The 66,762-nt window shown below is 53.4% G+C and overlaps 7 protein-coding genes across 12 annotated transcripts in view; 3 read left to right on the forward strand and 4 right to left on the reverse strand.

The window, feature by feature from the left end:
* Window positions 1–4,769: 4,769 nt before the first annotated feature.
* Window positions 4,770–15,656, reverse strand: LOC103190152 (leukocyte antigen CD37). Of its 2 annotated transcripts, XM_042345111.1 has the most exons (10): window positions 15,511–15,656; window positions 14,599–14,628; window positions 12,349–12,430; window positions 10,419–10,491; window positions 9,788–9,912; window positions 9,071–9,145; window positions 8,602–8,709; window positions 7,238–7,429; window positions 6,654–6,737; window positions 4,770–4,949 (listed from the first exon to the last, which is right to left on the reverse strand). In XM_042345111.1, exons 3-10 carry the CDS (start codon window positions 12,412–12,414, stop codon window positions 4,872–4,874), a joined length of 801 nt encoding a protein of 266 aa, XP_042201045.1. In that variant the 5' UTR covers window positions 12,415–12,430; window positions 14,599–14,628; window positions 15,511–15,656; the 3' UTR covers window positions 4,770–4,871. The 2 variants fall into 2 exon arrangements, with proteins under 2 accessions (XP_042201045.1, XP_042201046.1); XM_042345112.1 differs by lacking the exon at window positions 14,599–14,628.
* A 5,326-nt stretch (window positions 15,657–20,982) lies between these two features.
* On the forward strand, window positions 20,983–31,657 carry LOC103190161 (sodium-dependent neutral amino acid transporter B(0)AT2). The gene is made up of 13 exons (XM_042345108.1): window positions 20,983–20,998; window positions 23,164–23,381; window positions 24,846–25,175; window positions 25,578–25,735; window positions 26,051–26,177; window positions 26,474–26,649; window positions 27,156–27,266; window positions 27,614–27,855; window positions 28,381–28,561; window positions 29,107–29,308; window positions 29,837–29,996; window positions 30,757–30,919; window positions 31,084–31,657. The coding sequence occupies exons 3-13, from the start codon at window positions 24,956–24,958 to the stop codon at window positions 31,453–31,455; spliced, it is 2,112 nt and encodes a 703-aa protein (XP_042201042.1). The 5' UTR covers window positions 20,983–20,998; window positions 23,164–23,381; window positions 24,846–24,955; the 3' UTR covers window positions 31,456–31,657.
* Window positions 31,658–32,892: 1,235 nt separating this feature from the next.
* Window positions 32,893–37,718, reverse strand: LOC103190153 (apoptosis regulator BAX-like). 2 transcript variants are annotated; one of them, XM_042345097.1, is made up of 7 exons: window positions 37,603–37,718; window positions 37,137–37,339; window positions 35,707–35,755; window positions 35,233–35,400; window positions 34,459–34,591; window positions 34,153–34,257; window positions 32,894–33,484 (listed from the first exon to the last, which is right to left on the reverse strand). In XM_042345097.1, the coding sequence occupies exons 2-7, from the start codon at window positions 37,207–37,209 to the stop codon at window positions 33,380–33,382; spliced, it is 633 nt and encodes a 210-aa protein (XP_042201031.1). In that variant the 5' UTR covers window positions 37,210–37,339; window positions 37,603–37,718; the 3' UTR covers window positions 32,894–33,379. The 2 variants fall into 2 exon arrangements, with proteins under 2 accessions (XP_042201032.1, XP_042201031.1); XM_042345098.1 differs by lacking the exon at window positions 37,603–37,718 and having other exon boundaries at window positions 32,893–33,484; window positions 37,137–37,318.
* Window positions 37,719–38,768: 1,050 nt separating this feature from the next.
* LOC103190154 (apoptosis regulator BAX) lies at window positions 38,769–42,359 on the forward strand. Its single transcript, XM_042345099.1, has 6 exons — window positions 38,769–38,863; window positions 39,073–39,121; window positions 40,025–40,192; window positions 40,567–40,702; window positions 40,919–41,023; window positions 41,643–42,359. Exons 1-6 carry the CDS (start codon window positions 38,860–38,862, stop codon window positions 41,733–41,735), a joined length of 555 nt encoding a protein of 184 aa, XP_042201033.1. The 5' UTR covers window positions 38,769–38,859; the 3' UTR covers window positions 41,736–42,359.
* Window positions 42,360–49,050: 6,691 nt separating this feature from the next.
* On the reverse strand, window positions 49,051–52,844 carry LOC103190157 (cytidine deaminase). 3 transcript variants are annotated; one of them, XM_007910848.2, is made up of 5 exons: window positions 52,724–52,844; window positions 51,300–51,465; window positions 49,974–50,085; window positions 49,649–49,706; window positions 49,051–49,230 (listed from the first exon to the last, which is right to left on the reverse strand). In XM_007910848.2, exons 2-5 carry the CDS (start codon window positions 51,454–51,456, stop codon window positions 49,099–49,101), a joined length of 459 nt encoding a protein of 152 aa, XP_007909039.1. In that variant the 5' UTR covers window positions 51,457–51,465; window positions 52,724–52,844; the 3' UTR covers window positions 49,051–49,098. The 3 variants fall into 3 exon arrangements, with proteins under 3 accessions (XP_007909039.1, XP_007909038.1, XP_007909037.1); XM_007910847.2 differs by lacking the exon at window positions 52,724–52,844 and adding an exon at window positions 52,075–52,566; XM_007910846.2 differs by lacking the exon at window positions 52,724–52,844 and adding an exon at window positions 52,060–52,217.
* Window positions 49,144–57,456, forward strand: LOC103190156. 2 transcript variants are annotated; one of them, XM_007910844.2, is made up of 8 exons: window positions 49,144–49,206; window positions 49,671–49,745; window positions 54,351–54,598; window positions 54,941–55,118; window positions 55,769–55,954; window positions 56,382–56,523; window positions 56,783–56,878; window positions 57,149–57,456. In XM_007910844.2, exons 3-8 carry the CDS (start codon window positions 54,424–54,426, stop codon window positions 57,236–57,238), a joined length of 867 nt encoding a protein of 288 aa, XP_007909035.1. In that variant the 5' UTR covers window positions 49,144–49,206; window positions 49,671–49,745; window positions 54,351–54,423; the 3' UTR covers window positions 57,239–57,456. The 2 variants fall into 2 exon arrangements, with proteins under 2 accessions (XP_007909035.1, XP_007909036.1); XM_007910845.2 differs by having other exon boundaries at window positions 54,351–54,586.
* A 2,563-nt stretch (window positions 57,457–60,019) lies between these two features.
* Window positions 60,020–66,762, reverse strand: part of bcat2 (branched chain amino-acid transaminase 2, mitochondrial) — an 11,608-nt gene continuing 4,865 nt past the window's right edge. Inside the window, exons 3-11 of the mRNA XM_042345103.1 lie at window positions 66,222–66,422; window positions 65,759–65,869; window positions 65,198–65,317; window positions 64,525–64,688; window positions 63,948–64,090; window positions 63,396–63,481; window positions 62,451–62,591; window positions 61,885–61,959; window positions 60,020–61,513 (exon numbers count right to left, since the gene is read on the reverse strand). Of these exons, the coding sequence (XP_042201037.1) occupies window positions 61,472–61,513; window positions 61,885–61,959; window positions 62,451–62,591; window positions 63,396–63,481; window positions 63,948–64,090; window positions 64,525–64,688; window positions 65,198–65,317; window positions 65,759–65,869; window positions 66,222–66,422 (1,083 nt within the window). The 3' untranslated portion in view covers window positions 60,020–61,471. The remainder of the gene's footprint in view (window positions 61,514–61,884; window positions 61,960–62,450; window positions 62,592–63,395; window positions 63,482–63,947; window positions 64,091–64,524; window positions 64,689–65,197; window positions 65,318–65,758; window positions 65,870–66,221; window positions 66,423–66,762) is intronic.

Here is a 66,762-nt window from a genome sequence, read left to right on the forward strand (position 1 = left end):
ATCCCCATTGCAGGCAAGTGAGCAAGCTCACTGTCACCGTGCAGAGATGTGCTTCATGACACTTGTCCAGAAGCCAAACTCTCTACCCTTGAAGGCTTTGGTTCCAAGCCAGATAGACTGGTAGGACGTCCACAGTGCCTTGGATTACTGTGGTCAATCCTTTCTCAAGATATCTCTTCAGCCATAGAAACCTCCCAACCCTCCCTCTCTTATCTCCCTCCCTCCATCCCTTCCATCAATGCTTCTCATCTGTCCGTCCAGATGGCTTATGTGACTCATTCCCGATAACTGGATCATTGGACAGAGAAGCATTGAATCCACTCACTTCCCTCCAGTCAAATGGCAAAAGAATTCTGACCAACATAGGGCTCACTTCATTAACATTTACCTGTTGTCCCAGAGAAGTCCTCGATATCCCTTGGGGGGGGGAGAGAGACGAAGGTCCTTTGCGGAGAGTTGACTTCGTGGGGAGGCGGGGGTGATTTGGGGGTTCCAGTTGACGCTTCCTCCAGTTGAGAGAACTGATTGCCAGTCGCTGGCGTTTGCTCCGCTATTTATTGATGGCGATGAGGTGTCGGGATATGGGAGGATCCCAGCATTATGAAGGGAGGGGAGAGGGCAAAACGATGGGGGGGGGGGGGATGGAGGAAGGAAACGGTCTACATATGTCTCCCAGCCTTGTTCATCAGCTGAACAAAGGACCCAGGAAACATTGCATTAATTCTGCGCTGCATCTCGCCACTCATCTCTCCTCACATCCACGAAATTCCCAGAAATCCACCTAATCTCAGCCTCAAAGCTACAAGTAGCACAAGGAGACGTGGAGAATTGTTTCAAACAAAATAACGCTCTGATTTGAAAAGCTTTTTTTTCCTCCAACTCCTTAAAAAAAACTGCCTGAGGCTTAGTGTATTATCATTATTATTAATTAATAATAATAATAATAAATCTTTGCATTTGACATCGGGTTTTAATCACGTGGTCGAGACGTCTCAAAGCGCCACACAGGATTATACTGTAAAGTGGTGCGACTGTGTGCGCGTGTGGGTGTTTACGAATGAATTTTTAAGATTTAAATGAAGATGTAAGGATTTTACACAAACAAGGGAGGGGAGGGGGGATAACACCCCCCCCCCCCCCCCCACCAAAGGTGGGAGCTTGTGGGGGGTGGGAGGGGGGTAATTTAACATGATGGAGAGTAACACAGCCTGGGGAATATGCGTGCGCGCGTGTGTGTGTGTGTGTGTGGTGGGGGAGGGGGTGTGAGTGAGAGGAAGACGGTCAAAAATGCGAGGATGATTAATCTGAATAAAAGGGGTAATTTACCCCCTCCTCCCGCCCCGACCATCGCACACACCCCCTTCCCCCTCATGACGAGACACTTGGGACAGTCATTGCGTTTTGCTTTGAAGTTCTCAGGAGGTTATTGTCTGAATCACGAGAGGGGAAGACAGCAAAGTGAGTCCTCTCGACAGTGTAACTCGTGCATTGTGTTGTGAGGGAGCTCAGGTGGCTTGTGCTGTACTCAGGGGCTCGAGGAGATGAGAGCTTTGCTTGAGAAAAGGTTCTCGAGCGAAGCCACAAAAGCCTAGGCTGGGCACTCTCCAACTTCAGAGCTGCTGTTCACTCGCTAGTTCACTCACTGGCCTTTTGATGTGAGATTTGATGGCTTAGATGTTTCTGCCTGGCATCGGTTTGCCAGGAAGAAAGGAATATTTGAGTCACCGAGAGAAGGGGAGGGAGGGGGAGGGAGAGAGCACGGCAAACAGTCAGGTCTCGCTAAACTGTGTGTTAATCAGGAAATATATTTGTTTAATTAGTTAACCCCTCTGAAACATCATCCTTCCAATTTGGTGGTCATGTCTGAGTAGGGGGTGGAAGAGAGTGTGTTGATGGAGGCGGTGTGTAGGAGAACGACAAGACTGACCTCCTCCCCCAATGTTGGGATCACAGTCTAAGCCGAGGCTCTGATGCAGCGCTGGGGACGGTGGGGTTGGGGGGTGTTGTATTGTCGGAGGCTCCGTCCTTCGGATCAGGCGTTAACCCTCACTCACTCCCCTCCTCGGCCGCCTGTTCAGGTGGAAATCCCCCAAAACGGGACCCTGCGCCGTGCAAACTGGCCCACAATACACAGTCACCACGCTCGACGGTGTATCCTGCGAAGCGCTTTTTGAGACGTCTCGAGGACTGGCATTTGTCGTTAGACCTCAGCACGAGCCGATGGCTTCCATGACGGGTAAACGAAGGAGCTGAAAAGGCCGAGCCGCCGAGGCTAAGCCGGGTGTGACGAGAGCGCAAGGGCCATTAATTTGTTCATGGCAGTTGGATTGAATCCGCGGCGAAAGCCATCAGAGATGCGCTGGAGAAGGTCACGTGGCTTCCTATTGCTCGCCCCCCCCAGTCCTCGCCCTTTCGGATTATTGACGGGGCGAGAGCCAGCGACGAGGGGCGCTGGTGTGGCTGTCGCACTGCGGGGGCGGGAGCACCGTCGAGTCCCTCTGAGCCAGAGGACGGGGAGGTTCACAGAGCGTTAAGGAGCCTGTTAAAGTGCTGCCACTCGCTCATCTCACGCGGTCTCTTCACCAAGTCTCCCTGACCAATTCGCTCCACTCCAGACTTCAGTGCCAGCTGCTGGCCTGCCTCGCTTAGTCTCCTTGCCTCCCTCCATCCCTCCCTCCCTCCCTCCCTCAAACCCCCCCCGAGTATCGCCAATCCCACAGCATCAGTGTTAAGCGCTCTGAGACGCTAGCCTGCGCGGAGGGCGCTTTGTTTTATCAATGCAAGTTGTGGTGGTGAGATTCTAAAATGTTACGGTCTCACACACACACACGAGTGGAACGTGAGCGGAATCTCTTCCATGAGAAGCGAGGAGCGTTCCGCAAATTAGCAGAGAGTTTCTCTCCTCTCTTGGAAGAGATTCGGATAATTGGGGATCGGGGGTGGGGGGGGGGGGTGCAAAGAGTTAGCAGGTTTGACACGTACGGTAATGAATGCTAATGCTTGCATTTGATACAGCGCCTTTCATGTCATGTCAGGAGGTCGTTTCACAGCATTTTAATGAGTAATAATAATAATAATAATCCTTGCATTTGATCTCGCTGTAGCTCAGTGGTTAGAGCACTTGCTTTGCAAGCGAGAGACCCCTGGGTTCGCTTCCCGGCAGGTCAGGGTGAAACCTTGGGCAAGTTTCCTCACTCCACACACACAGCTGATAATAATCCCTCAAGAAAAAAAAACAATAACAATTTGGTCATTTTCAATCCACCACTGTTTGCGGGGACGCTGCTGTGCGCAATTGGATGCCGCGTTTCGCCCACAAAATATAGGGTCAATTCGCTTTACAGTCTGTTCCGTGAAGCGCTTTGAGACGTCTGGAAGACGTGCAAGGATTATTATTATTATTATTATCGCGCCCCATCGCGTCGTTGGGAAGTCTCAGAGCGCTTCGCAGGATATAGGGTGATGTAAAGTCCTTCGGATGAGACGTTAAACCCAGACCCCGTTTGCCTGTTCAGTGGACGGTGTAAAGATCCCGAACTCAATCCCTCCGTCTTACCCCTCACTCGCTACCTCCCCGTTTTCAAATCCCGCCGAAGGAACCTTGATTTTTGATGGTGCTTACGGTCACCTCTCTCCCCGCCTCTCCCTCTCTCCCCCCGGGTGAAGGGCGCTGTGTAAGTGCAAGTTGCCAAGAGAACAATCCCCCCGTTCACAGCTCCTCCACAGTTTAATACCAAGACGTACAAACACGGATGGACCCGAACAGCATCGGACTATAAAACGAGACATGAAATGGATCTGGGACAGCAAGCGATCGCCAAAAACCTGGTCCTTACTCCGTCCGAGAGAGAATACTCCCCTCCCCCACGTGAGCTACCACTCCACTGTGTAAACCGCCTTCGCTCCTCCCTCCAATCCACTCACGGACATTATTCCACTACTCCCCACCCCCCCACTTCCTTTCCCGCAATAAACCTGCTTACAAAGATCGCAGAGCTAACCGTCTATTTACAAGCCAAGAGAACTAATTTGCCCCCCGGGGGTGGCTGGGTGAACAGACTCGCTACCTCTTCTCCCCCCAACTTGAAAGCTTCAGTGTCTGTGATACTGCCTGCAGCCAGCAGAGGGGGACACTTGGCCTCTTCTCAAAAGTGCTATTGATCGAGGCCATTCGTGCCCCTGTCAAAGTCAGAGGCACGGCTCAGGAAACCCTCTGGTGTCCTGCCAAGTCACAGCACCTGGTAGCCAAAGGCTATCGTTTACCCTATACAGTGCCCGCCCCCCCACCCCATCGCCCACCCTCACAGGGTATAACCTGTCCTGTCCCTCACAGGCACCCACCTCGTTCACCTCGCAAGTTGTATGGACAGAGAGAGAGAGAGGGCTGGTTCTAGCAGGAAACTTCAGGTCGTTCCTGCACTCCCCCACCCCCACCGCCCGCTCTCTCTCCCTCTCCAGTGTACAATGATTCACTGCTTATTGGCAATGGATGAAAATTCCCCCCCCCCCACCCCCAGACAAAGGGCACCCAAGGTACCCCAACGTTTAGATTCAGTCTCTCAGGGTTGAGTTGATATGGGTTGGGAGATGTGATGGGCGATAGTGGGGTTGGGAGTTTGGGGTTGAGATGGGGTAGGATGTAGGGTAGATGGGGGTTAGGGTTGACTTGGAGTTTGGGCTGGAGATGGTCTAGGGATTGGTATAGACTTTGGGGTCGAGATGGGGACGAGGGTCGAGATGGGGGCGAGGATCGAGATGGGGGCGAGGGTCGAGATGGGGGCGATGGGGGAAAAGGAGGGATTTTTTGGGGGGAAGGGGGTGATATTAATTCTGATGCACTACTGCCTGTTGCTGTTTCTGATGTGTCCTCGTCAGTGATATCGGATCAACTTGTTGTAATCCCTGTCAAAATTCCTGAACAGGTACATGGCGAAGACCATCCCCAAAACCTGGAAGCGAAGGACAAACAAAAGGCAGTGAGGAACACATCCGCAGAACATAAATCCCCCCACCACCACCGCCCCACACACAAGGTACCCCTCACACACGGAACACAAGCTCCAATAAGCAAGCAGAGAGCACTCACAGACCTCCGATCACACCCACTCCCCCCCCCCACCCCACTCACCCCATGTCCAATGGGATTTTTTCCAAACCAACCCTTGTGAATGCCGCTTACTTCGACAGGGATTGCCCTAAACCCATCCCATTCCCCTTGGGACGTCCTCCCGATGTGGAAGGCGCTACACAAATGTAATTTTGCATCGTTTACTGTATTCCCGACATTTCTTCCTGCAGTTAACGGGGACAACTCCCCAAACATATTAGGGCTATTTAAGCACTGCGAGATGAAGGGCATTATTTAAATAATAATAATAATAGAGCTTCATAGAATATACCGTAGAGTGAATTGACTGTGTATTTTGTTGGGAGAAAATTGCCAGCCAATTGCGCACAGCAGTGTCCCGCAAACAAGTCGTGGTTTGAATGACCAAATTATTATATATTATTATTATATAAATAATGCAAGCTGTTACTGTAGGATGTGAATGGCTCCTTGGACAGCCCTCTCCCCTCCTCTGCCCTAGCTGTCCGCAGACTTGAGACCTCCCTACCTTTACCAGCAGTGCTTAGTTGAGTGTTGACTGGCTTCCAGATCAGAGTTGGGCTAATTCTGGGATTGCTGTTGTGCGCATTTTTTCCTCGTTGTTGTTGTTCTTTCTAAATAGTTCTCAAACTCCTCCAGTCCTTTCCTCGTTCACGAACGAACAGAACAGAACCCACAATGAACTGAGAGCCAAGCTTTCCTGTTTTGGGCATTTTCTCAATATTTTTATTGGACAAAACTATGTATAAATATATATATATATGTATGGAAAGCTGATAATCTCTCTCTCTCTCTGTGTCTCTCTGCGTCTGCCTGTGTCTTTGACTGTAGGCTGGTCAATGAACACCCATCACATCATCACTGACTCCGGCACCATCATTAACGTGGCTTGGCTGACAGGCTGCTCGTGATTTATAGCGGATTCGTAGCGACGGATCACATTGGTCTGAAACTCATACATCCACAAGATGAAGGAAAAGCCTAGCAGCTCAAGCTAGAGAATAGGCAAAGCAGAAGGTCCTGTGAAGAACCCACTGTCCATCTCAGGGGACAGGGAGCAGTGCTGGAGGGAAGCAAGCTCAACAACGGTAAGAATCCTCACATTTCATAGTTACGTTTCTCATCTGCAGTACCTTATAAGGCGCTTAATTTAATAATAGCTTTGATGATCATTTAATTAAAAAATACTGCAATTCAATATCGTTGTTTAATTATAATAATCCTCGCATTTGATACAGCGCCTTATCACGTCGTCGAGACGTCTCAAAGGGTATACTGCAAAAGTGCAGTGAAACCCGGCAGCCCATTGCGCACAGCAGCGTCCCTACAAAAAGTTGTGGATTCAGTGACCGAATTATTATTACTTGTTTGGAAGGGATTATTACCCCCAGAAAAGCGATCCTGCCAATCGACTAACAACTGGGTTCCTAGTTACTGACGGGTAAACAGAGGCGTGTGTGTGTGTGTGTGTGTGTGTGGAGCAAGGAAACTTGTGCTCTCTCGCTCTTGCCCCCCGCACTGTGTATCTCAAGGAAGCCAGACTCACCTCGATCAGGCTGATCCCGATACAGATTGCCACGATGCTAAAGAGATTCTTCACCAACCAGTTGTAGATTTGTGCCTTACAGCCCTGAGAGGGAGAGAAAGAGAGAGAGTGTTACAGAGAGAGAGAGCAGTGATGTATTTATTATGCTCACTGTCGTCTACTTTATCTTGGTGCAGGGGGGGGGGGGGCGGGGGGGGGTTGGGGAGCAGGTAGGTGCATCCTCCCAGCCCCCACACCCCCGCTTTCACAAAGATCTCCACCGCTTCCCTCAACCCCTCCCAACACCCAACCACTGCCACTCAAGAGATAGATAGATTTCTTATTGTAAAAGGGATTAAGGGATATGGGGATAAGGCAGTGTCAGGTTATTAGCTGGAGTTAGATTGGAAGATCAGCCATGATTGAATGGCGGGGCAGTCTCGAAGGGCCGAATGGCCTCCTCCTGCTCCTACATGTTATGTTAACCTCACCCCACTCTGCTGCCCTCTCACCTCAAGAAATCCCCACCATCAACTTCAACCCCCATGACTATCAACCTAAGCCCCCCTCCCAAACCCCAACCCCATCACCCCCCCATTGCTCACCGTGACCTCGCCGTTCAGTGGATGAGAGTCAGTGGAGACAGAGCAGAAGCCATGGGGCCTGTTGGAGAACCCGGTGAAGTTGCCCTTTAAGGCCAGCGAGCACGAGCAGGGGAAGGTGTGGTTCTTAGTCGACAACTGCAGGTGTTTGTTTTTGAACCACTCTTGGGACGAGTTCCAGCCACAGCAAGCCAACTGCAGTGAAAAGAAGGCAATAAGAATAATCCTGGCGTTTGACCCAGAGCCTTACCACATCGTCAAGACGTCTCAAAGCGCTTTACAGGACACACTGTAAAGATGAGCGCACGTGTATATATTGTGGGCGAAACGTGCCAGCCAGTTGTGCACAGTAGCGTCCCCCAAAACAGCCGTGGATTGAGTGACCCAATTATTATTGATTTGAAGGGATTATTACCTCCGGAAAAGCGATCCGCCAATCGCCTGACAACCGGGTTCCTACTGATAAGTAAACAGAGGCGTGTGCGTGGATTAAGGAAATGGGTTGAGTGCTCTAACCAATGCCCTGCAGGACTTCACAATATTATAATAAATAATAATAATAACCCTTGCATTTAATACAGAGCATTATCATGTCTTCTAGACATCTCAAAGCGCTTTACAGGAATCTACGCTGCGGATCGCAGCGACTTGATTATTTTCGTAGGCGAATGCAGACGGTTTGTGCACGTGGATGTTCCTACAAGTAGCCGTGCAGTGAATGAATGGGTGATTTTATTGGGGGATTGTCGGCCAGGACACCGAGAGAGAGAGAGAGAAAGAAGGAGAGAGAGGGATTATCTTCTTTCTTCTAGCAGTGGAATCCACGACCTGGCAAAGCAGCTGCAGTACCTCAGCTTGGCCTGCAGGCTGCACTGCGGCACTTAGTTCGATTATAGGGTAACAACGGCGCCCCCGGGTAGTGTCCCCGGGAATTACAGCCTGATGTTGTGTGACCGACACACACGGAGAAATTCATCACCGGACGTTTATAAAGAGGCGTCAAACCCGACCGAGAATTCCACTCGTCCCAACTACACGTGGAAATTCTCCGAGACAGACTGTCGGAATGGAATGCCCACTTGCGCTCTCTCTCTCTCTCTCTCTCTCTCTCTCCCTGGAGGGATGCATCCTGTTAACCTAATTCCGGAGAGCGTTAGGCGCAGGTTGGCGGCGAGAGCCAAGGCTTGGGTCCGGGGGGGAGCCCAGAGTGTGTGTTGGCTAAAGCCGTTCCTCGGCAAACTACGTGGCTTCCACCGGGTGTCCCTCTTCTCTCGTTTCCCCCTTTCTCACCGTGTTTGGGGGTGGGGGGGGGGGGGGCGGTGGGGGTTGGGCGGGGTGATGGGGGTGGGGTGGGGGTTCAGGCTCACCGTGTATTGGACGAAGTCCCAGCTGTGTTCCAGGTTCTTGCTGCTACTGTCTGTGTCGTTGTATTTCTCAATCACCTTCCTGACTCTGGACTCGAGCTCCTTTGTGAGCTGGGGGGAGACAAGCCGGGGGGGTGGGGGGGGGGGGGGGGTGAGTGCGTGGTGGGGTTAAGACAGCAAGTGGCCTCAAACCTAGTTTCATGTCCCACTTCGACGCCAACTCTCCCTCCCTTCCCCCGCCCCCACCCCCACCCACACACACCCTCACCCCCTCCCAATCAGGAGACTTGGAGGCTTTAGACTCAAACTGTCTCTCGGAGGTGGGTCGATGGGCTGAATGGCCTCCTCTGACTTGCTGGGTCGGCTCGTACCCCCCACTCGCTCACACCGACCATTCCCTCCACACCCCCCTCACACCCCAGATCTCCCTCCCCCCCCACACACACACACAGATAGAGAGAGACTCACTCACCACCTTCCTCTGTGTGACGATCAGAACTCCGATGGTGACTTGGGAAGCCAGGAGGAAAACCAGGAACGCAAAGTACTGCAGGGGGAGGGGAGGGAACGGTTGGCGGGGGGGTGGGGGGCGGGGGGTGCGGGCGGAAAACACCCAAAGGAGAAACAGTCAGAGAAGAAACGTTCGGCCAAACCGTCTCGAATCTGGCTCTGCCCCTTCCTGTCTACGCAGACCTTCCTCAGTTCTGGTCACCACCCCTTGTCCTCAGTCCAGACTCCCCCCACCCCCCCCCCACTTCACGACACCCCCCCCCGCAATAAAAAAATCCCTCGCCAGGCGTCACGGGTTCTGTAACTTTCCGTGGAAGTGGGCTTCTGTGTGAAACTTGTTGCTTGTCTATTGGTTTGTCATGTCAATTCAGGGTCAAAATTTCCCCTCTACCGAGCAAAAGATTCTATATAGAGATATAGATATAAATATAAATTAATATATATATAAACTTCCATCAGACAACTGCAGAGACAAACAACACTGGTGCCTTCACGTATGACCAACCCCCAATCCTCCCCTTGCACCCAAGACAGACACACGCGCGCACACACACACACATATTCACACTCACACAGAGAGAGACACACACAGATAGGGGGAAGCTGGGGGTGGGGGGGGGGTGGGGGGTGGGAGGGAGATTGACGGTCAGGCTATAGGTGACTGAGTAGCCAGACTTACAAATCCCAGCATACAGCGAACCTCCTTCAGTGCCCCCAAACAGCCCAGGAACCCCATCATCATGGTGAAGGTGCCCAGGCCCGAGAGCACATAGGACCACAGGTTCACAGGGATGGACACCGTCTCTGTAACGGGGGCAGCACAGGTCACACACACATACACATACACCTCCCCTAAACACAAACAGTCTGCGTAACCACACACACCTCCCCACTCCCTCAAACACAAGCCGCCCGGGTAACCAGTACACACATACACACACGCACACACCCCTAAACACAAGCCGTCTGCGTAACCAGGTAACCACACACACGTGTGGCTACCCCCTCCCTACACGCTCCGTGAAACGCCACGTGCCAGTGCGCAGTTAAGTGTAGTGACTGTGTCGACAATCCCACCCCAACCCCAAAAAGAAAAAAAAAGAAAATCTCACTGCTTGGCTGTCGCTGGGAGCAAATTTCCCTCCTCGCCCCCCCCCCCACCCTCATGTAGGTTCTTGTAGGTAACGATTTCTAGCCCCCGACACACACAGTCTCCTCTCAGCAGTATTCCCCCCCCACACACACACACACACAAAACACCCCACACCGCCCCCCCCCACACACACACACTCCCCCTGACAGATACTCACTTAACACAGTCATGAAGCTGTTCTCGTCCAGTAGGATCCACAGCCCAAACCCCAGCATCAACCCTCCCAGGAACTGTGGGAGAGACGACAGGACATGGCGGGGGTTAAAACAGGGGCAGTGTGTATATTACCCAAGGGGGTGGGGGGGGTGTTTGTGTGTGTGTGTGGGAGGGGGGGGAGAGAAGGGTTATTTTGTCACTAATACAATTGCAAATACAACTGAGATCCTGAAATACCTCCTGTTTTAGGCTCGCTGTGAGTGTGGGGGGCAGGATATGTGGGGGGGGGGGGATGTGCGGTGTGTGGGTGGGGGGGGAGAGTGTGGGAAAGGGGGTTGGAGAGGCGGGAGAAGGGGAGGGAGGGAGGGAAAGTTCTAAACTTTTGTTTCCGAGACAAAAAAAAAACTTTCCAACAATAGCTGTGAGTAATGAGCCAGAGCTGAGCTGCCAGTCATCAGGTCAGGGGCTGAGACACAAGGAGCCAGTGTTCCTACACACAGACACACACACCCCAGACAGACACACACAGAGACAGATAGTCACACAAACACGGATACACATACACACACACACAGCAGCGAGGCGCTGGGAGAGAAGGGAGGGGGGGAGGAATCCTGGCTGGAGCGGGGGCCACAGAGAGAGGAGCCCAGATTCCTGCTGCTCCAAAGCAGCCTTTCCCATCGCTCCCCACTTCTCTCTCCCCCGCCCCCCACCTACCCTCCGTCCCCCTCTCTCTTCTCCCTCTCTCTCTCCCCCCCCCCCAGGGCTTGTCTGGATTGTCAGCCTTACACAACATTTCATGAAGAAAACAAGTGTCAGTCAGTGTAGTGGGTGTCAGTGACCTTGGGATCATTGACTGTTCACCTTGGGAAATCCTGTCCAATAAATAACTTAAACCAAGTTAATGCTTAGCGAGCAAAGGATTATTCCCCCCCACCCACCCACCCCCTCTCTGATCCCACGCTCAATATTTTTTTGTCCGACTCACACGGAAACCCATCACCGTTGCTTAAAACGAGTCTCCAAACCAAGCTGAGATTTCCATGGAAATCCCAGAGATTGGAGTCCTGTAGCTCAGTGGTTAGAGCACTCGCTTTGCAAGTGAGAGACCTGAGTTCAATTCCAGGCAGAGGGCGAAACCTCGGGCAAGTTTCCTTACTCCACACAGAGCCTAATAATAATCCTCCAAAACCCAAACAATAATAAATTGGTCATTTTCAATCCACGGCTGTTTGTGGGACATTGCTGTGCGCAATTGGCTGCCGCGTTTGCCCACAAATATACAGTCAATTCACTTTGCAGTGTGTTCTGTGAAGCGCTTTGGGACGTCCTCCCGACGTGAAAAGTGTTATATCAAATGCAAGGATTATTATTATTATTATTATTATAGATTGTCGGAATTGTCTCTCTCTCTCTCTCCCTCCCCCTGGAAGGATTACCTAATTCCGGAGAGTATGAGGCACAGGTTGGGCGAGAGCCGAGGCTTGTGGAGGGGGAGCCCAGATGTGCGTTGGGGGTAACTGCTGGAGTCTAACCAGCTAAACCCACATTGGTTGCCATCGATAGAGAGAGAGAGAGAGAAAGAGAGCGCTGCCTGGCCAAGCTTTCCCGCTGCTTGTCCAGCGAGGACCATCCTCCCCGTTAGTTAATTAGTTAGTTCGATAGTTCGTTAGTTAGTTAGCGCTTTGGTTTACGGGGTTAACAGGAGCCGGGTTGGAGGATTCATTGTACATGTTGTGTTATTGATGTGACTCTCCCAAGCGCTTACAACGTAGCACAGGGAGACAGAATTGGGGGGAGGTGGGAGGGTGAGGGAAGGTGAAGGAGGGGGTGTCATATTAAGCCCTGACCCACAATGCTAGTTAGTGCCCCCCACCCCAACCCCACCCCCCCCTCCCCAAGGCTTGTCCCACCTCGTCTCTGATACTTACAAAGAAGATAAGGTTGAAGACAAAGAGCAGGTACTTTGTGACCACAATACAGCCTTTAGACACCATCCTGAGGGGCTTTAGTCTTCGGGGAGAGAGAGAGAGAGAGAGAGGAAAGTCATCACATAGTAATAATAATTTGGTCACTTCAACCCACGACTGTTTGTGGGACGTCGCTGGGCGCAATCGGCTGCCGGGTTTGGCCCACAATACATACAGTCAATTTATCCTGCGCTTTGCGACGTCTCACAGACATGATGAGGCGCTGTGTCAAATGCAAGGATTATTATTATTATTATTATTGTATAAGGTGCTCACTTTGTAGCCGTTTGCCGAAACCTCGCTGAGCGCAAACTGACTGCTGGGTTTGCGTGTGTGCGGTGGGGGAGGGAAGTGGGGAAGAGAGAGGAAATGCCTTTCAGTAAAGTTGATAGTGATTATTAACTTTGTGATATACAGACACGGACGCACACACACACACACACACACACACACACACACAGGCACTTACAGGCACAGACACAAGCACAGGCACACACAGATACAGGCACACACAGGCACACAAACACTCACACACAAGATACACACACGCGCGCTCACACACACACACGCGCGCGCGCGCGCGAGCAGTTGAGCTACAGGCTGACACTGCAATTTTCTGCACCGCAAAGCCAGCGACCGACAGAGCTTAGTTGCAAAGCTTTGCGATATTCCACCGTGATAGGCTGATCTCGTCACCTCCTGGTCACACAGGTCAACTGCTGATCACTGAGGGTAACCAGTCCACCCAGATAACACACCGACACTACACTTTACAATACGCTGCTGTGCGCAATTGGCCGCCGCGTTTCGCCCACAAATATACAGTCAATTCACTTTACAGTGTGTTCTGTGAAGCGCTTTGGGACGTCCTCCCGACGTGAAAAGCGCTATATCAAATGCGAGGATTATTATCATTATTCTGTGAAGCGCTTTGAGACGTGATAAGGCGCTGTGCCAAATGCCAGGATTTTCCTTGTGATAGTAATGACAGTAAAACTTGCATAAGTCTGATCTGTACACATCGTTTAATCTCCTTATGACCGTGTAATGTCTCTTAATTAAGAGGGGGGGGGGGGGGCAGAGTCAGAGAGGAAGGGTGAAGAGAGAGAGAGAGAGAGAAAGGAAGTGAGCTGACATTCTATGAAAGAGGAACTACTTCACAGCGAGGGGCAGAAAATTACGGAACTTGATTAACCGAAGCGGGGGCAGAAATAAAGCATTGATGCATTTAAGAGGAAGCGAGACCTTTAAACGAGAGAGAGAGAGAGAGAAAGAGAGAGAGAAAGGAGCAACAGTAATAATAATAATAATCCTTACGTTTGATGCAGTGCCTGATTGTGTCATTGAGACGCCTCAAAGCGCTTCACAAGATGTACTGTGTAATGTAGTGTAGTGACCATGTGTTTGTGAGGGAATGGTCGAGGCGTGTAGTGTGTTTGCGTGCTGTACAGTCTGTGTACATATATGTAGTATGGCGTCCAGCATGGCAGGAAATCACACGTAGCAACCAGCACCGTGTGCTAACATGTGCCCTGAGACACGGGACAGTAATTGTGTACTTTTCTGGGAGGAGGTGAGCGGTGGGAGGGGGCTTTTGGAAATGAATCAGATTGAGGGGAAATTGCCCCTCTTCCTTCCCCTCGCACAGTCAGGCAGTGAATTCCCGTAACCTACACTCTCTCTGAATCCAAGTCACATCTTATGACTTGTTCTTGAACATGTGCAAACACACACAAACACACACACACAGACGCACCGACACACGCTGTTTATGTGTTTATCAATCCCCCAAAGGACTAAAAAACAACAATTTACATTCATTCGCACCGCACCTGCTCGCCTCGGGAACAAGTCTGAAACTATTCCCACAGTTTTTTTTAAAAAAAAGAGAGATCAGAGGAGGAGGAGCAGAGGGAGAGAGATGGTGTGTGCGCGCGAGTGTGTGAGAAAAACACAGAGATAATAATCCTTAATAATAAACCTTGCATTTGATACACGTCTTTGAAACGTCTCAAAGAGCTTCACAGGATATACTATAAAGTGAATGGACTGTATATTTTCAGGCGAAACAACAAAATCTGACAAAACATAGCAAAAACACACACTATTACACCCAGAACCCCCCCCCCCTCCTCCATCCCCGCAGTCGGGAGTGAAATGCTGAACTCAGCGAATTTGCCAGAAGTCTGCAAAGTCTTGAGAGAAACTGACCTCTCAAGTCCAATTCCTGACCAACCGATCCTTCAGAAAAAAAAAAGATGTTCCTGGTAAAGAAATCGATGCCCCGAGGGAGTGAGAGACAGAGAGAGGGGGAGTGAGAGACAGAGAGAGAGGGAGTGAGAGACACAGAGAGAGGGAGTGAGAGACACAGAGAGAGGGAGTGAGAGACAGAGAGAGGGAGTGAGAGACAGAGAGAGAGGGAGTGAGAGACACAGAGAGAGGGAGTGAGAGACACAGAGAGAGGGAGTGAGAGACACAGAGAGAGGGAGTGAGAGACACAGAGAGAGGGAGTGAGAGACAGAGAGGGAGAGAGAGGAGGAATGAAAGCTTTGCCAAAGTGTGAGACAATCTTTTCCATTGTTTCCCCACAACTCACCAGAAACTTTTTGTTAAACAAAAGTTAAACGACAAAAGAACACTCTCTCTAACTCTCTTAACATAAAAATAGACGGTTTTTTTTTCTTAATTAAAACAATCTGTTGTTTTTCGAAAGCGATTTTGGAAGTGGGGGGAGGGGGAGAGGGGAGGGGGGTGACAGTTCCTTTGGTGTTTTGTGAAGAGGGAGAGAGAGTGAACCACTTAACAACTGCTCAACTAATGAAAGACTACACTCTTCCAAAACTCCTATCAAACACTTTCCCTCTCGGTCTGTCTGAGTAACTCACAACTACACAGACAGGGATTAGGAGAGAGTGGGGGGAGAGAGAAGGGGGGAGAGAGAGGGGGGGGGGTAAGCGGGAGAAGAGGGGAGAAAGAGAGGCAAAGTGTTGAACAGAAAGAGAGAGAGAGAGACAAAGAGTTTAACAGAAAGAGAGAGAAAGAGAAATGATTCCCCATTTAAAAAAATCATCCAAAAATCCAACAAACAGTGAAACGAGTTGAGAGACACTGAAAGGCACTTACTTCAAAGTGGAGAATGATTGACTTTACCCCTCTCTCTCTCTCTCTCTCTCTCTCTCTCCCCCTTCCCCCCACCCCAACAGCAGTGGGGTCGGTGGTGGAGAACTTTGGGTGAGAGCCTCTGACTGCACTTCACAAGTTGTGCTGTTGAGTGAGAGGGGAAAACATTCTGTGGCTAAGGATCATTGTCACTGACTCCTCTCAAAGCTCATTGGCCACTTTACACAATAGGGGACACACACACACCCCCCCACCCCCCCACCCCCACCCTGGCCTCTCTCTCCGTCTGTCTGTCTGTCTGTCTGTCTGTCACTCACCATGTCTCCGTCACTTACGCTTAGACATCAGGAACGCACACCCCTGGCCTCTACGTCTGTCACTGTGTCTGTCTCTGTCTGCACACATCTGTCACTGTCTGTGTCACTGTCCGTGTCTCCCTCTGCGTCTCTCTCTCTCTCTCTCTGTCTCTGCGTCTATTAATAATAATAATCTTCGCGTTGGATACAGGACCTTCTCGCGCCATTGAGACATAGGAAACATAGGTAACGGGAGGAGGCCATTCAGCCCTTCCAGCCTGTTCCGCCATTTAATCAGATCGCGGCTGAGACGTCTCAAAGTGTTTCACAGGATTTTACCGTAAAGTGGAGTGAACATGCGGTGCGTTTTGAGGGCGAAACGTGGCAGCGGTGTCCCACAAACAGCCGTGGATTGAGCGAGCAGAAGTTTTTGGGGTCGGGGGGGGTTATGACTTTCACCTCTCGAGCCAGCAGAGGAGTTTCCGTGTCTCGTTTCCCCTGCAGTTGGTCCCTGACTCAGTGGTGACTAACTTTCCGTGGAGCCACACCACGCCTCCTGCTAAACTTGTTCCAAGTCGTTAATTACCCTCACTTTGAGAGGTGCCAGGCGCCCCTTCGGTGTGTGTTTGTGCGGTTGTTTTCAGTGATTCGCTTGGGCAGAACGTACCTGAAGCGCAGCGTAAAACCGCACATGTTCAAACTGTTTATAACCGACTCTATTTCCGACTGTTTTTCTGCTGTGGAATCCGGCAAACCAATCATTTCTGTCACGTTTCCACTTTCAAACTTCTCGTTTGCTGCTCGAAAATAGAAAGGAGTTTTTCTCCCTCTCTCTCTCTCTCCCTCTCTCTCCCTCTCTCTCTCTTACAGTGTCCTGACAATTCCCAGGTAAAAATGATTCATTCACTTTACTGCTGTTTGCGTGTGCAATTGCTATGTGGGTGGCGACTGTACGCCAGTAACTTCTTTGACGGAGTCCTGTAGGACTCGTGGCTCGTGCGCTCGCCTCGCAAGCGAGAGGATCTATGTTCGATTCCCGGGCGGGACAGGACAGGGCGAAATGTTAAGCAATTTTCCTTACTCCACACACACACGCACACACGCACACACACACACACGCACACACACACACACGCACACACGCGCGCGCCTCTGTTTACCAGCAGTCAGTAGGAACCCGGTTGTTGGTCGATTGGCCGATCGCTTTTCTGGGAGGTAATAATCCCTTCATAAACAAACAATAATAATAATTATTTAGTCACTTCAATCCACGACTGTGTGTGGGACACAGTTGTGCGCAATTGGCTGCCATAGTTGGCCCACAACATATGCAGTCAATTCCCTTCGCAGTATATGCCGTGAAGCGCTTTGAGACTTATTGAAGACGTGATAAGGCGCCGTATTATTATTATTATTATTATTATGCCGTGCGAGATAATTGATCAAACGCTGCCTCCTGCTGGAGGTGAACTGGTGCTACAGGTGTAAAGCCATTAACCTTCAGCATTTCAATACATCACAAGGGTCGGTTCGGAACAAAGAAGACTCATCCGACCTCATCCCTCCAGAACACTCACGTGTCAAAACGCTTCACAAGTGCAAGCTGTTCAGTGTAGTGACTGTGTCCTGTAGCATAGTAATAATAATAATAATCATTGCATTTGATACAGCGCTTTTCACGTCTTCTCGACGTCTCAAAGCGCTTCACAGAATAGACTGTAAAGTGAATTGACTGTGTATTTGTGGGCGAACGCGGCAGCCAATGGCGCACAGCAATGTCCCACAAACAGCCGTGGATTGAAAATGACCAATTTATTATTGTTTTTGGTTTTGGAGGGACTATTATTAGGCTCTGTGTGGAGTAAGGAAACTTGCCCAAGGTTTGGCCCTAATGATAGCGGTTAAGAGCACGTGCCTCGCAAGTGAGAGGGGACCTGGGTTCGAAATCATGGGTCCTCTTGTTCTCGAGGCGAGTGCTCTAAGCACCAGGTTACAGGACTCCAGATAAGGAATGTTAAGTGGAAGCATTAGTTATTTGTGCAGTTAATGAGAGAGGCAGCGGCGGTGGTCGGGGGGGGTGTGGGGGGGAGGGGGTGTGTGGGGGGGGAGGGGGTGTGTGGGGGGGAGGGGGGGGGGTGGGGGGGAGGGGGGGGGGTGGGGGGGGAGGGGGGGGGGTGGGGGGGAGGGGGGGGGGGGGGGGTGGGGGGGAGGGGGTGTGTGGGGGGAGGGGGGGAGGTGGGGGGGAGGGGGGGGGGGAGGGGGGGTGTGGGGGGGCACTGAGGCGCTTGAGGCGGCCAGAACGCTCACAGGTACCTCAGCCCTCACGGGGGGACCCCCGAGCCTCGGCGTTTGGTAACTTGCGCTTTATACTTTGGGATCAGGGAAACGGGAAGAGACGGAGTTGGTTTGTGATCGTTTCTCTACTCCACAGCGGTGCTGCACAACAGCCAATGAGAGAGCGGATACAGTGTAACCACTGACAGCCAATGAGAGAGCGGATACAGTGTAACCACTGACAGCCAATGAGAGAGCGGATACAGTGTAACCACTGACAGCCAATGAGAGAGCGGATACAGTGTAACCACTGACAGTCAATGAGAGAGCGGATACAATGTAACCACTGACAGTCAATGAGAGAGCGGATACAATGTGACCACAACAGCCAATGAGAGAGCGGATACAATGTGACCACAACAGCCAATGAGAGAGCGGATACAGTGTAACCACTGACAGCCAATGAGAGAGCGGATACAATGTAACCACTGACAGCCAATGAGAGAGCGGATACAGTGTAACAGTGACAGATGACTTTCCACGTGGCGACTCCCAGAGAGACTGAGAGGCATCAAAACTGCCCCCAAACCCCCCCATTACCCCCGGGTCAGCGGCCAGACACCCCCAGCCATCCCTGGGCAGGTAGGTGACACCAGGGATTTCCCCCCACCCCCTGTCCTCTCCCCCACCCCTTCCTCCCCAACACCCACCCTTCCCTCCCCACAACCCACCCTCTCCTCTCCCCCCCACCATTCACTCTCAACCCCCACCCTCAAACCTCTTCTCCCCCCTTCCCTCCTCTCAATCCAAATTTACACTCCATCACCCACACACCCACACACACCCTCTCCTCACCCACCCCCCTCCCCCCCCCCCATAGCACCCAAATTCATCCTCTCAACCCCAACCACCCTCTTCTCTCTCTCTCTCCTCTTCCCCTTTTAACAGTTTCTCTGTCCTCTACTTCCTCCATCACTAAACAGGAGCAGAAGCTGTATAAACAGTTACAGTTGATGTGTGTGTGTGGGGGGGGTGGGGTAGTTGGTGTGTGGGTGTGTGTGTGTGGGGTGGGGTGGTTGGTGTGTGTGGGTGTGGGTGGGGTAGTTGGTGTGTGGGTGTGTGTGTGTGGGGTGGGGTAGTTGGTGTGTGGGTGTGGGTGGGGTAGTTGGTGTGTGGGTGTGTGTGTTTCCACGTGTGGAAAAAGGGAAGGGGGGAAAAAGAGAGCGAGAGAGAAAGAAAGAAGAAAGAAATGTGCTCTTTACCCACACGGTGGGAGAGGAAACTGTTTGTTAGTATTTGATACGTTTTATTTCTTCCCCCAACTTTCCGTCTATATTGTGGCCACTTTCTTGGCTCCTCGAGAGAAAACCAAAGTCAGTCTGTGTGTGTCTGTGTCTGTCTGTGTCTGTCTGTGTGTGTCTCTGTCTGTCTGTGTGTGTCTGTGTGTGTCTCTGTCTGTCTTTGTCTGTCTGTTTCTGTCTGTGTGTGTCTCTGTTTGTCTGTCTGTGTGTGTGTGTCTGTGTGTGTCTCTCTCTCTGTCTGTGTGTGTGTCTGTGTGTGTCTCTCTCTCTCTGTCTGTGTGTGTCTGTCTGTGTGTGTGTGTGTCCAGTGGTGGGGGGAGTGAGGTTTAAAAAAATAACAAGGAAAAGAAATAGTTTGAAGGGCTGGATTGGGTCTGGAACAATTTTAAAAGTGTTCTCTGTAAAGGGAGAGCGGGTGGGGGGGGGGGGGGAAGCTTTCAGAGTTTATGTGTAAATAATAATAATAATACTTGCATTTGATTTTGGTTGTTAATCGATTGGCTGATCACTTTTACGGGGTTAATAGTCCCTTTTATTAAAAAAAAATGCCGTCACTCGCTCCACGGCTGTTTGTGGGGTCGTCGCTGTGCGCAGTTGGCTGCCGCGTTTCACCTCACAAAATGCACAGTCACTACACTTTACAGTATGTGTGTATATATATATATATACACACACACACAGTCAATTTGCTTTACGGTACATCCTGTGAAGCTTTGAGACGTCGTGATGAGGCGCTACGTCAAATGCAAGGTTTATTATTGCTATTATTATTATTATTATCGCGTCTTCGTGACGTCTCAACGCTCTTCACAGAGTTACGCTGTAAAGTGAATCGACTGTGGATTTTGTGGGCGAAACCACAATGTGTAAAGACTCGGTACTTAGATATAAATGGACGGTTTATTTTAGCTCTACCTGCAGTCAATATACCCTTTGTCACTCCCTGTAAAGGACTGGACTTTCACTTTGACTCATTTTGTCGTCAAAAATTTAAGATCGTGTAAGAATCAAGGAAAAGTCTTCCCGGTCGCTCTTTTTTTTGGGGGGTGGGGCACGATTTTAATACCGTAATAATAATAATCCCTGCATTTAGATACAGCGCCTTATCACGTCTTCGAGACCTCTCAAAGCGCTTCTGCAAGGATTATTAATCTTATTATTACTGTAAAGTCTTAGTAATTGTATTTTGTGGGCGGAACTACAGCGACGTCCCCACAAACACTCGTGGGCTGAGCGACCAAACGACTATTTTAGTGCTATTCGATAATAATAATAACGTGAAGAAGAATTTGCATTTGACGGCCCTCGAAGAGCTTCACAGATTTATACTGTCAAGTGTTTGCGACTCGGGTCGTTTGTGGTCTCTTACAGCGTTGCCACCATTGCACTCCCGGCAATTTGTCCGTGTCACGAAGGGTTAACCTGACTTGCGGATTGGCGATCTCTCTCTCTCTCTCTCTCTCTCTCTCTCGCTCCTGTGTCCATCTCGGCTGATGCAATAAAGCAGCAGTCGAGAAGTTATCATGGCTTCTGGTTAAGCCATGTGCTGCTGTGTGTGTGTGTGTGTGTGTGTCTCTCGTTCTGGTCCAAACGCTCACTGGGGTCGGGGGGGGGCAGAAGGTAAGACGTGGAGGTGTGGTGGTGAGAGAGAGGGGAGCATTACCTCCTTTGCTTGCGACCTTATATTCCTGGTGTTCCGGGGAGTTGGTTTGGGGTGGGTGGGTGGGTGGGGGGCGGAGGGGAGGGGAGGAATGTCGGGAGACCTTTGGGAATTCACCTCATCTCTGCCGTTTGGCGGAGAGAGATACTGAGCCTTTCGGTCGAGGGTTTACTTTGTGAGAAGGGAGAGCGAGAGAGACTTTGCCGAGTTTCCCATTTCCTTGTGGTGAAGGTGCAGCCCCTTCCCCCTCACTCTTCCCCCTCAGTGAAGTCCCGTAGCTCAGTGGTTAGAGCACTCGCCTCGCAAGCCAGAGGACCCGGGTTCGATTCCCTTACACCACACACACACACACGCCTCTGTTTACCAGCAGACGGTTAGAACCCGCTTGTTAGTCGATTGGGGGATGGCTTTCCCGGGGGGAAACAGTCCTTTCAATAAAAGTTTAAATTAATAATAATAATAATAATGTGATCACTCGATCCACGGCTGTTTGTGGGGACGCTGCTGTGCGCAATTGGCTGCTGTGTTTCGACCACAAAAATATACAGTCAATCGTATCCTGTGAAGCGCTTTGAGACGTCTCGAGGACGTGATCAGGCGCTGTATCAAGTGCTCGGATTATTATTAGTAGTGGTAGTATTATTACCATCGCAGTTCACAGTCACCACAACCCACCACACGGGAAACACTCTTGAGACATATCGAACGGTGCCACGAGGCGAGGCAGTAATTGTGACAGATGTACCCTGTGCCTTATTTCACCTTCCTCTCCACACACCAGAGCCTGTCTGTCCCTGTCACCCTCAGCCCTGCTCAGAGTCTACCCGTTAACCCCCACCCCCCACCCACCCGCCCTCCCGGGAAGGAGGGAGAGGAAGACTAAAGCGAGAGAGAGGGGGAACGACCAAACCTCTCAGAAATATAACAATCCTCGCATTTGACACAGTGCCTTTTCACATCTTCGAGACGTCTCAAAGCGCTTCACAGGACATACTGTGCAGTGTAGTGACTGTGTGTTTTTGTGGGCGAAACGCGGCAGCCAATTGCGCCCAACGACGTCCCCACCAACAAGGGGTCGGGAATATGACCCAAAGTGTTCCATATCGGCAACAACAACAACAACAACAACAAGATTCCATTGACCTCGCTTTGCTGCAGCTGCGGCTGCTGCTGTTGTTGTTTGCTCGATGAGCCCCAGGGTTTAAGGGAAGGAGGGGGTTAATCCCACTGAACTGGTTGGTATCTGGTTACAACAAGCAAAGGCGTGGTAGAAAGCGGGCGGGCAAGCAGTCGGTCTCGGTCTCCTGGCTTGAAATCCACGAGATTAATCGGTCGTTCACCTTGTGGTTGTCGAAACCTTTCACCCTTTCTATTGACAGAGGCTCTATCAATGTCACCCACTTCCCAGGGAATTACCGTCAAGTGACTGAATGCTTGTACGCAGGCCAGGCTGCAGCCCATGGGGGTGGGGGGAAGGGTTGGAGGGGGTGGGGGGAATTGTCAGCCAATACACCGAGAGGGGGAGAGAAAGAGAGTGAGAGAGAGAGGGACTCCCTTCGCTTCACAACAACACATCCAAGATCGTTTTAACATCCCGTTCACAGGACGGGAGATATTTATTCATTCTATTAATAAGTCGAATAATAATAATCATCCTTGCGTTTGACACAGAGCCCTATCGCGTCCGTCGGGTCGTCTCAAAGGGCTCGACAGGACAGGACAGGCTGTCAAGCGTAGTGACCGTGTGTTTCGTGGGGCGAAACCCGGCAGCCAATTGCTCTCTGCGATCAGAGCTCTCTCTCTGGCTCCGGCTCCGTTGGTATTGGATAGTTGCCATGTTGGCACCTCTCGTGTGGCCGGCCAGTGGGTTTGGGGGTGTGGGGTGGGGGGGGGATGGTTATTAAGCGGGGAGGGGGGTGGGAGAGCGAGGAGAGGGTGCCATTGGACGAGCGAGAGGGGAGTGAAATGTGCGTGGGGTGTCCTGAGATTATGTGTGTGTCAGAGATAATATAAATAACTGCTCTGGAACCCAACCCCCTACGAATTCTCCGCCACTGAACTTGGAAGGGTTGGGAAGGTGGAACTTGCTCGTGAGTTAAAGCTGTTTTCTTCCTTTCGTTTCCAGCGGAAACTTAAGAAACTCAAACGCCTGTTGTCGAGAAAACTTATCCCGTCTTCGAGACGTGTCAAAGCCCCTTCGCGGGACGCACGGCTCGAGAGCATTGGCTGCGTGTTTTGTGGGCGAAACGCGGCAGACAATTGAGTCAGTCCGGGCCCCGAAGATTGAACCGGGGGACATCCGGCTGCGTATAGTTTCCCTCCTGCGGCTCGTCAGTCAGTCAGGTAGCCCTGTCTGTCTGTCTGTCTGTCTGTCTGTCTGTCTGTCTGTCTGTCTGTCTGTCTGTCTGTCTGTCTGTCTGTCTGTCTGTCTGTCTGTCAAGCGCTCTGGGACGCTACGTAAATGCAAGTTGTTGTCAGTCTGTGTGCGTATGTGTGTGTCTGTCCGCGTGTGTGTGTTTGCGCACCTGTCTGTGTATGTGTGTGTGTGTGTGTTTGCGCACCTGTCCGGTGTGTGTCTCTGTGGGTGTGTGTGTGTGTGTCTCTGTGTGAGTGTGTGTGTGTGTGTGTATTGGGTGTATACTGTGTGTGAGCAAAATAACCGTTGTATTCGCATAAAGATCCGCGCGGCCATTGTAATCGGAAGCATTTGCTTTGAGGTGTGTTCTTGTTACGTGGGCGTTGTATAAAATACGAGGATTGTTGTACATACAGGGTCTGGCTCAAGACCGAGCTGTTTGACCGCAATGATCCCCCCACCCCTCCCCGCACTGGCTCAGTGCCCCTCCCCAGGACTCTTGGCAGAGACGGACAGAAAGAGAGCGATAAGGAGAGGGAGAGAGAGAGACGGGGGTGGTGGTGGGGGGGGGGGGGAGAGAGAGAGTGAGACGGGTGTGGGGGAGAGAGAGAGAGAGAAACTGGAAGTAACCGCCATGTTTATCGTCAGGGCTGAAAATAGATTGGAAACCCAACTTGTCCAATAAAAGGAGAATTTGCAGCAACTGTGTTGCTATCCGTACAGAACCGCTCACCCAGACTCCCCGACCCCATCACTCCCACCCTCGCCCGACCCCATCACCCCCACCCTCGCCCGACCCCATCACCCCCACCCTCGCCCGACCCCATCACCCCCACCCTCGCCCGACCCCATCACCCCCACCCTCGCCCGACCCCATCACCCCCACCCTCGCCCGACCCCATCACCGCCACCCTCGCCCGACCCCATCACCCCCACCCTCGCCCGACCCCATCACCCCCACCCTCGCCCGACTCCACTGGCTCCCCATCCCCCAGATGATCCAATTCAAGATCCTCTTCCTCACCTTTAAGGCCATCCATGGCCTCGCCCCCTCCTACCGCTCTGACCTGCTGACTCCCTACCAACCTGCCCCCTCCCTCCGTTCATCGGGCTCCGGCTGCTCCATGTCTCCCGCCCGACCCCCCCACCATGGGTGGCTTTCAGCCTCTCTGCCTCCACACTCTGGAGCTCCATCCCACGGTCCCTTGGCCTCACTTCCTCACTTGCCTCCTTCAAGGGCGGTCTCAAGACCCTCCTCTTCGACCGTGCCTTTGGTCTCCCTCCCACACTCTCCCCTGCACCCTCTCCACCACCCGCCCCCACCCCTGGCTCGGGGGTTCAGGCTCTGCCACCGTGAGGCGCTCCGAGGCGCAAATGCCATCGAACCCACTGCCTGAGCTGCCGCGTGTTCCCAGCCGACTCCTGTTTTTATGTTGTTGTTGTTGTTTCAGGTCTGGGCGAGTGAGGAGTGAAGTGCGTCCGAGGTTGGTGGTGGGGGCGAAGAGGGGGCCGGGAGGCGAGCGGAGTGGGGGGGGTGCGGCAGCTGCCCGTTGCTCCCCCGATGGACAAGGTGGATCCCGGGAATGAGGAGGAAGGAATGCCGGTCGGCTCGGGGCTGCTGGAGGCGGAGGGAGAGGCGGAGGCGGAGGGGGAGGGCGAGGGACTGACCTCCCGGCCGACCTGGGGCAATAAACTGCAGTACATCTTGGCCCAAGTCGGCTTCTCCGTGGGCCTAGGGAACGTCTGGCGATTCCCCTACCTCTGCCACCAGAACGGGGGAGGTGAGTCCTGGCCCCCAGCGCAAAGCTTCCCTCCGAGCCGCATCCCACACACCGGACACCGCACGTGCACACTCAAACACGCGCTCACACACACCGGGCACCGCACGTGCACACTCAAACACGCGCTCACACACACCGGGCACCGCACGTGCACACTCAAACACGCGCTCACACACACACCGCAACGCACAATCGTTCCCGAACTCAAACGGACGGACGGGCGGATGCGTGCGTGAATTGACAATCGCGCAGACACATGTGCGTGGGGGTGTGTGGAGGGAGAGAGGGAATGTTCCTGTCGGGAGCCGGCTGGTTATTGCTGTTCCGTGTGTGTGTGTGAGTGAGGCTGTGTGTGTGTGACACTGTGTGTATGAGGTTATCATTTGCTATTCCTCTCCCCAGGAGCTTTCCTGATCCTGTACCTGTTGTTGCTGCTCCTGATGGGAATCCCGCTGTTCTTCCTGGAGTTGGCCGCTGGCCAGAGTATCCGGCAAGGGAGCATCGGGGTGTGGAAAAGCATTAGCCCCCGGCTAGCCGGCATCGGCTTCGCTAGCTGTCTGGTCAGTGCGCGCGAGAGGCTGTGTGCGCGCGCGAGAGGCTGTGTGCGCGCGCGAGAGGCTGTGTGCGCGCGCGCGAGAGGCTGTGTGCGCGTGCGAGAGGCTGTGTGCGCGTGCGAGAGGCTGTGTGCGCGTGCGAGAGGCTGTGTGCGCGTGCGAGAGGCTGTGTATGCGCGCGTGCACGAGTGTGTGTGCACGACTGTGTATATGTGCGCGAGAGAGAGAGAGTGTGTATGTGTGCGCGCCTGAGTATTTGTGCATGTGTGTTGTTCACACGTGTGCGGTAAGTGTGTGCGTGTGTCTCTGCGTGATTTCCAGGTGTGTTTCTTCGTGTCCCTGTACTACAATGTGATCATCGCCTGGAGCCTCTTCTACTTTGGTCACTCGTTCCAGTACCCACTGCCCTGGGAGTCCTGCCCGGCCCTGCCCAACACCAGCGCTGTGGGTATGTGACTATCAGGGCACCCCCTCCCTCCCTCCCCCCCTTCCTCCCTCCCTCCCTCCCTCTCGCCCTCTCTCTCTCTCTCCCTCCCTCCCTCCCTTCAGCCCTTCAGCCTCTCCGCTCCCACTCTTTGGAGCTCCATCCCACAGTCCCTTCGCCTCTTCCCCCCACCACCACGTCTGTCTCAAGACCCTCCTCTACGACCATGCCTTCGGCCGCGCCCCCCCTCCGCCCCCACCCCTTTGCTCGGGTCCTCCCGACGTGTGTAATTTACTTTAATGCCCCTCCTGTTGCTGCAGTGAGGGAGTGCGAGCTGAGCTCACCCACCACCTACTTCTGGTACAGAGAAGCTCTGAACATCACGAACTCCATCAATGAGAATTACGGGCTGGATCCCACGATGACTGGCTGCCTGTTTGCGGCCTGGCTCATCGTCTGCCTGGCCATGATCAAAGGCATCAAGTCCTCAGGGAAGGTAATGACAACGACAGTTTGCATTTGTACGTCCCGTAGCTCAAGTGGTTTAATTAGAGCCCTCGCCTCGCAAAGCGGGAAGAACCGGGGTTCGATTCCCGGGCGGGTCAGGTCGGGGCGAAACCTTAGGCAAGATTACTTACTACACACAGAGACACACAGAGACACACACACAGAGACACACACACACACACACACCTCTGTTTACCAGCAGTCAGTAGGAACCTGGTTGTTAGTCGATTGGCGGATGGCTTTTCCGGGGTTAATAATCCCTTTAAAATGAATAATTACTGATAATAATTTGGCCACTGTTTGTGGGGACGTCGCTGAGCGCAATTGGCTGCCGCGTTTCGCCCACAAAACACAGTCACTACACTTTACAGCGTATCCTGTGAAGCGCTTTGAGACGTCTCGAAGACGTGATCAGGCGCTGTGTCAAACGCGAGGATTATTATTATTATTGTCATAATCACTGCAAGTTGTTGCTGCTGCTGTTCTTGTTCTCAGGTGATGTATTTTAGCTCCATCTTTCCTTACGTGGTGCTGCTCTGCTTCCTCGTTCGCAGCCTCCTTCTGGAAGGTTCCACAGACGGCATCCGCTACATGTTCACTCCCAAGGTGAGACTGAGAGCAACGCGTGTGTTCAGGTCGGGCTCGGTCACTCGCGCTCTCGTTCTCTCCGTCCCCCTCTCTCTCTCTCTCTCTCTCTCTCGCTCACTGTCTGTCTCCCACTCTCTTTCACCTCCCCGCCCGCCCGCGCGCGCGCGTGTGTGTGTGTGTGTGTGGAGCGAGGAAACGTTTCGTTTCCCCCCGCCCGGGGGTCTTACCCAGGGCCTCTCGCTTGCCAGGCGAGGGCTCGAACCCCTGAGCTACACGGACTCCCATGTGATATACTGGAGCCCCAGATAGTATTTTCTAATGTTGATGATGATGTTTCTGTTGATGATGATGATGTTGGTGCCCAGATTGAGATCCTGGCTGATACCCAGGTGTGGAGACAGGCAGCCACGCAGGTGTTCTTTGCCCTGGGGCTGGGGTTTGGCAGTGTTATCGCCTACTCCAGCTACAACATTCGCACCAACAACTGCCACTTCGACGCTATCCTTGTCTCCTTCATCAACTTCATGACCTCGATCTTTGCCACCCTGGTGGTCTTCGCTGTGCTGGGCTTCCGAGCCAACGTGCTGACCCGCAATTGTGTGGCCAAGTGAGTTGCACCCCCTCCCCTGACTCTCCATCACCATCGACATCCTCTCCCTCTCTCTCTCTCCCTCCCTTCCTCGCTCTCTCCCTCTCCAGCTCTCTATCCATCTCGGCATTCCCCTCTCTCTCTCTCTCTCCCCCTCTCGTTCGATTCTCGGCCGAGTGGGATAAAACCTTAGGCACATTTCCTTACTCCGCACACGCACACGCACACGCACACGCGCGCCCCTGTTTACCAGCAGTCAGTAGGAACCCGCTTGTTAGTCGATTGGGAGGATGGCTTTTCCGGGGGTGATAATCCCTCCCGAAAACAAATAATAATAATAAGAATAATTTGGTCACTTCAATCCACCACTGTTTGCCGGGGGACGTCGCTGGGCACAATCGGCTGCCGAATTTCACCCACAGATAGTACAGGCGATCCACTTGACGTCATAAGGCGCTTAGTACCGAGGATTATTATTGTTAGTATTTATTTATCATTGCCGTTGTCCTGTTGTCTGACTGTTTCTCCCGCTCATTGCGACAGGAACCTGGTTTTACTGCAGAACCTGAAAGACACCGGTGTCCTGAACAGCTCTGTGCTGCCGGACACCCTCAACCTGACCTCACTGACCCCCAAGGAATACAGGCAATGGTTTGACTCGGTGACGTCCCAGGTGGTGCCGCTCAGTGTCTCCCCCTGCAGGCTGGAGGAGGAGATGCAGAAGGTGAATTCAATGCTCGAACGCATCCCAATGGGGCAGAACTGGGATTGCCGTTGGGAGTGTGGACAGTGGGAGTGCATGGGAAGGGGTTTGGTGTGAGGAGCGTGCTCCCACATACCCCACCGCCATCGGTGGTCAGGCCTTCAGTCTCTCTCCGCCCACCACACTCTGGAACTCCATCCCACAGTCCCCTCTCCTCGCCGTCTCTCCTGGCGTCCTTCAGGGCCCGTCTCCTCTTCAACCGGACCTTCCGTCACCCTCCTACTCCCACCCCCCACCACTCCTGATCCCAACCATCCCCAGCTCAGGTCCGTGTCTTGGGACTGTCCTCGGCTGCGCATCCACTATAAGGTCCAGCGCCTTGAGACGTCCTCTGAGGTGAAAGGCGTTGTGGTTGTGTAGTGTTGTTGGCAGTGAGTGGGAAGGGGTTTGGGCCTTTGGGATTAAAATTGAAGGCGGGTTCCGAAGGTGCGTTGGGTTCCTTGGGACACGCGGAAGGCGTTGTCCAAATGTAATCTGTTGTTGTTGTTGTTGTTGTTTGTGGGCAGGGTGTGGAGGGCACGGGGTTGGCTTTCATCGCCTTCACGGAGGCCATCACTCACTTCCCAGCCTCTCCCTTCTGGTCCATCCTCTTCTTCCTGATGCTGCTGAACCTGGGAATGAGCACCATGTTCGGGAACATGCAGGGCATCCTCACCCCACTGCTGGACAACTTCCCCTTCCTGTCCAAAAGGAAGTCCATCTTCACAGGTAAACCCCCCTCCCCCCCCCTCCACCCTTCTCTTCCCCCTCAGCTGTGCGTCCGCTATAAGGTCCCTTCTGTGTGTTGGGCGCTGTGTGTGACTGTGTCTCGCTGTGTGTTGGGCGCTGTGTGTGACTGTGTCTCGCTGTGTGTTGGGCGCTGTGTGTGACTGTGTCTCGCTGTGTGTTGGGCGCTGTGTGTGACTGTCTCGCTGTGTGTTGGGCGCTGTGTGTGACTGCGTCTCGCTGTGTGTTGGGCGCTGTGTGTGACTGTGTCTCGCTGTGTGTTGGGCGCTGTGTGTGACTATCTCGCTGTGTGTTGGGCGCTGTGTGTGACTGTGTCTCGCTGTGTGTTGGGCGCTGTGTGTGACTGTCTCGCTGTGTGTTGGGCGCTGTGTGTGACTGTGTCTCGCTGTGTGTTGGGCGCTGTGTGTGACTTGTGTCTCGCTGTGTGTTGGGCGCTGTGTGTGACTTGTGTCTCGCTGTGTGTTGGGCGCTGTGTGTGACTGTGTGTGACTGTGTCACTCTGTATTGCAGTGATATGCTGTATCCTGGGGTTCCTGATGGGATTACTTTTTACCCAGCGCTCTGGAAACTACTTTGTCACCATGTTTGACGACTATTCGGCCACTCTGCCTCTCATCGTCGTGGTTTTCTTCGAGCTGATCGCCGTGTCCTGGATCTATGGCACGGACAGGTAAGGGAACGGCAGCCGGTAATCCTTAACACGCAATTACTCGTTCACACACACACACACACACACACACACACACACACACACAGTCACGACACTTCACAGTAAACCCCGTGAAGCCCTTTGAGACCTGATAAGTGGAGTCCTATAGCACACAGGTTCGATTCCCGGCTGTGCTGAGCAAAACCTTAGGCAAGTTTCCTTACTCTACACACACAGACACACACGCGCCTCTGTTCACCAGCGGTAAGTAGGAACCCTGTTGTTCGTCGATTGGCGGATCGCTTTTACGGGGTAATAATCCAAGCTCTGGGACGCTGCCTGAGGGGGCGTCTGCAAACGGATAGTTCTTGTTGTCGTCGTAATCCATTTGAAAAAAAATGCGACCGCTCAAATCCACTGCTGTTTGTGGCGGACGTCGCTGAGCGCAATCGGCCGCCGCCTTTCGCCCGCAAAACGCACAGTCACTACACTTTAATCTAGTAAAGCGCTTTGAGACTTCTCGACGACGTGATGAGGCGCCGGGTCAAATGCCAGGATTATTATAAGGCCGGGTGGGGGGGAGGGGGATGTGTGGGTGAGGAGGGTTTGGGGGGGTATGTGTAGGGGTGCGTGCTCGGGGGTTAGATGCGGGGGGAGGGTGGTGTGTGTGTGTGGGGGGGGGGGGTGTTGGGGGGGTGTGAGTGGGGAGGGTTAGGGTTGAGGTGACTTGTGACGGGGAGACTCTTGAGTGGAAGTTTCCATCGTGTGTTTTGCTCTCCAGGTTCATGGATGACATCGAGGACATGATTGGCCGACGGCCTTTCGTTCTCTACAAGTACCTCTGGAGGTTCTTCTGTCCCGTCGCCATGTTGGTGCTGCTCCTGGCCAGCCTCATCCAGATGTGCATCCAGCCTCCCACCTACCGCTCGTGGAACAAAGAGCAGGTAAATCCCACCCACGGGTGGCCTTTCCTTGGTATTATTTAGTGACTGTGGACCGTTATGGAGGGTGGTAGTGAATTTGCCGTGAAGTGCTTTCGAGACGTCCGCGCGAGGCCAAAGGCGGTGCTTCTGGGAGTAACGCGCTCTTGTCTCTCGGCCGTTCCCAGGCTCAGGAAGTATCTCTGGAATATCCCGACTGGGCTCTGGCCCTGCTCATCTCCCTCATCGTCCTGGCTTCCCTCCCCATCCCGTTGTTCTACCTGAAGCAGATGATCAAAGATTGGCACGAGCGAGAACCCGTTTACACGGAGTGTGGCCTGGCCGACTTGTCTCCAGCCCCCCCCGGGGAGGTGGGGGGTCCCCAGGGCAATGGCTACATCAAGGTGGGGGACGGGGAGGGCGAGGGGGAGGCGGCGACCGAGAGTGAGAGGCTGTTGGACGCGCAGCAGGAGAGGAGAGACGACACAGGCTCAGAGCTGGACTACACCAACCCCGAGAAGAGCGAGGGCTTCAGCAAGTACTCCAACACCGGCAATTAGAGGCCGTCCGTCCGTCCAACTGACCGCTCGCTCGCTCTGACCGACTCAGTCCCAGGGAGAAGCCGAACTGGTCCTCGATGGAGCGGTGAAACAACAACAACCAACACCACAAATCAGGGGCTGTAATACTTGTAACGTCGGTCGGAAAAACCCTAAACCTGGGATTGTTTGTCTGGGGGGCTAAACAGGGTGGGAACAGCCAGGGGAGAGTGGGGGGGGGGGGGGTTAATGAGGGCGGGGATCATGGGGAGAAAGGGGCGGAATTGGGGTTGGGGCAGTCAGTGGGAGGAGGGGGGGGAATGCGGCTGTGGGGTGGGGGGGGAGAAGAGGTCTGGCAAGGGTCAGCCTTGCTGATTCTCACCAGGAGGGACGGGAGGGCGAGAAGGAACCCGGGTGGGGGCGGTTGGTGGGGGGAATAAATTTAAAAATATATATATATTTTTTTTTTAAAAAAGCCCCCAGATCCAAATGATCAGTTTTCCTTCTGTTTTGTTTTGAGGAAGAGTTGCCCCGGGCGGGCGGGCGGGCGGGCGGGCGGGCGGAGGGAGCAATGTTTATTTTAATTATTGACGTTTTTAGTACTGTAGTTTTATTTTTATTGTAAAGTTTTATGGGGGGGGGAGGGAAGAGACCCTGTTTAAAAGGCTCCCTCGCCACGTGAAAATTGTTGTATCAAATGCAAGTATTATTATAATTTTTATATAATAATTATGATTAAAAAAAAAACCACACACACACCTTCCAAATCAAGAAGAGACCTGAAAGATTTTCCGCTGCTTGAAACCATCTGAAGATCAAACGGTTTCTGGTGGCGGAGGGGGTGGGGGGGCAGTGTGTGTGTGTGTGTGTGTGTGGGGGGGGGTGGGGGGGGATTTAATGCTTCTCAAAGTGGGAGGGCGGAGAGAACAGGTTCATGATTGAGGTGAAATTCTTGGTTGGAGTCAGCTCTGAAGCCCGAGTGGCGTGTTGAGAGGCTCGAGGTTTTTTTTCCCCCCCTCCCACTTGGCTCCGGTTAAGCCAAAGCCCTGAGGGGTAGGGTGGTCCTAGCTGGACACGCAGCGGGAAAGCTGGCACTCTCGATGGGAACCGGATTGTTAGTCAATTGGCGGGGGGTAGTAATCCCTTCCCCCCCCAAAAAAAAATAATAATAATAATTTGGCCACTCAACCCACGGCTGTTTGTGGGACAGACGCTGCTATGTGCGCAATTGGCCGCCGCGTTTCACCCACAAAATACACAGTCGATTCACTTTACAGCGTATCCTGTGAAGCGCTTTGAGACGTCTCGAACACGTGATAAGGCTCCGTGTCAAAATGCCGGGATTATTATTATTAAATTCTCTTCTCGATCCCTCTCGTCTCTATCTTACACTTCTCTCTCTCTCTCTCTCTCTCTCGTTCTGTCTCTCTCTCTCTCGTTCCTTGTCGAAAAATGCCAAGTCAAGTGTGTGTTTATTTTTTAAAAGGGTCTTTACACATTCTTTAAAAGGGGAGGGAGAGAAAAGGGAGGATTTTAAAAGCATAACCGACAAAGATACTCAGTGCGTTTTCACAGATCCTCGTTGAGAACTCGTTGACCCCCCCCACCCACCGTCTCGCTCTCCCGCCTCGGAGTCTTTGCGGCTTCAAGCCCCCGACACGCTTGTCCGAGATTTTGAACTCGATCCAGTACAGTGACTGGGGGAGGGGGATGTGTCCATGTTATCTGCTGGTCCATGTTATCTGCTGGTCCATGTTATCTGCTGGTCCATGTTATCTGCTGGTCGAGTGATGGAGGCGGAGGGACTGTGGGATGGAATGGAGAGGCTGAAGGCATGCCCGCCGATGGTGGGGCAGGTCACAGCCCCCAGATGGTGAGTGTTGGAAGTTCCTTGCTGTTGGAGTTTGGCTGGTGTCTCCTGTCTCTCTGGGCGTCGCGTCGCGACTCATGAGGATTTCCATTTCACCACCAGGACCGCAGTGAGCACCCCCAGGGCAAACACGCAAACCGTCTGCCAGCACGGCATGCTGACGTACGACATGACCCCTTCCTGGATAAACACGGACATTGCATTGTTAGCACACGCTCCGTCAGGCCTCCTGGTTCCTCTAACAGTGCAGCACTCTTCCCCCACCCACCCCACAGGCGCTGCATTGGAGCATCGTGGAGATCTGTAGCTCAGAGGTTAGTGCGCTCGCCTCGCTCGCGAGAGGACCCGGGTTTGGTTCCCGGTTCAGGGTGAAACGTTGGCCAAGTTTCCTTAAGCCACCCCCCCCCCAACCCCCCCCCCCCCCCCCACACACACACACACACACACAGGCCTCTGTTTGCCCAACAGTAAGTAGGATTGTTAGTCGATTGGCGGACGGCTTTTCCGGGGGTGACAATACATTCAAAAATAAATAAAACAATAACAATAATAATTTGGCCGCTCAATCCACGGCTGTCTGTGTGTGGGGGCCGTCGCTGGGCGCAATTGGCCACCGCGTTTCGCCCGCAAAATACACACAAACACACACACAGTCACTACACTTGACAGCGTGCGCTGTGAAGGGGTTTGGAGACGTGTCGAAGACGTGTGATAAGGCCTCGGGTCAAATGCGAGGATTATTAGATGAGAATATACGCGCCTTGGGTGGTCCTGACCTGTCCTGGTGTGAAAAGCGCTGCGTAAATGGCGATGTAATTTGTTGTTGTTGTTGTGAGATGGTCACTTACCCAGCCACCATGGTTTTGGATCCACTGCAGGACATATCTCTGCATAAACTCCATGGTCCAACTGATGACGGTTTGGATAATGTTGGGGATGGACTGGGTCAGCGCCTAGGAGCACAGCGAAGGGCATCGTCAGGAGAGGGGGAGGGGGAGAGAGAGAAGGGAGAGGAAGAAAGGAAGGAGAAGGGTGGAGAGATAGAGAGAGAAGGAAGGTGGAGGCGTGATGGAGAGAGGAGGAGAGGGAGGAGAGCGAGAGAAGGAAGGTGGAGGCGTGAGGGACCTGGAGATGCTCTGCCCTGTGACGCCCACCTTCAGCACCAAGATGCAGGCGAAGATGAAGAGCATGACCACTCGGCCCCAGTTGACGACGCCGTCAGAGAAAACCTCCTCGGCCACTTTGAAGAAGGTTTCCTTGGAGCAGTCGCTCATGTGAGCAATTCCCCTGTGTGGAGGCATCGCGTTAATACCAGGTCTCACAGCGCAGCCACTAACTAACCTAACTAACTAGCTGGCTAACTAACTACAGCGTAAGAACTCGCCGGAGAAACAAGCGAAACAAGGCCAAAGGCCCATCCAGTTGACCTTCTACCATGCCGGCCATCGCTGGACATGTCGTGCCCCAGACTGTATCCCCCCCCCCCACCAGATGTTACTCTCCGGCAGAAATCTTATCTCACTTGTTCTGGACCCCCCACCCCGACCCGTCCAGCGAACATGGGATGTCTTTCCGATTCCCGGGCGGGTCGGGGCGGGACAAAAGGTTGGGCAAGTTTCCTTACTTCACACACACGCCTCTGTTTACCTGACAGCGAGCGGGTTATTAAGTCGATTGGCCGATGGCTTTCCGGGGGTAATAATAATGCCTTGATTATTATTATTATTATTAATTAATTATTATTATTATTTATTATTATTAATTAATTGGGTGCTGCGATCCACCCGCAACATTTTTAATAACAAAAATAATTTAAAAACTTTATTATCATTAATTAATTATCATTATTATTAATTATTATTACTATTACCACCCCGGCTGTTAGCGAGACGTTACTGCATGCAACCCCCTCGCGCCCCCGCACTCACTGCTGCAGCTTGGTGTCATTGCTGAGCAAATCCCCGATCCTTCTCAGAGAATCGCTCATTCCCTTCAAGTGGGGGTGGGCGGTCCCCGTGTCCTGCGGAAATGGCCCCAAGTTAGCCAGGGACACCCCGAACTGCTCGGTGCTTCTGCTCAGGCGCTCCATGATAAAGCTGGGAAGCGAGTCGTCAACCACAACCACAACAACGAGAATTATTATTATTATTTACAATCCACATCGTCAGGACGTCTCAAAGCGCTTCACGGGATACACGGTACAGTGCGGCCACCGCGTGTTTTGCGGGCGAAACGCGGCAGCCCACTTGCGCCCAGCGACGTTCCCCCACAAACAGTCGTGAAGTAAGCGATCGATTTTATTCGGGAAGGGGGTGGCGGGGGAATTAACAGCCAGGACACTGGGGTGGGGGGGGGGGGAGAGAGGGAGAGAGAGAATACTACACGGTGTCATGGTGACTTACTCGCGAAGCAGGACTTTTCCAATCTCCAGCAGAGGCTGAATGGCGGAGTCTGTAACAGAGAAACACAAAATGTGTGTGTGGCTGCGTGTGCCCCCCCCCCCCACCCCAAGAGCCTCCTGTTCGACCGCGCCTTCGGTCACCCTCCCACCCCTGCCCTCCCCGCCCTCCACCCGCTTCCTGATCCCAACCACCAGCTCGGGAGCAGATCCCTGACTGTGCAGTGGCCTTGGGATGTCCTCCCGACTTGAGAAACACCGCGTAAATGTCATTAGGTGTTGTTGTAGTTCTGTGTGTGTGTGTGTGTAGGAACATAGGAACAGGAAGGGGTCATTCAGCCCCTCGAGCCTGTTCCACCATTCTATAAGCTCACGGCTGATCTGTACCTCAACTCCAATTACCCCCTTTTGCCCCGGATCCCTTGATCCCCCGACCTCACAAACCTCTCTCCACCTCAGGCTGGAAAATGCCACTCCATCAGCCATAAACCACAGCCTTTCGGGAGGTGGAGCCCGATCCAGATTTCTGTCCGTGTACCTTTGTGGGTGAATCGCAGCACCCGATTACGCACAGGAATGTCCCCCACAAACCGCCGTGGGTTGAGTGACCCGATTATTAATTAAGTCAATTATTTCAAGGGGTTATTTCAAGCGATCCGCCAATCGACTAACAACCAGGTTCCTTCCTACGTACTGCTGGGTAAACACTGGCGTGTGTGCGGAGTAAAGAAACTCCTCTAAGGTTTGGCCCCGACCCTGGCTGGGTTTGACCCTGGCTGGGTTTGACCCTGGCTGGGTTTGACCCTGGCTGGGTTTGGCCCCGACCCTGGCTGGGTTTGGCCCCGACCGGGTTTGGCCCCGACCCTGGCTGGGTTTGGCCCCGACCCTGGCTGGGTTTGCCCCGACCCTGGCTGGGTTTGACCCCGACCCTGGCTGGGTTTGGCCCCGACCCTGGCTGGGTTTGGCCCCGACCCTGGCTGGGTTTGGCCGCGACCCTGGCTGGGTTTGGCCCTGACCCTGGCTGGGTTTGGCCCTGACCCTGACTGGGTTTGGCCCTGGCTGGGTTTGGCCCTGACCCTGGCTGGGTTTGGCCCCGACCCTGGCTGGGTTTGGCCCTGACCCTGACTGGGTTTGGCCCCGACCCTGGCTGGGTTTGGCCCTGACCCTGACTGGGTTTGGCCCTGGCTGGGTTTGGCCCTGACCCTGGCTGGGTTTGGCCGTGACCCTGGCAGGGTTTGGCCCTGACCCTGACTGGGTTTGGCCCTGACCCTGACTGGGTTTGGCCCTGACCCTGACTGGGTTTGGCCCTGACCCTGACTGGGTTTGGCCCTGACCCTGACTGGGTTTGGCCCCGACCCTGGCTGGGTTTGGCCCTGACCCTGACTGGGTTTGGCCCTGGCAGGGTTTGGCCCTGACCCTGTGTGAGTGACTTACCCTGAGGGGGTGCCTTGTCCCCCTCGGTCCGCTCTGCGGCGGGAGAGCAGGCGGTTTCCGTGACTTCCTGCATCTTCCTCCCGCGCTTCCCAGTTCGGTGCTTTGGCTTTTCTTGAGAGGGGCAAAAGGCACTCTCCGGGAACTCCACACGAACCGTGGCCGGTGGTGCGGGAACCCTCCGGGATGTCGCTGCTCACTGCTCACTGCTCGCGGAAAGGAAACCGAAATTAAAAGCAAAACTAAACCACACGCACAAAAAAACAACACTCCCACACACAGCCACAGCCACAGGTGTCTTGTGAGAATTAACCGGTGGGGGGTGGGGGGTAAAGTTTGTCTCCTCGAGTCCCTTACCTTGGGGGGGGGAGGGGAGGGGGGAGGGGGGAGGGGGAGAGAGGGGAGAGGGGGGGAGGGGGGGAAGGGGAGGGGGGAGGGGCAAAGTCAACTAAACCGCAGGGAAACTCACACCTAAACTCTGCACTTTGTGCAAAAGTCACTTCTCGTAAACGCGGCCGTGACCCTCAACGTTATGTACCCGAGTCTCGAGTTTCTCTTCCCTGCGCTGAGCAGCGCTCACCCCACCCCCACCACTGCCCCCACTCCCCCTCCACTGCCCCCCCCACACCCCCTCCCCCCACTGCCCCCACCACCCCTCCCCCCACTGCCCCCCAACCCCCCCCCCATTGCCCCCCACACCCCCTCCCACCCCCACTGCCCCCCACACCCCCTCCCCCCCACTCCCCCTCCCCCACTGCCCCCCCCCCCCCCTCCCACTGCCCCTCCACCCCCCCCACTGCCCCCACACCCCCTCCCCCCACTGCCCCCCCACCCCCCTACCCCCCCACTGCCCCCCACACCCCTCCCCTCCCACTGCCCCTCCCACCCCCCCCCACTGCCCCCCCCACTGCCCCCCCCCCCCACTGCCCCCCCACTCCCCCTCCCCCCCACTGCCCCCCCCCCCACTGCCCCCCACACCCCTCCCACTGCCCCTCCCACCCCCCCCCACTGCCCCCCACTCCCCTCCCCCCCACCCCTCCCCCCCACTGCCCCCCCACACCCCCTCCCACTGCCCCCCTCACCCCCCCCACTGCCCCCCACTCCCCCACTCTGTGTGTGTGTGTGTGTTGGGGGGGGGGGGGGTTCATGACGTAAGGCCCTCGGGGGAGCGGGGGGTATGACGTAAGACGTAGGGGCGTGGCTCTGTGGGGGGGCGGGACCTTCCGGTCGCTATAGCAACAGCAGCTGCCGCTCAAACCCCCCCTCCCCCCTCCCCGGGTCTGTGTGAGAGGGACCGCGCGGTTGAGGACACTCCGCGCTCTCCGCCGCCGCCCGAAGTAAACGGGGTTCGCCGCCCGTGAGGGGGAGAGTCAGTCAGTCAGTCAGTCCCCCCCCACCCCCACAGGCCGCGGCCTCCCCGTGTCCGCGCGTTGGGTCGCACAGCCCCCGGCCTGAGCCGCCAGGAAAGGCCGGGGATCGAGCCCGTTGGTTAGGCCGCTCCCCTGTTAGTTCCCCCTCTCGCTCTCGGGGAGGGAGGGACATGGCGGAGGCGGGGGCCGGGGCCGGGGCGCCCCCCCGCGGGGCCGGGGCCGGGGCCGGGGCGCCCCCCCGCGGGGCCGGGGCCGGGGCCGGGGCGCCCCCCCGCGGGGCCGGGGCCGGGGCCGGGGGGCAGGTGAGAGGAGCCGAGGCCCAGTGCAGGTCCGGGGCGGGAGACGGACTCCGACCAATGGGTAAGAATGGGGAGTGGTTGTTGAGGTGTAGTGACTGTTCTCGGCGCCTCTCAGGGACGTTATTTTGAGGGACCGTCTGCGCTGCGGTCGACGGGACCTCTCTTTTGAGACGGACTCTCTCTCTCTCTCTCTCTGCGCCTCCGTCGTTCTGAATCGTCCGCTTCAGTGACGTCGCGCACTCACTTGGGTTTGTTTTCCCCTCTGTTCAGATGTGGTGAGTGAGGACATCATGAAGACCGGAGCCATCCTCCTGCGGGGGTACGTGAGGGGGGGGAGGGGAGGGGGTGTGTGTGTGGGGGTGTGTGTGAGTGTGTGTGAGGGGTTGTGTGTGTGTGAGGGGTTGTGTGTGTGTGGGGGGGGTGTGTGTGTGAGGGGTTGTGTGTGTGTGGGGGTGTGTGTGTGGGGTGTGTGTGTGTGGGGGGGGTGTGTGGGGGTGTGTTTGTGGGGGTGGGGGTGTGTGTGTGTGGGGGGGTGTGTGTGTGAGGGGTGGTGTGTGATGGTGTGTGTGTGAGGGGGTGGTGTGTGGGGGTGTGTGAGGGGTGGTGTGTGTGGGGTGGTGTGTGGGGTGGTGTGTGGGGGTGTGTGTGGGGGGTGTGTGTGAGGGGGTGTGTGTGTGGGGGTGTGTGTGGGGGGTGTGGTGTGTGGGGGTGTGTGTGAGGGGTGGTGTGTGAGTGTGTGTGAGGGGTTGTGTGGGGGTGTGTGGTGTGTGATGGTGTGTGTGTGAGAGACACTGACTGTACATTGTAACCTGTGGTTAACCCCATCCCCCGGTTCTGCACATACACGACTGACATTTCCCCGACTGCTGTGAGCTGTCGCCACAGGGAACGGGTGGATGTGGATCACCAGATTGGGAGGGCGGAGTCCTGCAGCTCAGTGCCCCCCTCCGCCGCTGCTATAAGCGCTCTGAGACGCTACCCGGTGCGGAGGTTGTTGGTGCAAGTTGTCGGTGCTGTTGTTGGTTAGAGCACTCTCGCCTCGCAAACGAGAGGACCCGGGTTTGATTCTCGGCGGAGCAAAACCTAAGGCGCTAATATCGACCGCAAGGATCATTATTGTATGAAGCCCCGAAGCCTGTGGGTCCTCGCCTCGCGCTGCTGCTCGGCTTCAGGTCGCGCGTTGACGGGTTGGCTGACGGTAGTCTCCTGATCTAAACCTCAGGTTTATCATGGATCGCACGCAGAGAGGTGCCGAGGACTGCGAGGTGCTCGTCACCGTGTCCGACCTGGGGGGCCGGGCAGACGAGCTGAATAAACCCTGCTTGAAGAGGCTGGGTGTCTGCCTGCGACAGATCGGGGATGAGCTGGACGGCAACGTGGAGTTGCAAAGGTAACCTCAGCCCAGTCTGCCTTGTTAAGTCACTATATCAAATGCAAGGATTGTCGTCGTTGTTATTACGATTGTTTTACACTAATCAGTCCTCAGTAGCCTGTAGCGGAGGAGGCTTCCTATCTGTACAGTGGAATCCTGTAGGTTAGAGCTCTCGCCTCTCACGCGAGAGGACCTGGGTTCCCGGGCAGCAGGAATTCAAGATTCTGGGGGAGTTTAGAACTTATTACTGTTTATAATCGGGGTTCTGTGGCTTCAGCCACTTGTGGATTGTCTCTTCTGTCCCAGACTCTAAGATCGACCCCTCCTGTTGTTCACTTTAAGGACCGCACTGTAAACCCTGTCCCTCGACTCTCTTTGCCCACCACACACAGGATGATCAACAGGATTTCCACCAGCTGCCCCAAAGAGACCTTCTTCCAAGTGGCCAAGGAGCTGTTTTCCGATGGAGTCATCAACTGGGGACGAGTGGTCACTCTCTTCTACTTTGCCTGCAAGTTCGTCGTCAAGGTGGGGCCCTGTTTCCTGTGGCTCGGGGACAGTCAGTCAGAGAGCTGCCGCGTTTGCATCGTAACCCCTGCGATCTAGACTCCGTCTGGCGTGGAGGGCGCTATGTAAATGCAAGTTGTTGTTGATCTGCGAGCTGCCTTGTTACTCCCCTCTTCTCCCCCCCCCCACCGGTTGGTTTTGTACGTGTGACCAATGTCTGGCGTCTCCGTTTGACAGGCCGTGTGCCAGAAGCTCCCAGAGCTGATCCAGACCATAATCACGTGGACTCTGGAATACATCCAAGAGAATATCCTCCAGTGGATCCGGGAGCACGGTGGCTGGGTGAGTCTCGCTGTCGCTCTCACTGCGCGTTTCATTCCCGATGCTCGTGGTCTTCGTGGTTCAGTGTCGGCGCTCTCGCCTCTCCGCGTCGGACACTTTGACGTGCTCGGTGTGGGTGTCTGCAGGTTCCCGGGGCGGGACCACAAAACACACGGTCACTTTTGCAGTGTATCCGGTCAGGCGCTCTGAGACGTCACAAAGACACGATAAGGTGCCGTGTCAAATGCAAGGATTATTATTACGTCTTTTTCGGGGATTTTTTTTTCCTGAGCCTTATTTTCGCGTCTACAGCGGTGGGGCTTTGGAACAACAAGGAAATGTTTTTCGGTGGGAGAGAGGATAGAGAGAGACAGACGGAGGGTGAGGAGGAGAGAGTGGGCGGGAAGAGGTCAAGCCTCGTTGGGGGCCCTCTTAGTTCCCGGACCCCCCAAGCGATCGGATTTGCTGTTTGCAAAATGATCTGCCTCGTCTCTCCCCCCAACCCACACGTACGCACAAATAGTCGCTGCGCTTTGGAGAAGTCCCGAAAGGCCGTACGTCAAACACAAGGATTGTTGTTATTTGTGATGTCGAACAGGAGGATTCCGAACGTGTCTGTTCTTGTTTATCTGTTCCCCAGGATGCTATCCTCGGCACCCCGACCTGGCAGACTGTCAGCATCTTCATCCTGGGGGTCATCACTACCCTCGTGGTGGTGCGGTGGAAGTCTTAATGCGTGCGCGTGTGTGTGTGTGGCGGGGAGAACCTCAAGCGCACACCCCCCCCCCAACCGCAATGGTGAGAGGCGTGAACCTTCGTCTGCCCCCCCCTCCATCGTGACCCCTCGCAGCAGCTGAAGACGAGCTGCCAACAGCGAATTTTTCTAATCGATTTACAGCCCCAAAAGCCATCCCGATCCCGACCCTCCGCCCCTTGTTATTGCTGAGGGCAACGACGCCGGCACCTCGGCCTCCCACACACAACAGTGATGGTCCCTTTACAGGACAACCAGACAACCGTCACAGAGCCGACCTCTCTGCCGCACTCCGCCTTGCATCGGGGAGGGAGGGGTGGGTGACCACCTATTGATTGACCGTTTCTTCCCCCAGTACCTGCTGACGTGAGCAGGGTTCACTGTCTAACCTGCTGCCTTATCTCACCGCTCCTCTTGTTGGTGCCAAGGGCGCGGAGTAGGATGTCTTACTTTTATATACGAGTGTCTCTGTTGTGTGTGTGTGTGTTATTTTGTGTGTTGAGAGCGCTGCAGTAAGGAGGGGGGGGTGGGGGAGGTGCGATGGGGGAAGATGTCTGGTGCTATTGTGCTCTTATTGCCTTCCCGGCTGCCCCTCACCCTCCTCTTCCCCCCCCCCCCCCCCGCCAACCCACCAGCCCACTCAGTGCAGGGAATAAACTACAAGCTGCCTGTTTTGTTGTATGTGGTATCAACGTCAAACCGTGCCTTGGCGTCCGGGGGCGCTCGGAAGCACAGGCTCAAAGCCTCTCTCGGTGTGGGGAGGACTGAAGCCGTTTGGGGGGGAATCATCGGGGCCCACAAGAGGATTTAAAGGGACGAGGGAGGGGTGGGTTAAATGAATGGGAATGCCTCGCAAGTTGGCTTGTTTGCTGAGGGGTGGGGGGGGGGGTAGAGAGGGAGGTTCTCTGTGCCCTTTAGGTAACGACCACCTGTTTTTTTATTTTAAGAGACGATTTTTTTTGAGCGAATTTTTTTTTCTCTCTGTTGTGTCGCGGCGGAGCGAAGGGCCTGAGCTGGGGGGGAATATGGGGTGGGGGGGGAGAGCCTCAGAGAGCGAGCGTGTGTGTTTCCTCTATTGGAGGGGGGGGGGAGAGATGGGGCATAGCGCGCCCTCGTTTGTCTCTGGATGGGCGGTGGGTGGGTACACTTTTAAGAGCTACTGATGGTGAGTTGGGGGGAGCAGAGAAAATGGTAGTGTTAAATATACCTCATTTTTTAAAAAAAATTATATGCAGTATTTTGTAAACCTGTTTGTTTTTCTCTTCTCTCCCTCCCTCTCTCCCCCCCCCCCCCACACACACACACACACACACACATTCCTTGTTTGGACCCTTTGCCCCCAGGTATCGCGGGGCTGGTTGGCTGAGGGAAGCCGCGCTTTAAGAGTTCGAGCTCCGGAAACGTTAACTTAAACCTTAATCAGGTCCAAGTGGATTGACAGAAGAAGAATGAATTGATTGAACCCTAAATCAATCATTTGATCCTATCGGGCAATGTGGCACATCCACAGTGTAGACTTGGACTCTCCCGTTAATCACAGAGCCGTGTAGGGTTTTGCCTTCGTAGGTTTTTGTAAGTACAGTGTTTTACGTTAATTCAGGGGCGAGTTCCCCTCTTATCTCATCATTTCTCTGTTTACTAACCCCCCCCCCCCCAAGTACATTATGTTGCCTTTAAAATATATAGTTGTACCGTTTCGAGTAATAGGTCTGTACTGAAATTGTGTAAACTCGTCAGTATGAGAGCGGGGCATTCCTGTGGAGCCTCCCATCTCCCATCACACGGGAGCGTGTGCCTGTGGTACAATAAACACCCTCTTTCTCTCCCTCCCTCCCCTCGTTCCCCCGTTCTCTCTCTTCCTCCTCCTTCCTTTGCCGCTATTGCCCCACCAATGTCGCCATCAGAAGCCTTGGGGACATGTTGAATCTGGATTGTGGTATGTGCGTGTGTGTGTGTGCGTGTGTGTGTTCGTTCCCTGAGCCGTGGGTTGTGCAGCTGCCTCAGTGCCCGGTTATGTCCTCTCGTCGGGACGCACAGACGGCTGTAACTGCATCCTCCAACCCCATCGCCTTCCACCAGCCGGTGTGCGTGCGTGCGGGTGTGTGTGTGTGCGCGTGTGTGTGTGTGCGGTCGCAGTATCGTTGGGTTGTGTTTGTCTGTCTCCGGTGTGCGGGTGGGGGGTTGGATTGGATTGGGTTGGAGTGGAGGTCACTGTCTGCTCTCTCCGCGCTGCGAGGTTTGTCTCTGGTGCTGTTTGTAATAGAGTGGAGCGAGAGCCACACCGTCAATTCCGCGACACAGTCTGCCGGTCGCCGGTGCCTTCGGTGAGAGCGACGACGGGGGAAGTGAGCAGAGAGCACCGGGCACCTCACTTTCTGCCTCTGGTTTCTGCAGAGTCGCCTCTCCTCCCCCTATATATATATATATATCCTGTGAAACGCTTTGAGATGTCGTTGTCTCGAAAACATGATAAGGCTTTATATCAAATACAAGCATTATTAAGGATTATTACACACGGAGTGACCAAACATTAGTGATAACTACCCTGTTATCTCAAAAGAATATCCTTTGTTTAAGGCTTTATTAGACATTGTAGTGGTATCACAACTTTTCGGTCGCCCTGGGCTTATATATATATATATATATATGTGTGTGTGTGTGTGTATTTATGGTGTCAGCGATAAAATAGCTGTGAACTGAAACTGACCAAAAAAAAGAGAGACCACTTTGTTTTAGAATGAAATGCGCGCGAAACCCCCCCCGCCCCCCCCAGCCACCCACACACACCCCAAGCCCTCTTCGAATGGTAGCTAATACAACTCATGGCAGAAACTTCCACCAGGAGTCTGGTTTCTTCAGGGTTTTATTTTAGTTGTTTGTGGGCAATAAGGAAACTCGTGCCCTGTGTTTTTATATAGACCACAAAGCGCCAGGCCAACAAAAACTTGAACGTCATCTAAGGGCTCTTTTCTACCGCGGTGAATTTCATATATTTTATGGTTTCGAGAATAAACTTGAATTGAACCAAGCGGTTTACTGTCTCATCCTGATTTTTTTTCTTCCCCTTCCTTCCTTCCTTCCTCTCTCTCTCTCTCTCTCTCTGTCTCTCTCTCGATTGGCGTCTTTCTGCCTGTGCGGGTGGATGTTAAAGATCTCACACGACACTTTTCGAAAAGAGAAAGAGTTTCTCTCGGGGTCCCGGCTGACCATCCCCCCCCCCACCACACCCCATATAAAACCGGTCGCTCAATCCACGACTGCGTGCGGGGACACTGCTGTGCGCAATTGGCTGCCGCGTTTTTCGCCCACAAAATACACAGTCACTGCACTCTACATCCTGCGAAGAGGCTCGAGACGTCTCAAGGGCGTGAAACATGACGAGGCGCTGTTATCAAATGCGAGGATTATTCTTAGCGACTCGGAACCGGCTGATTTTTTTCCCCACCGCGGTGAGTTTCAAACGTGTGGTTTCGCGGACAAACCTGAACCCCGTGGCTTTACTGTTATTTTGATTTATTTTTTTGGGGCTTCCTCTCTCGCACTCGCACTCCCCCCTGCGGTTGGCGTCTGCGCTCGGCACGCCGTGTGCGTGTTTGAGAGGGGAGTTATTTTTAATAGTAAGGGTTGGTGTGAACTCCCAGAATCCGCCTGGAATTCAGCTCTGGTCTGATTTCTCCCCTCACCCCCCCCGCACCCTTCCTCGGGTCTGTTCTCCGTCTTGTTGTGTGAACCGCCCTTTCAGTTCTGCAAGGTTCGTTACATACATGAGCGAGAGAAAGAAAGAGAGAGAGAGAGAGAGAGCAAGGCAGGAGGGGTGGAGGCTTGTGTGGTGAATTAAACAGCGGCAGGCAAATTGGATTGAGCCGCCTGTTTCTGTGTCCCTGCGCCTGGAGTCGTCCGATTCGCCCCCATCTCGCTTTTGTAATCACAACCGTCCTTGCCTTTCGCACACGTCCCAAGATGACGTCTCAAAGGTGCTTGAGGGGATTAATCAAAATAATAATAATAATCCTGGCATTTGATACGGCGCCTTATCACCTCTTCGAGACGTCTCAAAGCGCTTCACGGGATACGCCGTAAAGTGAAGGCACTGTTTTTGTGGGCCAGGTCCATCTCTGGTAAAATCACGGTGCCTTTTGTTGTGTGCTTTACCAGTCTCGTTTTTTTTTTAGGGTAACCTTCGGTTCGAGACTCTTGCGATGCCTGGCGGACAAAGTCCTCAACTGTCAGGGGGATGGGGTGGTGTGGACCGAGAGAGACATTGACCCCACGACTTTGCAGGCCAGTTTGCTATCGCCTGAGCCAGGCTGTCCCATTCCTGCTCCTGTTTAAAAAGCGGGGAAAGGGTTACTGATCTGCAGGCGTTAATTATTTTTTCACTCCTCCCCCTCCCCGAGGGCTTTCGTCTGGATTCTTTTGTTGGATGATGACGGTCCCTGTTGACAGCGGGTGTGTGCTGCCCATTCAGTCCAGTCCTGCCGTTCAGCACAATAGGACTCTTCGAGAGGGCCATATATATCACCCGTGAGCGAGCGAGTAAGTGAGACGCTGTTTATTTTTAGATCGCTTGGTTTCCCGTTCGCAGTCTCAAAACTTACTTGAACCCTTCTCTCTTTTCTTTCTCTCTCTCTCTCTCTCTCTCTCTCTGATTGTGGAGTCCCAGTATCTTTAGTGGATCGAGCACTCGCCTGGCGGGTGAGAGGATTCGGTTTCGATTCCCGTCCGGGCAGGGCGAAATGTTGGGACAAGTTTCCTTAACCCACAACACACTTTACTTAGCAGTAAGTAGGAACCCGGTTGTTAGTCGATTGCCAGGATCACTTTGCCGGGGGGGGGAGGGAGGTGATAATCCCTTAAAAATTATAATAATAATAATACTAATCTGGTGTGTGTTATTAATTAGCTGCTGCGGTTCTGTGCGTGTCAGACACTCTCTCTCTCACAGTGATTTGTGTAAGGTTATTTAGGGTTTAGCGAGTTAGTGATCTGATGGCATTTTAATGTAATGTGGAGTTGGCTTGATGCCTTGAATGCTCTCCTGTTGCTATGTTCATCCAAGTACCTCTTTGTGTGTGTGTGTGTGGAGGGGGGGGGGGGTCCCATTTACATTGGCCCATCATTCGGAAGAGACATTAAACCGTCTGCTTGTTCAGGTGGACATTAAACAACAACAACAACAACAAGATTCCATTTATAAAGCGCCTTTCACGTCAGGAGGACGACCCAAGGCGCTGAAAAGATTAAAGATCTCCCACGGGGCTAATTGAAAAGAGAAAGGAGTTTCTCTTCCGGTGTCGTGGCCAACGATCCCCTAATATAACTCGCTCCACGACTGTTTGTGGGCACGTCGCTGGGAGCAATTGTTCCGCCGCGTTTTGCCTACAAAACACACACAGCCACTGCACTGGACAGTGTATCCTGTGAAGCGCTTTGAGACGTCCCGACGATGTGATAAGGCGCTGTGTGAAATGCGAGGATTGCAGTTATTGATCTTTAACCCGTAAGGGAAGTGCACAGTACAGTAATCGCAGCGAGATTAACCATCGGAACATCGGGCCCCCCCCACCCCCCCCCTTAAAGGCGTGACTTATGTTCGTAGGGTGCCTGTTGCCAAAGGAATGTCTCTCTGAACTGTGTTCCTCCCGACGTGAACCCCACACAGACACACACGCATCCTCTCCATCTCTCCCTGGCAAGTTGTTGTTGGAACGTAACAACACAAGCACTTGCCGGGCGAAACAAGACCAAGGTCCGTCCAGTTCGCCTTCACCATCCCACGTGTCGTGTCCCAAACTATACGCTGGTACCCGTAAGAACATAAGGTGTTGCTTTGCTCCGCTGTACAGAGCTCCGAGACATTGCCCTGCGCTGCAAGTTGTTGTGCCTGAAGACTTTCCTGTTTGACTTGTGCCCATCGCAGTCACCTCCGTCACTCTCTCCAACTCCCCCCACCCCCCGGCTCGGTGCTGCTGCTGCTGTTGTAAAAGCTGCCGCTGCTTTGTTAACGGTTGTTTATCATTCGGATTCTCGGCAGCAGAGAAACCGGTCTGTGCACCGGGAACGGGTGTCGGTTTTCCCAAACGTCACAGCTACGGTCTCCAAAGAATGTTGGATTGTGGGCGTTGACACATTCACGACGTCACTCTTACAGTCGGGTGACTATTAACCTTTGGGGTTCCTCTTTGGGGAGTTATTATCTGTCGGTGTGTTTTGCGGGCGAAACGAAGCAGCCGATAGCACACGGCAGGGGACCCCCGCCGGCAGCCGCGGATTGAAAGTGACCGTTTTCAAATAAATAAGTAAATAACTGAATGAATAAATTAAATTTAAAAAAAATTCAAAACAAAATTGTTCGGAGGGATGATTGCACTCGAAAAGCCATCCGCCAACCGACTTAACAACCAGCAATTGACCAATGAGGAAACCTGCCGGGGCTCAAAAGTTCTTGTGTCCAAAAATTTGATTTGTTTAATATATTAATGATAATAATCCTTGCATTTGATCGAGCGCCTTGTCAGGTCTTCGGGACGTCTCAAAGCGCTTCACGGGATGCACTGTAAAGTGAGTTGACTGCATGTTTTGCGGGCGAAACGTATACAGTAAAATAACTCCCGGTAAATTTGATGGAAGGGTTTATTTTCGTACGGACGTTTCATATCAAAAGGGGGCAAAGCCCCGGTGAATGATTGGCATGTAGTGTGTAGTGTGGAGCCCCGAGAGAGAAGAGGGTTCAATCCCCACAGTGAAGGGAAGGATCTGTGGACAGATATTCCCCCCTCGCCCCCACCCCCGGGGTTTAGATTTACATTGAACCGTGATGAGCAAGGAAGACTTAGCACAAACAGTCTGTGCCGGTGTTTGTACTCCACATGAGACCCTCACCCCCTCCCCTAATATTCCCCTCTCCTTTTCCATCACATTTCCTCTTAAGTACTTTTGCTTGAATCACAGCTTCCAGCAGAGAGATCCACCTTCTCGTGGCCTCTGTGTATGTGTGTGAAGAAGTTCCTCCTAATCTCCCTGTTATACTGTAACCGTCTGTTTTATATCTCACTGGCACTCATTCACTCTCTCTGTCTCTCTCATACGCACAGACGGACAGACACACAGACCCACACACACACTCATTCTCACTGACACACACACTCATTCACTCGTGCGCACACAGTCAAACAGATGGACACACAAACACTCATTCACAAACACATACACAGTCACATAGATGGACACACACACACTCATTCACACACACAGACACACAGTCACATAGATGGACACACACACACACTCATTCATAAACACACAAACACGCAGTCACATAGATGGACACACACACACACAGTTAATTGTCTTCTGTCACTTTGCTCTTTTTCAGGTCGTCCGGTCCGAAAGACATCGGCAAAAGATTTTCAACCGTCATCTCTTTGTATGTGCCATCTGGTGCCGACAGGTAAACAACCCAATCAGTTCCAAACTGCAGACAAGGAAGTGGGGGTCAGGGAGGGGGAAAAATACAGGAACCATTGACTTCAGTGATTTCTCACAAACGAGAGCAGCCAATTTGCACACAGCAGTGACCCCCAAACAGTCATAGATTGTCATCGACTAAATTATTATTATTACTTATTTTGAAGGGTTTATTACCCCCAGAAAAGCAGTTCGACAATCGACTAACAACTGCTTACCGTTGCTTACAACTGCCTACTCACTGCTGGTAAACAGAGGAGTGTGTGTGTGTTTGGTAGGGAAACTTGCCCAACATTTCTCCCTGTCCGGGAATCGAACCCGGGTCCTCTCGCTTGCGAGGCGATTGCTCTAACCACTGAGCTACAGGGAACACCACATCACCACCACCATCATCATCATAATAATAATGATAATAATGGACCTACCTCTCTCATGACTTGTCTACAGGCTCCGCACGGAAAGATAAACTGATCCTTCAAGTCACTGCAAGAGAACAGAGCGGCACTGGGGTCAGAGCAGAAGGTACGTTGAAAGCGATCGGTAATTAAGAGGGTTTGTAAGGAAGATTTATATATTGTGTGTGTGAAGAAGTTCCTCCTGATCTCCCTGATAATTGCAAAAGCGGGTGATTGGAGTTGAGGTACAGATCAGCCTCGATTCTTATAGAATGGCGGAACAGGCTCGAGGGGCTGAATGGCCTCCTCCTGTTCCTGTGTCCCTTCATGTCGTTTTAACAAAGGCTGTTCACACCTTGCGATGGCAATCGCCTCGAAGTTTAAGTGACCTTCTGAAACCGCCTTCTGTATGGCTGCTCTCTCAGCACAGATTCCCAGGTTGGAGGATGCGTTCTCTACATTGCAGCCTGGAATCAAAAGTATATAAAGTCACGTTATTGTATGCGTTGCTTAAGAGTCTCCAAACCAAACTGAGGATTCCAGGCGTTCCCACCTCCACGTGGAAACTCCACGGAAACCGTGCACGGAAAGCCCTGTAGCTCAGTGGTGAGAACCCTCGCCTCACAGGCGAGAGGACCTGGGCTCCATTACCAGGCGGGACAAAACCTTAGGCAGTTTCCTTACTCCCCACGCACGCCTCTGTTTACCTGGTAACTGGTAGGTTGTTCGTCGATTGGCGGATCACTTTTCTGGGGATAATAATCCCTTTAAAAAAAAAAATTTTACATTTTTTTATATTCACTCAATCCAAGACAGTTTGTGGGACGCTGCGGTGCACAATTGGCCTCCGCGTTTCGCCCACAAAATATAGTAGTCTCAACGTGGTTCTCAGGAACCTACTGTAAAGTGTGGTGACTGTTTGTTTGGTAAGTGAACGAGGCAGCAAATTTGCACACAGCAAGTCTCTCCCACCCCCCCACCCCACACGTACATACACACACACACACATGCACACACACATTTATACATACATATATATACACATACACACACATACATACACACACACACATATAATCACACACATACACACACACATACATATATATATACACACAACACATACATATATACACACACACACACTTACATACACACACACACACACATACACAGATATACACACACAGATACACACACACATGTATATACACACACACACACATACAACAACAACAAGATTACATTTGTATAGCGCCTTTCAAGTCGGGAGGACATATATATATACACACAGATACAAACACACACACAGCTATACACTCACATACACAGATATACACACACACACATATATATATATATACACTCACACATACAGACACACACACGTGTACACACACGCTCTCAGTCTTTGCTTGCATAGCGCCACGGCCTTTGTCCTCACCGGCTCCCAACTCTTTACAGATTGACAGAAAAGGCCTTTCAGGAAACTTTATGTAAGCAGCGAGGGAGGGAGGGAGGGAGGGAGAGAGGGAGGGAGGGAGGGAGAGAGAGAGGAGCGGAGAGAGTATGAGGTACACAGAGAGGGAGAGTTGGAGAGTTTCACCGAGGAAGCAAGTCTGGGACGCTCGCTGCCCTGTGTGTTGGGCACTGTATAAATGTAAGTTGCTGTTGTTGTTACCGGTGAATACTTTGCCCGCGCTGGTCAGCAAGGCAGCTCCCACACGGAACTTGCTGTAAGGGCAGTAGGCAAACCCCTTGGCTTCCTTGCTCCTGCGGATCAGCTCGGCTGCCTGTCCCTTCCCCGGGGCGAGGCCAGAGTCTGGGCCTGTAGACATCCCAGGGGCCTATGGAGAGGTTGGAAATAATAATAATAATAACAACATAATAATAGAAATAATAATCCTGACACAGCGCCTCATCGCGTCCTCGAGTCGTCTCAAAGCGCTTCGCAGAAGATGCTGTACACTGCAGTGACTGTGCATTTTGTGGGCGAAACGCGGTGGCCGATTGCGCCCCGCGACGTCCCCACAAACAGCCGTGGATTGAAGTGACCGCATTATTATTTATTTATTACATTTATTTTTGTTTAGACGGGATTATTACCACCGGGGAAAGCGATCTGCCAATCGACCAACAACCGGGTGCCTACTGAGCGCCAGGTTCCTCCCGACGTGAAAGGCGCTCTATAAATGTCATTTTGTCGCCGTTGTTGTTGAGTAAACAGCGACGCGTGAGTTTGTGGAGTCAGGAAATTTGTCCGCGATGCGAAACAATACAAAATTACATTTGCGTAGCGCCTTTCACACCAGGAGGAAGGTTTCTCCCTGCCCGGGAATCGAACCCAGGTCCTCTGGCTTGCTATATAAGTGCAAGTTGTTGTTGTTGTTGGGCCCCCACCCCCCCCCAGCTCCATGAACTCCCTGGATAGTCCCACTGACCTCCCGGTGGCTGACCTGTGTGCTCTCTCTGGCTGTCTCTGAGGCTTGCGAGTGCTCCAAATCGCTCTCTCTGTCCCACCAGTAAAATCGTTCCATTTCGTGTCCTTGTTCGCTTCCCCCTCTCTCTCCATCCCTCCCTCCCTCCCGCTCTCTTCGCTCTCTCTCTCTCTCTCTCTCTCACACACTCACACAATCCTTTCTCCCTTCTCTTCTCTTCTACCGTTCGCCTCAATTACTCCTTGCGGTACACCAGTCTCTGAGTAAAGAAGTTCCTTCTGACTTCCCTATTTGATTTTTTGGTGACCATTTGATACCTTTGGCCCCCGGGGTTGGGCTCCCCCACAAGTGGAAACATCCTCTCTGTGTCTACCCTACTTCGCTCTCTCTCTCTCTCTCTCGCTCTCTCACTCCCTCCCTCTCAACACGTCAATACAGCGTCCTTGTTTGCCTCAATCTCTCGCTCCCACTCTTCTCTTACTCTCTCTCGCACACTCCTTTGTCTCTTTCCTCCCTCTCTTTCTCTCTCTCTCTCCTCTCTCTCACACACATACGTACTCTTTCGCACCTGCTCGCTCTCTCTCACACTCCTTTCCCTCTCTGTCTCCCCCCCTCTCACTTTCTCTCTCTCTATCTCCGAGTGTCAGAGGGTCGAAGGCTGTCCTACCTCTGTGGTCTGGGCTCCCTGGCTGATCCGTGCTGAGCTGTGATAGCCAGCAGTACTGTCTCGCTGTTAAGTCACTGGGAACCACCCTCCTCCGCGCCCTGATTGGAAACACAGCCGTGCAATGGTGTCATTCCATTGCACAATGTGGTTGCCATTTTTATCAGCTGAGTCCAGGCAGGTGGGTGGGGGGGGGGAGAGGAGAGTCACCCAGACTCTCGTCACACGCACAAACACAGTATTCCTGGAAAAGGACAAAACATTAATCTCAGCCGTACAGAGAAACTACATAGAGCAAAGAAGCTTCCGAAACCAGCGATGGCTGTCAACCCGATCCCCGTCACCTCGGTTATATATCAAACCCACACTTCACGTTGGCTGGCGGGGAGGGTGGGCGGGTGGGCGGGATGAACCCTTTCACTGGGTTTCACTGTCCAGAGCAGATTAATCCTTTGATCCAGAAACAACAACATAACATACCATAACATGTAGGAGCAGGAGGAGGCCATTCGGCCCTTCGAGCCTCTGCCCCGCCTTTCAATCGTGGCTGATCTTCTAATCTAACTCCGGCTCATAACCTGACCCTGCCTTATCCCCATGTCCCCCACCCCAGCCTCCCCCCACTCCCCAGCCTCCACCCCGCCCCTGCCTTATCCCCATATCCCCCACCCCAGCCTCCCCCCACTCCCCAGCCTCCACCCCGCCCCTGCCTTATCCCCATAACTCTTCATCCCTTTTGCAATAAGAAATCTATCTCTCTCAGTCTTGCATATGTTCAAGAACTGAGCGTCAACAGCCCTTTGGGGTAGTGAGTTCCATACATTCACCCCTTTGAGTGAAGAAGTTCTTCCTCAACTCAGTGCGAAAGGGTTGGCCTCTGATTTTTAAGGTTGTGACCCCCGGTTTTAGTTTCTCCAACCGGGGGACACAATCTCCCACTATCCACTCTATGCCCTTTGATGAGCTTATAGGTTTCTATACATTACTTTCTATACATTTCTATGCATTACTTCATTGCCGGGGAGGGACGAGATGGAGTGTCCATTGTGGGGGAACGTGTATTCCAACAACAACAACGACATTACATGTGTAAAGGCCTTTCACATCAGGAGGACGTCCCAAGGCGCTGGACAGACAGAGCTGGGGGTCAGGGTGGAGGGCAGAGGGCAGGGGGGGAAGCAGGGAGATCGAAAGCATGGTCGAAGAGGAGCTTCTTGAGAGGGGTCTTGAAGGTGGCGAGGGAGGGGGCGAGGCGGAGGGACTGCGGGATGGAGTTCCAGAGGGCGGGGGCAGAGTGGGCAGAAGGCCCCGCCCGCCGATAGTGGGGCGAGCGAGGAGGTGGGGGGGGGGGTAGTGAAGCAGGCCGGTGCCCGCTGAGCGGAGGGAGCAAACGGGGTGGTAGGGGGTTAGGAGGTCCCAGAGGTGGGGTGGGGTGGGGTGGTGGGGGGCTGGGGGCGGGGGGAGCAAGATCGTGGAGGGGCTTTGACGGTGAGGATCAGGATCTTGAACTGTCTCCTCCTGTTGTGCCATTGTGGCCAAGATTAACCCTTTCACTCACCGCTTCCAGGTTTAGTTAGTAAAATTAGGAGAGATTAACCGTTTCGTTCAGATTCTTCCTCATATTTGACAGACGGACGGACAGGGCTGGGAGTCCTGAAGACGTGATCGGTCGTGGCATTGCTTCATTGCCAGGGAGGGACGGGATGGAGTGTCCGTTGTGCGGGAACGTGTATCCCAAGAGCAAGATAGAGTGTCACGCCTGGCACTGTTACAGCAGAACCACCCCGGGGGAAGAGGACCAGCCCAGCGAGGGAGCGGGCGAGGGAGGGAGCCGGGAACAGGACGGGCAGCGGGCAGCCAAAGGAGGTGAGAGCCACGGTGAGAAAACGTTCTCCAGGATCGGGTTAAGTGCTGTCGACGACTGGGAGAGGAGAGTGTGCGCCCCATTCCAGACCGGGGAGAAATTGCCAACTTTCACGCTCCCTCTCTTATCTATCTCCAGCCCCCCCCACACACTCTGTCTTTGTGTGTGTGTCTCTCTCTCCCTCTCTCCCTCCCTCAGCCTCCCCCCTCGCGTTAATAATAATAATATAATAATAATAATCCTCGCATTTGATGTAGCGCTTTTCACGTCTTCTCGACGTCTCAAAGCGCTTCACAGGATAGACCGTAAAGTGAATTGACCGTATGTTTGTGCTATCTCCGCTGTGTGTTGTACAGAGACGCTCAGGGCCGGGGGGATGGAGCAGGATTGCCCCCTGTGCGGCCTGCGATTCCCGGCTGCCGACATCGAGGAACACGCGGCTTTCTGTAACGGCCCCAGCTACAGCCGGAGCCCAGAGGAGGAGGAGGTGGCTGGGCGCGCCGAGGCTCAGCGGACCGGGCACCTCTTTTGGAGGTAAACGAGGTTCACCTTCACCCATCTGGTTCACGCACGCACTCGCCTCGCAAGCGAGAGGACCTGGGGTTCGATTCCCGGGCGGGGACCGAACCTTCTGCCCAATGTCGGAGACGCCACCACCCAGATATCACTTAGTATTGTGTTAGGTTGTTTCCTCATTACACACTCACAAACACGCACACTCTCACACACACGCATACACAATCACACACACACATGCGCACACACGGGTACACACTCACTCGCACACACGAGTACACACACACACACACGCGCGCACACACACACAGATGCGCACATACAGACACACACGCACACACACACACGCTTGTGTTTACCAGCAGTAAGTAGGAACCCTGTTGTTAGTTGATTGGCGTATTGCTTTTTCAGGGGTAATGATCCCCTCGCAAAGCTAACTAAGTAACGTGGTCACCCAATCCCACGGCTGTTTGTGGGGACATCGCTGGGCGCCATTGGCTGCCGTGTTTCGCCCGCAGAACACGCACAGTCACTACACTTTACGGTACGTGCTGTGAAGCTCCTTGGAAAGTCTCAATGACGCGATAAGGCGCTGTGTTAAATCTAAAGGTTATTGTTGTTGTTCTGATTGTTATTATTAACGTTCTTCCGGCTCCTCTTCCCCTCAGCTACGTGAACAGAGATCGGAGGTTGGGACGCAGAGGGGCAGAGTGTGCGAGGCGGGAGCCCGGGGGCTCGGTGTCGGTGTGGGGCCCGGTTGGAGCCTCGGGGGGCTGTGAGCAGGATATCTCGCAGGAGCTGGCGGTTTTCCAAAAGTTCGGACAGGATCTCGAGCAGAATCCTGAGTTCATCAAGTGAGTTTCTCTCCACAAACACACACTCGCGCGAGTTTCCTTACTCCACACACACACACACACACACACTCGCGCGCACACACACACACACATACTCGCGCGCACACACCCACACCTCTGTTTACTGAGCAGTCAGTAGGAATCCGGTTGTTAGTCGATCGTTTGGCGTATTCGCTTTTCCGGGGATAATAATCCCTTCAAATAAGTCAATAAGGTGGTCACTCAAAACCCACCGCTGTGCGCGGGGAACGCCGCTGTGCGCAATTAATCAATCGGCTGCCGCCTTCCACCCACGGAACGCACAGTCGCTCCACTCGACAGTGCGTCCTGCGAAGCGCTTTGAGACGTCTCGAGGGCGCGATTAAAGGCGCTGGGTCGGAGGCGAGGGTTGTTGTCGTTGTCATCAGCCTGCGCTGTCTCCGCACAGAGCTGTCAAGTCTCTGCTGAGCAAATCCAAGAGCCCTCTGGAAATGCTGAAGAACGTGTCGATGGCACTTTTCTCAGCAGGTGTTGGTGGAGGTGGCACCGTCTTCATGTTCTTCCAATTGGCTAAGATGTTCTTACCGATGGTGAGCAACGAAACTGACCAGCGGCTGAGTGTCTGTGTGTGCGTGAGTGTGTCTGTCTGTGTGTGCGTGTATGTACGCTAAGCTGTTTGTGGGACACTGCTGGCTGCCGCCTTTCGCCCACAAAATACACAGTCACCACATTAAACCTTACAGCGTGTCCTGCGAAGCACTTCTACACGTCTCAACGACGTGATCGGGCGCCGGGTCAAACCCCGGGATTCCTATCGTTATTGTTCATAGGATTTTTGTGCCGTGACAGATTCTGGAAAGCGAATCCTTCGTGACCTTTCAGAAGTGGGCAGGAAGCTTTATCCTGACGACTGTGGTCCCTTGGATCGAAAGGATAGGGGGCTGGGTGAGTATTTGGTGGAGGTGGGGGTGGGGGGTGCAACTGTGTGTATGGGTGCAGTGTGTGGTGTGTTCCAGGTTCTGCGATGGGGTCTCGTACACGGGGTGACCGAACAGTCCTGATACCGTCACAATGTCATTAAAGAAAGGATGATTTTCTTTAGATAACACGAAAGGTGCTGCGTAAATGTCATTTGCTGTGGTCTCCCACTTGAGTCGCTCACTCACTCTGCTCTCTCTCTCTCTTCCTCTCTCCCTCTCTCTCCTCCGCACATAGCCGGTTGTTCTGGCCATGATGGGAGCGGTGTTGGCTGTCGGCCTGTTTGCCGGCTTCATAAAACTTCTGCAGGGTCATTCCTCCCAGTGACCGGCACTCGGAAACGGTTTGCGGTGGTGGCGGTGGCGTGTGGATGAATCTCCGCGGACTGCGTTATCTGGACCTATTTTCCGACGAGGGACACCTTCGGCCCATCGGGTCCGCTCGCTCACTGCCTGTTGCCGGTGCTTGACCAATTTGCTCGGCGCATCCGCCGTTCTAGATCACTGCCGGCTGATCCGCGCCTCAACTTGGAAAAGATTAAAAGATTCGCAAACCCAACCCCCCCCCACCCACCCACCCCACCGGGGGAATCAAAGGGGAGTGGTGGGGGGGGTGGGGTCGAGGGATTGTGGTGAAGGTTTGGGTGTGGAGTCGGTACGTGCTGTGTTGACGGCTGAGTTCAGGGCCGGGATGGGTTTGGCAAGTAATGGGATTAATAATAATAATAATGGTAATAAACGTTGCATTTGAACGCAGTGCCTTATCACCTCTTCGAGGCGTCTCCCAAGCAATATTACCGTTAAACCGTAGCGACTGTCCCATCGAGTGGGGAGAAAGGCGGCAGCCGACTGCCCACACGGGCGGCCGGGCTCCCGCGCCCGCACAATCGGGAAGCGCTTCGAGACGGCTCGACGACGTGATATAAGTCACGGTGCTCTGCAGGGTTACTTACACCTCGACGTACCGACGACGACAAAAAAAAATAATTGCTGCCTGACTGCAGGCATTCTCGAGCGTGAACCGAGTGAATTGTGTAGTTGTAAAGTGTTGTCTCTCTCCCTCTCCCTCTCCCCGGAGTTGCACAAAGTAATGAAGTGTAAACCACTATTTTTATACCTCAATGGGTTTTTTATTTGTCTCGAGGAAGTGGCCTGACTTAGCATCGCCGCGTCAGACGCCATCTGTGATACAGTACTGGGCTTACAGCGTAATGTCAACAGCACGGTTAATGTCGTTTGCTTGCCACGCGCGGGCTTTCTCTCACACACACACACTCGGACACAAGCGCGAGCTCAGAGCTGAGGGTCCCCCTAAACACACACCGGTGGCACTGAGCAAGAGTTGGAAAGTGCATGTCGTCGCCGTACGGAGAAGTGCTGAAGGGCCGAGAGGCGCAACGAAGGGCACTGCGATCAACGCAGCCGGTCGTGAAGAGCCGGGGACGGGTTTCCCTACAGATCTACTCCAGGTCTGATTTCCGACAGCCTCCCTCCTCCCCCTCCTGATCCCCAACCCCCCTTCCCCCCCCACCCCAGCAGCTCGGGTCCAGACCCCTGATTCCAGCATCTTGGGACGTCCTCCTGACGTGAAAGGTGCCGTATAAATGTAATTATGTTGTTGTTGTCTGACCTCCGCACAGGGGCAGGAGCTCTCTGGACAAGCAGCAGGAAACATTGGGCTGATTTCCCCCTCTCACTGATCCAGGGAGGAGGTGAGTTGGGGGGGTGGGGTGCAGGGGCGGAGGGGGGGGCGGAGGGAGGAGTGAAGCCTGTACTTGACTGTACGACTGCTATCTCAGCACAGACCTGGATTGCAATCTTAGATTGGTGGGGGGGGGGAGGGGTTGGAAGACTCCCCATCAGTTCTTTTTCACCTACTAGGAAATCGGGAGAGGAGTGGGGTCCGGGTGAGGTGAGGAGGGAGGGCAGGGGTGAAAGACCACTCCCCCCCCCCCTCCCCCCGGGGCTGACCAGCAGCTTGTGATGTGGTGTCTGTTTGGCTCCGACTGCGATTGGAATGAGGGAGTAAAATAGGTTATTCCTGGTTGGCTGCATCGCTAAATGGGTCAATCTGAAAGGTGGGGAGTGGGGGGGGGGTTGCAGGGTGGGAGGGGCTTTGCAAGGTGGGGGGGGGGGGGAGGTCATATGTCTCTTGAGAAACCTTAGGATAGAGAGAGATATAGAGATCATCGCTTTGCATTGCACACAGGGACCCATCGAGCAGCCCTAACCCCCCGAGGCATTTATTGAGCGCCTTTCACGTCAGGAGGACGTCCCAAGGCGCTGTAAGTTCGTTGCCAAAGTGCATGTTTTCTTAAACTTTTGCCATTTCATTTGCTGAGTTTCATTATCGTAGGATCGTACGGCACAGAGGAGGCCATTCGGCCCATCGTGGAGTCCTGTAGCTCAGTGGTTAGAGCACTCGCTTTGCAAGTGAGAGACTAGAGTTCAATTCCAGGCAGAGGGCGAAACCTTGGGCAAGTTTCCTTACTCCACACAGAGCCTAATAATAATCCCTCCAAAACAAAACAATAATAAATTGGTCATTTTCAATCTACGACTGTTTGTGGGACATTGCTGTGCGCAATTGGCTGCCGCGTTCGCCCACAAATATACAGTCAATTCACTTTACAGTGTGTTCTGTGAAGCGCTTTGGGACGTCCTCCCGACGTGAAAAGCGCTATATCAAATGCAAGGATTATTATTATTATTATTATTATTATCGTGTCGGTCAGTTCCGGCTCTTTGAAAAGAGCTTTCCAATTCAATCCCGCTTCCCCGCAAAGCGCTTCACAGAATACACTACAAAGTGGAGTGACTGTTTTGCGTGGGCGAGATCAGCAGCCAATTGCTGGAGGCTGTGTCCTGTCCCACAAACAGTTGTGGATTGAGTGACCAAATTATTATTATTATTATTATTATTATTTTGGGGCTAAGTGTTTGGGAGTAGCAGCAGGATTGAAGCTTAGACTTTTAGTCCTTAACGTCACCCTAAGAGGACAGTCAGGGCGGGGTGGGCGTTGGGGGACGGAGGTAGTAACTACACAAATAAATGTTGCCAGGATATTGACGTATGATTACTTGCGCGGTAGTGACACGTCAGCATAACTCCCCAACGGTGACAAAGGGCAGAAGGTCCCAAAGCTCGGGCTTAAAATTCCACATTCGCCACAGATAAAAGGTCTGCGCGGCGACAAACAGAGAGGATAAACGGAGCTTGCGGCGGCCAGGACGGCGCAGGATAAGCTTTCCCGGAAATAAATTCCTTTTTTTTTAAAAAAAAACAAACGAGCAACTAAAAAAATGTTAAGCTTCAGAGAGAAAACAAAGCCGTTTGGGTCAGCGCCTCGCGTGACCCCCTCCTCCCAGGCACCACAGCCACACGGGAACAGGAAGGGGAGGAAGGCCATTCAGCCCCTCGAGCCTGTCCCGCCACTCTTATCGGGTCGTTGAGGCCGACCTGTACCTCAACGCAAAGCTCGTCTTACATCGGGAGGATTGGAACCAAACCATAGACGGTCAACTTGAAGGGGCGATTAGCTGAGGACTGGACGTAGGGGGCGGGGAGCGGGGATGGGGGGGGGGGGTTTAGAGTGAGCCGGTCACTTGGTGGGACACCAAAGCCGCACGAGGAAGACGAAGAAAGAAAGAAAAAAAAGCCTAAGTGTTCTGATCGAGGTCCCGCTTTTGCTTTGATTGTTTGGCTACGAGCAGAACGAAAACCGCACAGAAGGCATCGCTGGTCAGCGCAAACACACGCGGGTTTACACGCGAGACGAGAATGTGTTCCCAATGCAACTCCCGGCCGCGCGGAGGCAGTGGGTCACACAACCCACTGTCAGTCAGTCAGTCAGTCAGTCAACGTCAAACACAGCGACTCGCACCAACTCAACTGAGGGACGCCATCGCGTCTTTGAGATCCATCCTTGAGGCGTCTCAAAGCGCTTCGCAGGACGTGCACCGTAAAGCGTAGTGACCGTGTATTTTTGTGGGCTGAAGCTGAACCCGCTCCCCGACACCCAGGTGAAGCCTGCAGCGAATTAGGTATTTTTTTTTCCGTCGTCGTCGTCGTTGTCGAAAGAGTTAGAAATGTCTTCGGTTCTGTCTTTGAGCAAAATTCACTCGACGTTTCCCAGTTGGGGGTTAGGGTTGGGGGTGGGGGGGTTGTTGGTGAGAGCAGCAGTCAGACACAGGAGCCCCTCTTACTCCCTCTCTCTCTCCGCCGCCCCCCCCCCACCCCATCTCTCTCTCTGTCTATCGGACATTAATTTCGGTTTGGAAGATGATGGATACGCGGTTAAAAAAAGTCGTACTGAAACACCCATTACTGTAGCAGCAATAAATCTAAACGTCCTCCAGTGGCGCTGGAGTCCTACCGCCTTTCAGAAAAACAAAACAAAGCCAATCTAAAACACTACGAGCAGCACAAAGCCCCCACTCTCCCCCCCCCCTCCCCCCCACCTCCGAGCCAAGCCTCCTGTAGGAAAAGGGAGAAAAGCATCCGAAGTAAACGGCGCACACGTAACTTTCAAAGGAAGACGTGGAATCGATCGGATCGGGTCTAGGTGACCAGATGGGTCCAGTCGCTGGGACGTCTCCCGTACTGAAAAAGAAGAAAAAGGAATGATGTGCACTCCGTGTCTGTGCTGTGCCAGTGTGGTGGTCAACAACAACAACAACAATAATAATGATAATCCTGGCATTTGCTACAGCGCTCTATCGCGTCTTCGAGACGTCTCAAAGCGCTTCACGGGATATACTATAGACAGAATATATAATATTCAATGCCCAGTTCCATTATCCACAAAATACGGTTGATCCAGAGCTCACCCGCACTAAACTCCGTGTCCCAGTCCTCGTCAGGTTCCCTGTCACACACACTGAACCCCATAGCCCCCCATCACCCCAGTCCAATGCTGTTATCGTTGTAGTCTGTCTCCCTCCAAATCCCCCCACCCCCGTTCCCAGACTCACCTGAATGTCTGTCAGTTCTTTAAGGAAGCGTTTTGCCAAATCCGGACCATTCTCCATGGTGGGAATATGATAGTTCTGAAAAAACAATACATAAAGATAACCAACATTCCCAGAACTTATTCCCGTCGCCGGGAACTCGAGGGGAAATGTATTACATTTTCCCAAACGGTACAGGGGTCCACCATTAGGATTGTCTTAAAATTAACAAGATTTGCCCACAGTCCTCAGCAAAATAGCATTAATAATCCTCGCATTTGATATAAAACCTTATTACGTCATTGAGATGTCTCAAAGCGCTCACAGGATATACTGTAAAGTGGAGCGACTATTTTGTTGTGGGCGGCAGTCAATTGCGCACAGCAGTGCCCCCCCACAAACAGTCGTGAACAGATCCCAAGGTGCTGGATGGTCAAGCTCCTGAGCTGGGGCTGGGATCAGGAAGGATGGAGGGCAGGGAGGGGATAGGAGGGTGACCGAAGGCTCGGTCGGAGGAGGATCTTGAGACGTGCATTAAGGGAGGGGGCGAGGGGGACTGGGAGGGAGGTCCAGAGGGGGTCTGGAGGTACCTGGTCGCAGTAGAGGATCTTGTTGATGGGACACACGACACAGGCTGTTCCTGCTCCGAACACCTCTTTAACTCGCTTCTCCTGAAGCCCTTTGATCAGGTCGGGAAGTGTTAGCTTCCGCTCCACCACTTTAAACTCCCCCTGAAATCAACGCAGGACAGTGTGGGGACTGCAGACATAAATAAACACAAAATAATTTCCCGGGCGAAAGACCAGGGTCCATCCAGTTTGCCTTTCACCATCCTGGCCATCGCTTGACATGTCGTGTCCCAAACCAGACACTATCTGTGGGTAGTGTATGTGTGTGTGACAGAGACACACAGAGAGAGAGTGTCTGTGTGTGTGTGACTATATACTGTATCCCCCAGAGGTTATTTTCTGACAGAAAGCCATCTCGTGTTCTTGAAACAAACACTTTCTGCTCCCACCGTCTGTCTATCCGTCTGTCTGTCTGTCTGTCTCCCTCCCTCCCACCCTCCCTCCATAGGGGGAGACATACGTTTGCTATTCTCACTGAAGTAGTGTTTGTTCCGAATTTATCCCCCCCCCCCCACCCCCGCCGTCAATCGCAGGCCGTGTGTGTCCTCTGGTACAGACAAGAGAACGGTTCCGAACAAAACCCACGTTCAGTCAGAAAGCCTTAGAAAAAAAAGGAGATTTTCTTCGATCTCGGGTCCAAACTTGGGGGGGAAAGAATAATCATTATCATAATCTTTGCGTTCGATATAGCGCCTCGTCGTCTCGGAGCGGGTCACAGGATTTACTGTCAAGTGTCGCGTAATGATAATCGTCAGCCAGGACCCTGAAGAGGCGGACGGGAACTTGGGCTGCTGCGACTGGAGTCAAGTGTCTCCTCCCAATTCGTGTGGGTCGTAAACAACGGCACAGAGGGGCCGGGCTGAACGGCTGTGCACGTGCGGAGAGCGGTGTCGAGTGCCAACGTACCCATTTCTTTCCCAGGTCCAGTAAACTCTGTCTGGTAACACCAGGGAGGATCGTGCCATTCAGCGGTGGTGTGAGCAACTCCAACACTAAGAAAAAAAAACACACACACACCAGAGAGAAACTCACTCGTCAACAGAAAGGCTGATGTGTCGATCACACGGGACACCGTTTGTTTATTCTCAACGTTCCTTCGTTAATAGGAAATGATGATAATAATAATAATAATAATAATCCTCGCATTTGATACGACGCCTGATCATCTCGTCGAGAAGCCTCAAAGCGCTTCGCAGGATGCTCTGTGAAGTGGAGTGACTGTGTTTTTGTGGGCGCGGCAGTGGATGGAGTGTTTTTTTTAAGGGGTTAGTTGAGGATGGTTTAATTCCACGTTTAATTCCCCTCCACCATACGCGGGCCCCGACCCCTGACTGTCCAGTGCCTTGGGACGTCCTCCCGACGTGAAAGGCGCTCTGTATAAAAGGCATTTTGTTGTTGTTGTTGGGGGTGGGGGTGGGGTCTCTTGGAAGCTAATCTCCCGGCCGCGCTGCCACCCACCTCCCTGCTCGTTGTTCCAGTAGACGAAGATGTTCATGGTTCCCACCTCGGTGATCTCGTGATCTTCCCCATACAGCCACAGCACCTGTTGGCAGCCGCGCTTCAGTGCCTCGCTCTGCACGTAAATGGTGGGGCCGTAATTTCTACGGTGGGGGGTGGGGGAGAGAATAATTAATTCAGGGAGGGCGCAAAAGTTAGCGACAACAGGAACAGATTACATTTGTATAGTGCCTGCGCGGGTGAGTGGGTGCCAGGCGGCAGGGAGGGAGGCAGGGTGGTAGGTTTCTTTCATTCATACTCCCTTTTCTTTCATTCGTACTTTTTTTTTGTGGGGGGGGGGGTGGGGAAACGTGGCTGAGACGTCTCAAAGCGCTTTGCAGGCTACACTGCAAAGTGTAGTGACTGTGTTTTGTGGGCGAAACGTGGCATCCAACTGTGGATTGAGTGGCTGTTATTAGTAGTTATTATCATTATCATCAGTGTGTTTGAAGGGATTGTTGATCCGAAGTCCTGGTAAGGAAGAACGGCTCAAAAATGACAACTAACCACCTCTCGCCCCTGTTCTTTGCCTACGTACCCTCCCAACTTGCAGTCGCCGACTCCTCCTTTCCACGCCCGCACGTACATGGGGTCAGCGATCAGGGAGATGGGGTTGAAGCTCCCTGTGGAGAAGTAAGGCCCCACCGGCCCTAGAATAACAAAGAGCAATGCGTGGTTCGACTGCGAGACTCCTAGAGACGGCTGAGGAGGGAGAGAGAGAGAGAAAAACCTCAGGTAAACGTGATGTTACAATCCCTGACTGTCCAGCGCCTTATAATAATGATAATAATCCTCGCATTTGCTACCGCTCCTGATCACGTCCACCAGACGTCTCAAAGCGCTTCACAGGACACACTGTAAAGTGTAGTGACTGTGCGTTTTGTGGTTGAAACCCAACAACTAACAACCGGGTTCCCGCTGACTGTTAGTAAACAAGAGGCGTGTGGGTATGTGTGTGTGTGGGGGTGGGTGGGGGTGGGTGTGTGTGTGTGTGTGGGTGGGTATGTGTGTGTGTGTGTGTGGGTGTGTGTGTGTGGGGGGGGGTGGGTGTGAAGTAAGGAAACTTGCCATGTCCTCTCGCTTGCGAGGCGAGTGCTCTAACCACTGCACTACAAGCCTCCACACCGAGCTACCGGACGCCACACTGATGTTCAGGGAGGGTCGGCAAACAAGGAGAAGACCCAGAGGGTAAAAAAGCTTTGTGTTCCTACCTCAGTGCCGATGAACGTGGGTCGGATGTAGAGACTGGCTGAGGTGGAGTAAGGCACCCACTCTCTGTCCACCTCAATCAGCTTCCGAATGCAATCCAGCAGCTCGAGCTTGTCAAAGGCCTGGGGGGGGGGGGGAGCACAAACATGAGAAATAGGAGCAGGGCGGAGGCCATTCAGCCCCTCGAGCCTGTGCCCCCGCCATTTGATAAAGATCGCGGCTGATCTTCTCGCCAATTCCATGGACCCACCCTGGTCCCCGTATCCCTTTAAAGCCCTTTAGTTTTTAAACAATCCGTCCATCTCGGCTCTTGAACCCGTTCGGAGACTGACTGAGCGTCTGCAGCCTCTGCAGCAGAGAATTCCAGAGCCCTCGACAGTGGCGGAGGGAGCACAACACCGAACTGAGTTGGGGGTGTGGGGGGGGGGAGTGGGGAGGTGACTGTAGGCACGACCTGATGATGGGGGAGGAGGGGGGGGGCAACGGCGGAGGGACTGACTGAGGGAGAGAGCGGCGGAGTTTGCTTGTTGACCGGGCAGGGGGTAGGAGAGGCTGGGGGGTACCGGCAGGCAGGCTCGCAGGGTCGAGCGGAGCATCCTCTCCATGTTCAGGTCCGGCCGGAACATCCGGATCTTGTTGTCCACTCCCCGGAAAGCCTTCATCCCCTCAAACAGCTGGGGGCCAGAGAAAGAGAGAGAGACACGTCCTGTTACTGCAGAACACTCAATTTACCTGAATTCGCTGCTGGGATATTTCAAAATAACGACAACAACAACAACAACAGTAATCCTGGCAGTTGGGGACCCGGGGCTTTACCACGTCCCCCAGACGCCTCAAACACTGGGCCGAGGGGGCAGTGGAGGTAACGACAGCAAAATGTCGTGGACAGTGGCGCTCTTCGCGTCGGGAGGACGGCCCAAAGCGCTGGGCACTGGGAGAGGAAGATCGTCGGGCTGGACCTGAAGATAGGGAAGAAAAGGGAAGGGGAGGGAGGGAGGGATTCATTGATTACAACTACTGTGTTACCTCCACGGAATAGTGCAGAGCGGATGACGCGGGGTGCAAGGAGAGGTTCTGAAAGGGTTTGATGTGAGGTCTCTGCCAGCCTTTCTCGCTGTTCCACCCGACCGTCAGCATGTGGTCCGTGAAGGACTTGCCGAACACCAGGCTGTCGTTGTCCGGCTTCACCTTCGGCTGCTTGTTGATCTCGATCTGCAAATCCGCGGCCTGTCAGGGGCCCCAACCAAACAACGCAACGTAAGTCTACATTTGACGACGGCCACCTTTCCGCATACAGAGGAAGCCCTACCAACCACCCCCCCCCCCCCCCAACAACCAAAAGAAAACCGTGGAAGTAATGACCCCGGCGTTTGACCCCCAGCGCCTGATCACGGCGTCGAGACGCCTCAAAGCGCTTCACGGGATGCGCTGTAAAGTGTAGGGGCTGTGTATTTTGTGGGCGAAACGTGGCAGCCAACTGCGCACAGCAGCGACCCCCCCACACACAGTCGTGGATTTGAGCGACCAGCTGTACACCACCACGTGCGTACGACTTGTACCCATTTCC

This window comes from Callorhinchus milii, unplaced genomic scaffold (genome assembly GCF_018977255.1).
Source record: "Callorhinchus milii isolate IMCB2004 unplaced genomic scaffold, IMCB_Cmil_1.0 Scaffold31, whole genome shotgun sequence".
NCBI lineage: Eukaryota > Metazoa > Chordata > Chondrichthyes > Chimaeriformes > Callorhinchidae > Callorhinchus > Callorhinchus milii.

Bases quoted from the DNA above. Each gene is read 5' to 3' on its own strand.
- LOC103190157 (XM_007910846.2), bottom strand. From the start codon at position 52,155: ATGGAACGATTTTACTGGTGGGACAGAGAGAGCGATTTGGAGCACTCG. The intron at 49,707-49,973 runs GTGTGAACAGCC...GTTCTCTTGCAG, and splicing joins GAGGCGATTGCCATCGCAAG to TGACTTGAAGGATCAGTTTA. The intron at 49,231-49,648 runs GTAGGTCCATTA...CCTTGTCTGCAG, and splicing joins GTAGACAAGTCATGAGAGAG to TTTGGAACTGATTGGGTTGT.
- LOC103190152 (XM_042345112.1), bottom strand. From the start codon at position 12,414: ATGGTGTCTAAAGGCTGTATTGTGGTCACAAAGTACCTGCTCTTTGTC. The intron at 7,430-8,601 runs GTGAGCCTGAAC...TTTTCACTGCAG, and splicing joins GGGACTTCGTCCAATACACG to TTGGCTTGCTGTGGCTGGAA. The intron at 4,950-6,653 runs GTGAGTCTGGCT...CTTCGCTTCCAG, and splicing joins TCGGGATCAGCCTGATCGAG to GTTTTGGGGATGGTCTTCGC.
- LOC103190153 (XM_042345098.1), bottom strand. From the start codon at position 37,209: ATGCAGGAAGTCACGGAAACCGCCTGCTCTCCCGCCGCAGAGCGGACC. The intron at 34,592-35,232 runs GTGAGTGCGGGG...GCCTCCACACAG, and splicing joins AATGACACCAAGCTGCAGCA to GGGAATTGCTCACATGAGCG. The intron at 34,258-34,458 runs GTGGGCGTCACA...CTGTGCTCCTAG, and splicing joins CCTGCATCTTGGTGCTGAAG to GCGCTGACCCAGTCCATCCC.
- LOC103190161 (XM_042345108.1), top strand. From the start codon at position 24,956: ATGGACAAGGTGGATCCCGGGAATGAGGAGGAAGGAATGCCGGTCGGC. The intron at 27,856-28,380 runs GTGAGTTGCACC...TCATTGCGACAG, and splicing joins ACCCGCAATTGTGTGGCCAA to GAACCTGGTTTTACTGCAGA. The intron at 29,309-29,836 runs GTAAACCCCCCT...TCTGTATTGCAG, and splicing joins AAGGAAGTCCATCTTCACAG to TGATATGCTGTATCCTGGGG.
- LOC103190156 (XM_007910844.2), top strand. From the start codon at position 54,424: ATGGAGTGTCCGTTGTGCGGGAACGTGTATCCCAAGAGCAAGATAGAG. The intron at 55,955-56,381 runs GTGAGTTTCTCT...GTCTCCGCACAG, and splicing joins CAGAATCCTGAGTTCATCAA to AGCTGTCAAGTCTCTGCTGA. The intron at 56,524-56,782 runs GTGAGCAACGAA...GTGCCGTGACAG, and splicing joins CTAAGATGTTCTTACCGATG to ATTCTGGAAAGCGAATCCTT.
- LOC103190154 (XM_042345099.1), top strand. The intron at 39,122-40,024 runs GTACGTGAGGGG...TCTAAACCTCAG, and splicing joins GGAGCCATCCTCCTGCGGGG to GTTTATCATGGATCGCACGC. The intron at 40,193-40,566 runs GTAACCTCAGCC...CACCACACACAG, and splicing joins GGCAACGTGGAGTTGCAAAG to GATGATCAACAGGATTTCCA.